Here is a 50,744-nt window from a genome sequence, read left to right as displayed (position 1 = left end):
CAGAGCCAGAAAGACAAAAAAAAACAGGAAAAGAAAAGAGGAGCCTCTTCTTGGTTCTGCCCTGTGTGATGAACGGTCCATGTCAGCCCCTCCACAGCCCCCACACACTCTTCTTCGTTCTGCAGTGATACAGTTGTAAAGTGTAACCTTGGAGACAGGGGCTAATCATCCATCCCATAGCTACCCATTCAATCCTCCTCCCTCCACCTCATTGTCTCTTTACACCTCTCCTCCTTGCTTTCTCTTCCCACCTCCTCGCCACCTTTCCCCTCCTCTTCACCGCAACAGGCTATTTAGGTATTTCATTGGGTTTACAGTATTTTCTCAATTATCTGACTCCCTCTTTACCTCTCCTACCCCCTCCTCCCCTTCCCCACCCGCCTCCCCCCATCCTCTCCTCTCTTTGTTTGTCCTGTGGAAGGACGTTTGTTTTCCTGTGGGGGTAGAGGGGAATCGACATCGAGAGATGAGTTATTGATTAGAAAGCAGGTTGCAGGGGAGAGGTAATGCGGCTCAGAGAGAGAGAGAGAGAGAGAGAGAGAGAGAGAGAGAGAGAGAGAGAGAGAAGACAGGATGACACGTACAACCTATGACACATCCTGCATACTGTATCAAGGCAGCATACCCACGCATGCTGATGTAACATGTATGTAACATATGTGCAATGTGGTGATTAAAGGTGACACAACTTGTCACTGTTGTGTGAAAATGTGCAACTCATTAATATTTAACATAGTACGTCATCATCAGTGGGAGCAGACCAACATGACTCTGTGATTGGTTCACTGTTTGAATGAACCAACTGGTGATGGACATTAATTGAGACTAAATGAAGCAACCCATAATCACTACCAACTAGTCAAACACTATTGATTGGACAGTGGCCCTACACTTTAAACTGTTATTCTAGGTTTTCCTATAGCTTCAGTTTGTCTCATGGGCAGCTGGTCTATACGGTATCTAATTAAAATAGACTTCCAACATAGGCTCATGTAGGTTTTAAGGTTATTTAAGTGACTCAAAAGCCGGTGCCGAGGGACTCAAATTCAAGACTCTACACAGTAAGAGGAGAACAGGAGTATTTCTTGAAGTCAGGGTCCGGTACACAGATAGTAGTCGGAAAAAAAAAAACCTTCTGCAAGATCTGAGTAAAGTTAACGGAAGGTGGTTCTGAAAAACACTGGATTCACGAGGAAAAGCACGAGGGACTTCTGGCTGGTTTTTGAAACGGATGAGACGAAGGTTCACAGGCAAAGGGGAGCGCATACTGCACACACAGGAGGAGGAGGGTGATAACGAGGCACAGGTGAAAACAATCAGGGCGGGGCAGACAATCACACAAACAGGAAGCATCTGAAGCAAGAGACTCCCTCATTCGAACGGTATGAAGCGCCACTTGCTTTCTTTTGTGTATTTCATATGTGAAAAGGCTTAAAAACTTAATTTTATAACTTTGAGCTACAGCGAAAGCCCATAAAGACAGTTGGCAACCATTACACACATGTTTAGGTTTGCTGTTGGTCCATGCTGCAGTAGGCTACCACTTTTATGCTAATGCTACTAGCGCTACGACTACGATGTCCTGGAAGCATCTTGCTGGTTGCACAACGTCTATAGTTCTTTGTGTAGACCGCATTTCACCGACCAGTCATATGGCTTTGGAGAAATATGTTCGCAGTAACGCAAATTATCTCTTTTTCAGACCTACAACTGCACAAATCATCAACATTTTCAAACATATTGTCTTTTTGTGACACATTAATGTTGTAACCGCATTTTAGCCGTTGAAAAGACGATAAGATTAGGTGTCAGATGTTCAGACTACGACTAGAAATCAACGTTGAAATCCCGGTTTGTTCTCAATGGGTAACTGCAGAGGACAGCAGGACATGACAGTGACAGAAGTACTTGTCCGTACGTAGTGTTTGCTGTTTGAAAAGTACGGCAGTGACTTGAAAAAGTTACAAAACTACAGCTAAATAAGTACATGTTGACTTCACTCGACTACGCCAATGTCTTCTAATTATTATTGAATTATGATGAAGACGGGGTTAAAAAGCCTTGAGCATCTCATTCAGGCTCCAAAGTTTGTCTCTGCGTCTAACGCCAAGGTGCTCCGTCCAAACTTTGTGTTTGACGAGTTGGGAGTGAGAACAAGTTGTGATGAACACGCCACGCATTGGCTCATCCTCACGTTTTTTCGGATTCGAAAAAACGAGAAAGTCATGACAGCTAATCAGGAAACTATTTCATCCAAATCATTTCTGAACGGATTTGAGTTGACAAACAGGATGCACAGAAGATAAATCCTCGCTTTATTCTCGATCTGCGATGCTCAGGACTTGAGATGCAGTGAGTTGGCGCTCAGTTCAAATTGCCGCTGGGTTGTTGCTATAAACCACTTCCCATAATTTAATCTGAGCTGTCAGAAATGAATTCTCAGTGGATGTTTTCCGTACCATAGTATCACGAGACCCAGCTTTGCATGTCGACGCATGTTGGTCAAGCTCAAGACGAGGCCGTTTATCTCAATTCCTTAACGGCAGCACACAGGGGACCTCACTTTCCACCTGACTGTAACACATTTTAACTGCACCATTAAGCTTGCCATAACATAATGAAAAACCTACACGCTTTGGGCCACATGTAGCTCACATACAAGGGCAGGTATGACAACAGCAGATTTGCCGTTAGACAGCACAGAGAATATGTCATCCCGGGAGAAGGTCGGAAAAATACAGCAAACAACACAAGATGTAATTTATAACAAGGATTTACCCAGGGACACTATTTCATGCACAGTTATCCATGAAGAGATGTCTTTTTTTTCTTGCTAAGAGCAAGCATATGTTCTGTCAGACACCGGTGGAGGCATCAACATAACACCAGTCCACCAGCCAACGTGTGTGTGTGTGTGTGTGTGTGTGTGTGTGTGTGTGCAGTAGAAACAGCTCTTTAAAGAAGGTGCCAGAGCCGTCTCCGTGGTGCCGCACAGTCTTTGCAGGATGTCGACTTGTGATTTGACGCTATCGCAGACTCCGGTCTAGACCCTGCGATGGGCTCGCGTCCACGCATCCTTTTTTTGCCTTTTCTCGTAGAGCTCCTCAAATCCTGACACCCGACAGGCCTCTGACGGAGGAGAGGAGAGCGGGCACCGATTGCGGCCCGCTATCTGGGATAATTATCTCTGATATTCAGCATTCCAGACTACAGCAGAACAACCGGGGGAGTAACTGTACAAACAAACACGATGCGATTATGAACGCATTAGCATCCAGCAGACAGGCAATCAACTCGCAACGTCTTGTCGTGCAAACCCTGCAGAATCCTGAGTCTCCTCCGGTTTCTAACCCACTCGAGGTGATTGACACGCAAACAGACGCCGCTTGTGTAGAATCGAGTCGGTCGGCCTCACCCCGCCCGCCGTCGCCCCTTTGACTCTGACTCTCTGTGTCTCCTGTTAACATAAAGAATGCCGTGGACGTTTCCCAAGGTGAATTGCTTGGCGCGAACGTGCACGAGCGGTACATCTTCGGATCCGCGTGCTGTGCGGCGGGCAACCTTCGCTCGCTCGTGCACATGGTCACCGCTGCCACCACTCCCTTCCATCCCTGTGCTGCAGCGCTAAACGATTCAAGTAGTTGCAGTAATGACTTGAGGCAAAGGAGGCAATAGTTGAGGTAGGTGGATCTCTCTCTCTCTCTCTCTCTCTCTCTCTCTCTCTCTCTCTCTCTCTCTCTCTCTCTCTCTCTCAGCGTCTTAAATCCATCGATTAGCTACAGAGGAGTACTGACAGGCAGCAGCCACTGCGGTCCTGCAGGGTTGCTTGTGTGTGTGTGTGTGTGTGTGTGTGTGTGTGTGTGTCTGCCACAGCGAGTGTGAACAACAGATATGGATGCAGACAGCAGACACGGGGGCAGAGCCTGCAGTAGTGCACACACCTATGTGAGGGAGTGCGAGAGCCTTATTTACTCCACTACCTGCTTTATTGAGTCCGGCTCTGACGCCGCTGCCTGCCGGCTACCGTTAGCGTTAGCAGCCTTAGCAGCGTTAGCAGCGTTCGTGGGCCCCCCGCCACAAAAAGCCCTTTCTTGTGCACACTCACAAGCGCCGTTGACCACGTGTAGCGTAGCATAAGCACGCCACCTCGTACGCTACCTCTGCACCGATGGAGCCTAACGAGACGGCATTATTTATAGTCCGGCGTGACGGACGCGGCCTCGCCATTAGACTGGTAATGAGTCACTGGGATATTGACCGACGCTCGTCTATATTGGTATTCACCAAGGAGCCGGGGCCGCTTTCTCCGGGTTGCCGTGGATACACAACGTTGCCAGCTAAATGACCCAATAATAATAACGATAACAATGACGGCACTGTGTGGAGATTGAGTTTTAAAACCACAGGGAGAAGGACGGAGCGCCAGAGTAATGAGGATGGAAAGAGAGATACAAATGAAAAAAAAGGATGTAAATGTGGGGAGGAGGAGGTGATGGAGAGAGAGAAGGAGGGGGGGGGAGGGGTAGTGAGGGGGAGAGGGGGAGGAGGGGGGACACACAATCGATGATCAGTGAAGTAGCATTAGCATTGTTCACACCACCTCTTCCTCCTGCGGCCGCTCTGTCTTTCTTGCTGCAGTAGCGTTGCCATGGCGACCGAGAAATGTGGGAATACCTCTGTCCTTCAGAGAGAGAGAGAGAGAGAGAGAGAGAGAGAGAGAGAGAGAGAGAGAGAGAGAGAGAGAGAGAGAGCGATGGGGAGAGAGAGAGAGAGAGATGGGGAGAGATGGAATGAAATAAAGGGAGCGAGGAAGGAAGAAAGTAAAGAAGGGAGGTATGAAGGAAAACCTCTGTCCTTCAGAGAGAGAGAGAGAGAGAGAGAGAGAGAGAGAGAGAGAGAGAGAGAGAGATGGACTGAAATAAAGGGAGCAAGGAAGTAAAGAAGGGAGGTATGAAGGAAAACCTCTGTCCTTCAGAGAGAGAGAGAGAAAGAGGGAGAGAAAGCGTGCAAGGAAGTAAGGAATGAAAGGAGGTAGGAAGGAAAACCTCTGTCCTTCAGAGAGAGAGAGAGAAAGAGGGAGAGAAAGCGCGCAAGGAAGTAAGGAATGAAAGGAGGTAGGAAGGAAAACCTCTGTCCTTCAGAGAGATAGGGAAGTAAGAGATGGAATGAGACAAAGAGAGGAAGGAAGGAAGGAAGGAAGGAAGGATATAATCCGAATCAGAACCTTTTATTTATGTCACACATACGATGGACTTGTCTTGGCGGTGCTGCACACATGAGACAAACAACAACCAACACAGTGCAATAACTAGATAAAACATAACTCATGTACAGTAGAATATAAAATATAAAGTGCAGACAAGATAAAGGGGGCGGGAGGTGCAGCCGGGCGCTCAGGGGCCTGGAGCAGGCGTTAAGAGCCTCGTTTGGCCCTTGAAGGAGCAGCGAGAGAGAAACCTTGTGATCTTAAACACTCGTGTTCACACGCACACACACACACACACACACACACACACACACACACGTTAATCAGCTCCTGTGTATTCACCTGCTCGCTGTGTTGTGAAGTCATAGTTACTATGACAACACATTTAGTTTACGTGCCTTCTGCGAGGCATGTTCCCTTCTTCCTGTTCCCTTCTTCCTGTTCCCCTCTTCCTGTTCCCCTCTTCCTGTTCTCCTCTTTCTGTTCCCCTCTTCCTGTTCTCCTCTTTCTGTTCCCGTCCTGTTCCCTTCTTCCTGTTCCCTTCTTCCTGTTCCCTTCTTCCTGTTTCCTTTTCCCTTTCTGTTTTCTCTCTTCATGTTTCTCTCTTCCTGTTTCCTTCTTCCTGTTTCCTTCCTGTTTCCCCTAAATCCTCCCCCTGACCCGTCATGGCCGCCTGTCCGTGCAGGTGTCTCTGCTCCTGTTGTTTCCTCCTCCCGCATCGCTCTCACCTGACCACCGACCTGCTGCACGGATCCTCCTCCAATTCATTTTATTGGCAGCTAGCATTTCCATGGAAACATCTCGAAACCATGGCAACTATTTGACTGGAGCCAAACGCTTTCAAAAGCTGCTGCACTCGTCCTCCTGCTCTCCCTCTTTTCTCCCTCTCCCTCATGCTATCTTTACTCGCTCCTCTTTTCTTCTCTTCAGGAGAGACAATGTTGCCGTCGCAGTCAACCTGCACGAGTGTATGCACGTGTGTGTGTGTGTGTGTGTGTGTGTGTGTGTGTGTGTGTGTGTGTGTGTGTGTGTGTGTGTGTGTGTGATAAAGTACACAGTCAACGTTTAATGCAACACAGCATACTAGTGCTGCTTCATCGTCCTCATGCATGGATTTGAGCTTTGATGGGTTTTGGCCGTGTGGCTGTTTGAGCCGATTGTCTTCAACCCACACACACACACGCGTGTGTGTGTGTCCATGCATGTTGCATCCTCTGCCTGTGCGCTCACTGCAGGAACCAAACATGATTATGGACCAGTGCCTAACGCCTAAGCCTCCTCTCCTCCTTCACTCCTCACCTTGAGCTCATCCTTCCAAGTGTTTCGGTAGCATGCCCGTGTGTCAAACTTCTGACTCCTCCCCCTGGGATGCAGCCTGATGATGTGAACCAGAATCACACCGGACCGACCGGCTGCCGGGGAGTCGAGTCTCAGCAGCCCTCTCCCGTATGTATTCCGATGTTATGATAGCAAATATGCGTATACCTTTTTAAAATTGAAATCTTTTTTTCATTGATTTTGCAAACACTTTGTACAGGAAGTGCCGTGACACGCAAACAGAGTACAAATACAACAAACAAACAAACATGATGACAGTAACTTAAAACCAATTCAAACATAGTACATGCATGTGGGAACACGCAGGAGGGAACACGCAGGACGGAACACGCATGTGGGAACACGCAGGAGGGAACACGCATGTGGGAACACGCAGGACGGATCGGGGGTTAATGAACGGTTTCCAGGAGCTCTTCAGGTGCAAATCTGATCTTTTCGAGTTTTATATGATTTAGGATCACACATTTATTTTGATCAGGCACACAAAAACCAATGCCATAAATCTTCCCTTCATGAAGGCTGTAGTGTTTGGTTGTTAAAAATATTGCAACAGGTGTGGATTTAACCATATCATGATTTTTAAAGGATGCAGCTTATAGACCTGTTGAACCGTTTTGCATTAAACAAAGCAGTGTTTCTGTTATTGAGCCTCGGCTCACTGATATAAATGGGGCGGAATAATTTATAACCAAACATAAACCAGACTACAAAGAGACACAAAAAGAGTACAAAAAGACTACAAAGAGACACAAAATGACAACAGAGACAGAAAGGGACTACAAAAACACACACAAAGAGTAATCAGAGACAAATGTACTCAAAAAGTGACACACAAAGACTACAAAGAGACAGCAAGCTGCTACAAAGATACATAATAAGTAATATAAACTATAAAGTCTATGTATCTTGCCCCTTGGAGAGGTGGTGGGGCCCATCTTCTAATAATCTGCCTCTGCTCAATGCTTCTGTGAACCAAATGGATGTGGATGTAAATTACCTTGTGATGAGGTAAAGTCATATTTTGCGCATGAGAACACAACAGTGCTACGTGCACGTATAGACACTGTGCCGCATGATTCCCAGGTCGTTGAAACGGATCAAAACCTCTAACATCCTGTTACCATTTGGATGTGAATGCGCCAAAAGGTTTCTTCAAGGAGCAGCAGTGAGAACCAGAAGATGTTGCTCGACAGGCAACGCTCACTTCATGACACTATAAATGGCTGTTACTTCAATTTAAACGTATTTAAGAACCAACTCCTCTTGAGAGCAGACGGGGATGTAGAGTATCTAGTGCGTACAGCAGCATAACTAGCTGGAGGTGGTGTGCGATGACGTACTGGAGCTTTTCCAAAAGGAGTTTAACAATAGACGTCACAGCTTGACTGCACAGTGAGCTGGATCTGATGTATCATCTGAGAGCCGTTGAAAGTTGTTTATTTTTTTTGAGGTACATATCAGAGTAGTTCCATTAACGCAGGGGGCTTTGAATGTGGCAGTACTGACATGGGACAAGAGATGTGAGGGAAAACATTTACACAGGATTGCAACCAACAATGCTTTGTGTGCCGAGAAGGGAAGAAAAGAAAAAAAAGTGTCATAACTGTGAAATTTAATCTGTCCTATTTTAGACCCGTCTGTAATAATTGATATCTCACCACAGCTCTGATGCGACAGAAGGCTTTGATTTTATCTGAAGGATCTAATTGTAAGGCTGTGGTCATACAAGTACAGGGAAACTAATAACATCCCTCTCAACACGAAGCTTGCAGATAAAATATTTCCCGTCCTTAATGATAAAGGAGGAAGTGCAGATATGTGGAGAGCAATCTCTCTGCATGCCTTTAATGTTGCGCTGCCCTTATTGTCTCGTTGAACACATATATGAGGCAGTAATCACTATTCCGCTTGAATCGGGACAATCTGAGTTGTGCTCAGCTTGTCTTCTTTCTCACCTTCTTTTTCCCAGACTTTTTTTTTTTCTCTGCTTGCAATTTTTTTTTTACCGACCCCCGGATTCCTTCAGATAAAACATTTCCATTTTTTTTTTCTTCTCCTCCTGAGCGAGTAAAGTGAAATTAGCGTAATTGTTTTAATGAAAAGACCTCAAGGCATTTTTTTTCTTCTTCTCCACCCTGTGATAGCAGATGAGTCCCGCTCACCTAAAGCGCAGCGCTGTCCCCGAAAACCAACGAAGAAGCAGAAAACAAAAACCACGGTAGCAGCAAAAAATATATATAACAAATAGTGCGAGAAAAAAAAAAATCACCAAAAACAATACCCTAAAATAATAATACTATTACTAAACATAATGCAGATGAAAGCACAGCCAAATACACAAGTCTATTCCCCAAAGACCTGCTCAGGATTTGCTCAGTGGGGGGAAAAAAACAATTACAGTGGCATGAAATGAATAAAAGGTATATTCAGTTATCTGAGTCCTTTGAAGATGGGTGAGGACGAGTAAGCAAATCTAATTCAACAGCGAGAGTTTTCCGTTGCAGAGAAGCACGAGGGAGAAGAAAGAAGAAAAAAAAAAAAAAAAAAAAAATCCCAAAATGCAGAGATTAGTTGGTACCAGTTTCTTCTTCTCTGGGGAGTCTGGGTTTAGGGAGGGCGTCTGTGACACACTGAGGAGGCAAACTTCAACGGTTGCAGGATTCGTGTGAGTTAATGATGAGGAGCCGGCAGAGGTGAGGACATTATGATCAAACACACGCAGAGAGAACAAAATGAACACATTCAGGGAGGGGGGGGCGGGGGGGGGGCGACGAAATAACAGAGGCGCCCTGACAATATGTGAATATCAAGCGTCTAATAAGGAGGACGGCCACCCTTTGCTGCCTCTCAGAGCAGCTCCAGTCCTCGCTGGGGAGCTTTCATGTGGTTTCCTGGACGGCGTGTGGTGGCATCTTGGAGCTGCTTTCAACGGGGGGAGTAAAGGACGAGGGGAAGGGGGGGAGTCCTCTGATGAAAGTTCAGTTTCTGGTTGAGGCAACGCTGCTGTTTGCGAGTTTCTGTTCGAAACCTACTGTTTTCCTGTAACAAAAGTGTTTATGAGTCATTTATTTTCCTGCGAAGGAACCGACTGAAAGTGTTTTACAAGTGTCCTGCAGTTGTTTCTTTCGCTCGCTGTCTGGCCTCCAACGGGTGATCAGGCCGTCTACGTTTTTACAGTGAGACAAAGTACCGTGAACTATTTCTGGGCCTTTTTTAAAATGTATTTATTATTGCAATCGGTGCACAGCAGTAGGTCACAACCATTCGTGTCTGATACAAATGATCAAGAGCCTTCGGTCGACCCCACCGTCATGTTCCAAATGTGAATCGATTTTACACTGAAAATCATCTGAATTAAATCCTTAATCAGATTGTTATTAGTGTTATAATATTGTGTGTTTTTGTATCTTTCTAAGCCATTATTGTTAGCTAACTATCTTAAGTGTTTTTAACTTTTAGCCATGACTTTTAGTTAACTTTTTCACCTGTAAAATAATTAGATGGATTTAATTTCCCTATACATATGATCGCGAGAGTTTGCATCTTGCGATCATTGCAGTTTCCAACCAGCTGGAGACCCTTTTGCTCGCTCCTTCCTTTCTAAGACCAAAATAACGTGAGACAAAGAAGAAGAAGAAAACCACGACAACACCGCGGTAGTTTTTAGGAATTGGTCCTTCTCTGGAGCCGGTGTTTAGTTTGTCCGCTCTGGGCTCCTGTAGAACGTGGCGCTGAAGAGGAGCTGCTCATTCTCAGCAAACAAAAACACTCAAAAACACTTCTAATGACAACATAGTTTTGATTTTATACATGTCTGCTACTAGATTACACTTTTAGTCAACTGATTCATTACTGTTACCAAAATGCAGTTCTTTAACCATTGAGCCATCACTTTCTGCTCACTTGTTATACGCCTAGTCGACACTCTTAATTAAAACACTGGCCAGGTGGAGGGGGATCATTTTGAATTAATAATCTCCATTTGTTCAAATTAGTTCAGCTCTACCGCGAGCCATCTCTGCCATGTTACCTCTGCGGGTAACTGCAGTAGGACGTGGTCGTGAATCACAGCATCACGTTTCACACATCCGAGCCTCCACATTAGGATGCAGGAGACAAAGGCTCTGTGATATACGGCCGCGGATTGGGTCACTGTCTAAGTCCTGTTTATGTACTCTGACCCAATCTGTGATCATACATGATGACAGGCCGGGTCACAATATATTCACAACGTCTCGCCCTGCATTTGTCCCGTGCAGCTGTTTGTAGCGCGGAGACATCGTGATGGAGCAGTGTTTGTACCCGAGGCGGCATCTGCCATTTCAAATGGCCTCATAGTCCTTGTCTGTTACATGACCGTGCATATCAATCATCAGACGTTTATAATGCCAGCGCATGACTGACCGTAGTTGCCACAGATCCACAACCATGTCCCACGGTGGTCAGCTGAGACCGAAGGAAAAGAGAGATGACAACCGACTGGATTCTTTTTAAGATGCCTTGGTTCTGACGTTGGCCATCTTTCTTTTCCAGTCTGAAGTTTTGCGAAGCTCAATGTGTGGCTTCATTGAGACTGCTATGTGGTTAGTTTTGCACCATCCAGCTACATTCCTTCGAAGAGTCTCCGTCAGTGCAGTTTGTCAGGGTTTTTGCATATGTTTCCGACATTCTCCAGACCGTTTCCTTTCACACGTTGCAGATGGATTTACATACACAAGATGCGGCTCATTTGTGTGTGCCAACAAATTAAACACCTACACATGCATGTGTATGAGTGTATGTGTGTGCGTGTGTGCATGCACCCACACACGTTGCTAATGAGAACCTTCTGTCGGCTCTATATATATAGAGATATATTCCCTAAAATGGTATTCTCACCACTATGTAGCAAATAATACCACACAGGGTTAACATACTTTAAATCCTAAATCCTGTCTGAATTCTAACATTCTTCTCTGCCCTTTTTTTTTTTATCATATTAATCAATTCTGAAAGAAATGTCCAATTCAGCCGGCGTGTTCATTACAGTGGGAGCAATCAATATACTGGATGAGACATTTTTGAGAGCAGCCCATAAAGACTGAGGAGCGAGGAGCGACATCTCAAATCTACTGGTGAGACTTTGTCGCGTCACCAGCCGCTCTGACTTCTCATTCAGACACTAGATCTCGTCTCCACTTGCTTTTATAGGAATCTCTACATGGCAAGTAACCATTAAAATAATAAAATCAATATGTTAATAATGTTTTAAGACATCATTAAACTATGTGAATCTGTCCTTTAAGATGAGCACCCTCGCCTCCGAGATATCTTTTTTTTTTTCTGTATCTGTTGAGAAAAAAAAACTAAATATAAAAACGATGGATTGCTTTCTTCTGGTTTTAGGAGTTTTAGTGTCGAGGGAAATCCCAGACTGGTGGGATCAATATGGACGGCATCGCACCGGACTGTCACAAGGAAGAAGAAGCAAAGCTGTGGTTTCATAAGTCTCACCGTTGATCACGACTAGTCAACAGAATAAGGAAATTGTGGATACAGGAGGTTTATATGAGTTGCCTTCTTTTGGGATCTGGGGGATGTTTGATGTACTCAATAAAAGGAAGGGGAAAGAAAATGCTAACTCATTTCCAACTATTTGGCTCATTCTGCAGCGCCCTCGTGTTAAAGTTGAATAAAGCTGAAACAAACCCACATTCTGAGTTGACTGTTTTTCTGTATCCTACTTAAATTTCATAAATCGGCCCAAAAAAAGCCTAATTTGTTTTGTAATTTGACTCCAGCTTCTGCTTTTGTTGTATACCAAAACGTATAAGTCAACAGTAAATGTATAGTCTCAAAAAATCTAACAAACACACACTAAATGAATGATTTACGACTCCATTTACTTACATTTACTTTGCTGACTTGCAAAACCCAGACTTTGTGCCTCTTACATGCCACCGCAGCCCAAACCGGCCCCAGCGTCCTCCCTTTGGAGGCTTCTCCTGCAGACAGACTCCAGCTCGGTGTCGACGAGGCGGTCTGCTCCTGCCAGCCGCATGTGGTCATGAAGTTGTCATTATTCCTGTGAAATGTGAGGGCAGCTCTCTCCTTTAACGCCGCCACCCCCCAGATACATTGTGCTCATTATATGGGTCGTGAGCTCAGGGAGGGTTTGGGCTCTTTAATCATTGGACACGATGACACGGGGCATAAGTCACACTGGTATTCAATAGAGCATAGCATGGGCGACCGAAGATGAAGACAAAAAGCTCTGTGTGTGTGTGTGTGTGTGTGTGTGTGTGTGTACAGTACGGTGGCCAGGAGGGGGGCGGCCATTGTGTACGCTGCAGGAAAAAAAAAACATGTGGACGGTCCTATATGATATATGTGTTCTCCCTCTGTTTCATTTAGTTATACTTTAATTACATGGATGAGCCTCACTGCAAGGCTCTTTCTCTCCAGCTCTCTCTCTCTCTCTCTCTCTCTCTCTCTCTCTCTCTCTCTCTCTCTCTCTCTCTCTCTAGCTCTTCCTCGCTCACTCCAAGTCTGTGATTTCATGTATAATTACTTGCATAATTATAGTTCCCTCCATCGTACTGTTTCAGGAGGTCTGTTTCTGTCTCTGTGGTGCCTCTTGTCTTATTTTCCCTTCAACACACATCCGCACACACAGACACGGCGGCGCTCACGCCACCGATGCCGCCTCCCTCTCGCCTGGTGGCGAGGCTCGTCCTGTCACTCTCTCTTTTGTTCCGTGGTTTCGTCGTCTGAGGCAGGCAGGCCTGTTCTAATATTGGAAAGACGGCAACGCAGATACAGTGTGCGGGAAGAAGCCGGCGGTTTACTCCTGGGCCGCCATGCTTCCTCATGAATTATTCATGCAGACATCACAAATTTAAAGAGCCTTAAGGTGTGTCATAGGGAATGAGGGGTGAGCGGGGGGGGGGGGGGACAAAATGCTCTACTTTTTTTTTCTTCTTTTTCTCGCTTCCAACTTAAAGCTTTCCGTGCGAGGCGGCGGCGGCGGCGGCAGTGGCGTCGTAAAGCTGCGGCTTCTCATGTGTTTGAAAGTTTCATAAGGCTGGCGGATGATGCCAGTAGATACAATTAGTTTGATTGCTTAGCAACTGAACATCACTGCAACAGAGGGTTAGAGCTCAGGTGGAGTATCGAGGTTACACGCTGCTTTTCAGAAGAATCTGTTTTTCCCAAAAACTTCCATGCGGTGTATCTTCAGCGGCGCTTTCATGTGTCAATCAGCAGAGTAACACGCCACACTGTGTCTCAGGTTAACTGACAATCAGATCATATCAACACCACGCATAATCCACACACACACAGACACACACACACGCGCGCGCGCGCTTGCAGAGTCGTTTACTGCTCGACAGGGTTCAGAATTTAAGCTTTGCGCTGCACTGCAGGTCTACCGTGCAACCAATCGTGGCCTACTTTCAGGTATCTGGAGGATTTTCGCTGCTTCATCTGGGCTTTTATGCTTCAACCCTGTTTCAACTCACCTCCAACAACATGCTGCAATGTAAAGGAGGAAATGCCATCTATTGTGCACAGCACTGCTGAATGTTTTGGGGTTTTTTTTTAAAGTGAGTGCCAGGAGTCAGGATTAGGTCTGTGTGTGTGTGTGTGTGTGTGTGTGTGTGTGTGTGTGTGTGCAGCTTCTGTCAGAGATGCAACGGGTAATGTAATAGTTCTCATTAATAACCTGCCACTCACGATTACCCCTCACACCCCTGATGATGGTGGTCATCGTGGTCGTTGTCACTGCGCTCTTACCCCCTCTGCTGGACAGACGGGAGACCAGGGCCTCGTGCAGCCGGCGGTGGGACCGGCCTGGAGCGTTAAGTACCCTCACATCTCCAGAGGAGGGTGATGTGTTTATTCTGCACTGAGCACTTCCACAAACTGTTTTATCTGTCGCCATGTTGATCTTTCTTCCTCCATCAGATGGTGGAATTAGGGGTGTGTGTGTGTGTGTGTGTGTGTGTGTGTAGGGGAGGGTGGGGTCACTTGGGACGGTGGTCCGGGCTGCAGCACATCGGCGAGGCTTTAATTTGGTGTGCGAGGCGAGCCGCGGCGGACTCTCCCAACAGAGACGGTGCCGTGTTTGTTTTGCGGGCGTGTAAATTAGCCGTAATTCGTTTGCTCAATAATGACGTGGGAGAGCTAATTAGGGCAGTGTTGATGGGTGCATTAATTAGTCTCTAGTGTGTGATGCTAATGAGACCCTGATTCACAGTGTGTGTTTGTGTTTGCATGTGCATGAGTGTAAGCCATGTATCTGGTAAGGCCTACCACTATAGGTCACGCCATGAAGGGCGTCGTGGGACAGCACGTGGGAACCAGCGGGGGGGCCTTTCTCCTTCACCTTCAAACTCCTCGTGTGCTCGCTTCTCACTCCTCCGGCTTGTGACCCGGAACGTGTTTCTCGGCTCGCCATCTTTTAGGACGTCCCAAAGCTTAAAATGCATCTCGAGGGGTCAGATGGAGGCGCTGCGAGCGAGGAAACACCGGCGCATCCTTTGCGAAAGTCTATTCAGCATCTATCGATATAAATATCTATATATGAAAAAAGTAAATATACAAGTTGTCATGATCATTGAATCATGATGTACAGCGATATAGGAAGACAACGGGCGGTTGATGCAGCTGCGCCACACGTCATATTTAATTGACCACTCATTAAAATGATGAGGCTCTGCGGCCACGCTGTCTCATTTGAAGAATGTATGTTGTTGCCTTGACTCCTCTCCTCGTGTCTCTTCCTTGCTTCCTCCGTTCCCATCTCTCGCGGGGCCGGACGGCCAAAAAAAGCCGTAAGCGAATTGTCATGGAAGTGTTGCTCAATTGCTCTTTGGCGTATAGTAAAATTGTTCAAAAGCGGCGAGAACCAAATAGTTTTAAGAGCACGGTGAAACAAAAATGTGTTGTTGGTTGACGCTTCACTTCCCTTCAATGGAGCGCTGAAAAAAGTTGAGAGCAACTTAACTGTCTGTCTGGCTTCAGTTTGTTGCTTGTAGCCTGTTGCTCGAGACAGGAAGGCCTGAAGGAGTCAAGGATTTTCAAAAGTGGGAAAGGAGAATGGCCACGTGTCTCTGACTCAACGCATGTGTGTGTGTGTGTGGGCGTGTGTGTGTGTGTTGCTGTGTCATTCAGCATGAAGGACGCAGCAGGTCTATATCTATATATCTGTGTATAAGAACCCCTCTAATCCCAGTGGCTCCATGATGTCGGCCACGCCTGGCTGAATAGTGATCCCTCCACTCAACCGTCACGGGGCTGCTCGCACACCGAGCACGGGGAAGCGTGCGGCGCGGTCGGTCACGCCGCGGAGGTTTCGGTGCTCTCGCTGCATCCCAATCATAAATTCATCCCGCCCCATAAAAAACATCCCGGACACACAACAGACAACACAGGGAGCCGTAATGGATGGAAGGCTGTTTTATAAGTGCGTTTAGTGACAGGTCCACTTCACAGGCAAGAAGGATCCGTCTGTGTGTGGTCACAGCGGGGCAGTGCTGCTACACTATGCTCTATAAGGTGGCGGCTTGCTGTAAGAATTTATGGCATATTACTGATGTGGCATTCGCCACAGAGGCGGTGAGAGGCAAGTGTATAGGAGGAGGGGAGTGAGGAAGGGGGGGGGGGGGGTGATCTATTTTAATCATATTTATTCATGACTATCCCATTATACATAATCCATTACTATTCCTGTTCGACTGTATCCTCTGCTGTTTCGCGCTGTCGCTCATTTCTTCGCCTCCACTCCTTTCTCCTGTACAACTGGGGAGAAAAAGAGACATTTAAAAATCAGCATGAGAGGCCAGTAGATCACCCTGTTTCAAGAAACTACAGCACTCCGAGTCATCTGTAACTCACAAACTTTGACTGACAAATACAATACGGTGGTTTATTTTTAGCGCGAGCGGCTCAAATTTTTCAACGGAAGCTTCACAGGAAGCGATCAGCCGAAGGGCCGAGGGGACGCACAGATTTGTCACGCCGAGCTTTTTATTGAAGAGCCGGCGCTTTGAAACTGGTGTCGTGGAAGAGAAGTTCGGCGTACCTCGAACCTCGAGCTTGCACTCCACCTCGTCCTGCCCGAGATCGTTGACGGCCCTGCAGGAGTACTTCCCCCCGTCGAACGTGCTCGGCTTGCGGATATTCAGAGTCAACACGCCCTGGTAGTTCTGCATCAGGAACTTGGGGTCTTCGCCGATGATCATGTTGTTCTTCATCCAAATGATCTTTGGCTGGAGCGCAGCGAGGAGGAGGAAGAGGAGGTGAAGGAGACAAAATTGGCGGGGTGGAGGAGAGGAGGAGGGAGCACACAAACAGAGCGAGGCGTGTGAGGAGGGGAGGAGAGCAGAGGGAGAGGTGAAATTAGGTCAACATTTGGGCTTGACAAATCTTTGCCGATTCCGAGAGGTACAAAAAAAGAAAAAAAGAAGAAGTGTGAAAGATCTTTCCGCTCCACCTTCTGTTCCTGCTTCCGACATCAAAATACATTCCTGCTGGAAAAGGCATCAAAATCCTGTCTGACTGTTCTACGCGAGCTTCTTGACACTCAAGACTTGTGCTCTGGAAACACAAAGCTCGAGATCCATCAGCGGCCAACAGCGGTGCTGCAGCGCTGACATGTATAGTTCGCTCATTCGCAAGACACAGTAGCTGCATTGCCTGTATTCCACAGATTTGTATGCTAAATGTCAGTCAATGGTGATAAAGAGTAAGTTTTTGCTTACAAAACCACCCACGCTGTCTGTGTAGGCTGGAAACTGAAATTCTGGGTTTTTAAAGACTGACTGGGAAGTTGGTGGGAGGTCTGGGCAGCAACACAACTAAACTATACTCTGATGCATGTGGTGGGACTATATTTGGGTTGTCTGAGGAACCCGGCATCCCCGCTGTCAGTAACAGAAACCGGAGGAAGTTGTTGGGATGAGGAAGGATAGTTAAGTGAGTAACTGGTCACCAGCATCGCTGATGAAACAGCAGCTGGTTGGACTCAGTGGACGTGATGAGACGGGCAGCTAAAGGCGGTGAGGTCATGGACTGTACTTAAGAAGTGGATGTAGTCACAGTGACGTCGGCCATTAGTTTGTTGGCTGCTGTGAAGTAGTGACATGGGAAGGTGGAGGAAAAGCCAGCGCTGAAAAATAAATGTTCACGCAGCAAAATTGTAAAAAAAAAAAAAAAAAAAGTGACATTAAATCACAATATGAACGGGTAAAAGTCCCAGATCGGACACTCACCATGTAACATACACTGATTTATTGTCAATTTTACTCAAAATGTGACTTCCATACAATCAACCGGAGGAGTCGCCCCCTGGTGGCCATTAGATAGAGCACTGGCTTCGGCTTCAGACCGCTAAAGTCTGAACTTCAACACTAGCGGATGACTCTCATCTTTGACCATCTCCAACGGATCAATATGTCGTAAACAAAAAGTAGCAGTGACACACACTTGTTAACGGTAACGTTGTAAATACCTTTGGGTTGCCACGGACAGCACAGCTGATGGCTGCAGAATAACCCGCAACCACACTTCTGTCCACCAGGGGCGCTGTGAACTTGGGGGAACGGTTCACGCCCATCTCTTTGAAAGGTGGACGGTTATGGGACAAACCTGGACAGGTGGAGAAGAGCAACATGTCTCAATGTATGTCTTATATGAAACACACAGCGAGGTGCAGAGTCTCCTGAGCTGCAGGTCCATCATCATGAAAACTCAACGCATTATTCACCTCCAGTCCGCTCGCCTTCTTCAGGGGAGGCGTCGGAGGACGTTTCTAGTTTCCTTACATCAGGTGAATTTGTTCCCTGCTATTAAAAATGGATATTCAACTCTTTTACCCATTGATGGGTTCAGATGAAAGATTGTATTCACTCTATAATATTCAGAAAATAAGGTTGTAATATTGTTTTGTATTTATATTTACTGTCTTGTTGTATAAGGGTAATGTTAATGTCTTTGATGATTATCAGTCACATCATTGATCAATGAACAACATAGAAGGTCACCTCAAGTAGCCTCAGGCGGCGCGCTGATGAAGGACACGCAACTAGAAACGTTTGCCGCGATTAAATCATGGGGCCTTTCTCATTTCCCAATTTTTGTACATCCTTGATTCCTTTCCTCGCCTATAGGGTCTTAATCTCGCCTGCCGGAGATGCGAGCGGAGGAGGCGAGGAAGAGTGTCAAGGTCAGAGGAGACGAGGCAGAAGGTGGTTAACAAATGAGACGTATTTAAAATGTCATTTCAAAGTATGAAGGTGGAACAGCGGCATCATCCGTCCATTGTTTTGTTACACTGCAAAACTGTGTTCATATCTTATATACTCACAATATACATGTTACTACCACTTATGAGAATAAAAGGAACAGTTATATTTGTAGGGTTCAAACGTATTTATGACATGTTTTGACCCCTTAACAAACACTTTGGTTTGTTGGTGTGTCAGCCTTTTGAGGTCAAATCTGTGTAAAACCGACTGTTGTGTCTTTCCACAGCGTCGGGATTGTTTCGCCTTTCATCCCACATGCTGACACACGAGCAAATTTCAATTTGCAGATTACTGACTTGTGTTTCATTATGATGTCAGGTGGGTACTATAACCAACCATCCTCGCAATTTTATAGGCCAGACTATAGCGCTTGGAACACAAAAGAGTTGCGTCTGGTTGGCTGCCACATTTTCTGGTGGAGTAAGCAAAGGCAACAGCACAAACCGCCGCAGAAGCATTTGGCTGGTGGCAGGCTCGTTGCGTTCATAATCCGCGGCCAGTATTAAACGTTATATAACCCTCTGTCAAAGAATATTTCTGTTGAATATAATCAGCGTGAATTCATTTCCCTCTAAATGACGTCCAAGTAATTCATCGCAGCTAAAAAACTGCTCTAAAGTTATCACCGTGTTCAATAGTTGTTACTCATATTAACAGGTGTCATGTTGATCACAATAAGTTCCTCTTTCCCGTATTGTGCCCTTCACTTTTAACAATGCTCGCTTTGCGTTTGAGCTCAGAAGCGACGCTGCATCCCCGTTACCGAGTGCGTCGCTCCGTGGAGAGGACGCTACCTGTTTTGCCGATGGCGGCGGTGTTCTTGCTGATGCCCGGCTCGACGCTGAGGCCGCAGATGTTTTCGCTGAACACTCGAAAGGAATACTCGTTCCCCATGACGAGGTCAGAGACGGTGCAGCTGGGCCGGCGGTTGTGCTCGAAGACCGTGAACCAATCCTGAGAGAGAGAGAGAGAGAGAGAGAGAGAGAGAGAGAGAGAAAGAGAGGAGAAGCAGAGGTTGAAAGAGGCTTAGAGCCGAGGTTGAGAACTTCCTAAGATGAAGAAGGTCCTATCCCCAGCATCATTGTTCTTCTGGTCCAACTTCCTGTTCATTCATACAACATAATAACACAATGACGCTGGAGTGAGGCTTTGTGTCTGACTAATTTGCTAGCAGCCATGGTTATGAAAGTCCACTGGCTGCTTTCTGACCCCAAAACACACGACACCCATCTGTGTCTTCGCAGAAGATTGGAGTTTTAAAAGGGACCTTTGGTTTTGTTTCAACCTGGACTCTATTTTCTGGTTTTTGTCTCTGCCGGACTAATAACTGCAACTTGGTCCAGTATTGTGGGAGAACTCTGTCGCTACTCAAAGGCCGTGACGTCATTCATCGAGGCAAGCCGGCACCGTCATTCACGTCCACGGGAAGAAGTTCTTCTTTTTGACCACGACAGGCTCTGATTCTTATCATGAGTGTGTGACATTATGGAAAAGGTCTCGCTCCAGGTGGAAGTCTCATTCTGAAATCTCGCGAGGTTTCAGGAAGACAACGGAGGAGACGAGAGTGCCGGCCAGCCTGAGTTTGTTGGAGTCAAGAAAAACATAGCTCATTGTGAGAGATTTTCAGTGACATGGCTGAATATTTAGACAATTTCAACAATGTGGATAAGGTCTTTGATGGTCGTCCGTCACCGATTTATATTTCACAATAAGACTTGTCCTCGCGGGTTTTGGCCACATTATCAAACAGTTTTTCTCTGTGGGTTCCTTTGCATAATGTGAGACATTTATAATACAAATCAGAGCCAATCAACTCTTTCAGTGGATGTAATGTTGCGTTGCCGGCAGGGTCAACATGGACAAATAGGGTCCAGGTTGAAAAATACATCTTATGAATGCAAAATGTAATAAACTAGCATGTCAAGCTGAGCAGATGATTGTGACAACAAACCATCTGTGAAGTAATGTGAGAAAGCGTTTTGGATTTGCCACCGAAGACAGAAACATCGTGGATAAAGGTGAAGCAGAAAAGGAACCGCCTCACTGTAACCTAATCTTGTGGAGATTATGCTAATTCTCGTTAAGGATTAGGCTTTGAACAATTTGATCATTTCAGTGGCAGTCAGTGCTCATCAAGCAGATGTTCGTCGAACACTTTTCACTGTTCACAGCCTCTGTTTCACAGTTGCAGACCTCCGATGTGACTGCCAGTCAATTGCATCCCTGAGACCTCTCAGGGATGCAATCCCCCCCCCCGCCATGCGTACCTTAGTCTTCATGTCGGCCTTCTGAATCGTGTAGCCGATAATCTCACAGTTGCCGTCGTCTTTGGGCGGCTTCCACTCCAGCGCCGCATTGAAACCCCACACATCCGCCACATGCACAGCAATGGGAGGCCCGGGCTTTTCTGGGTGGGGGGAGAGGGGGGGGGGTTTGTGAGAGGAGACGGAGATAGAGTTGGAGGATTTTGTTACGTATAGCTCGTTGAGATAAACTGACTGTCTTCCCCTCCTGTGTCGACACCGACGCGAGCTTTTAGATGAAGAGAGATGGATAAAGGGAAACGGGAAAGTCCCACAGAGAGAAATAAATCAACATTCGCAGTGGAAGAGACGAGGCAAAGATTGACAGATTAGCAGAGCAAAAGACAAAAGTTCAAGGAAAGGTGGGGGATGCACACGTTACGGGAAACAACGGCCAAACTGAGAAATAGTCCAGAGCATGAAGAATGCTTTGTGTTGATCATTGATCTTTTCGGTGTGGCCCGCGCGGTACAGAACTACTGTACAACATGGGAGTGTGTTTGTCATTAATCTCCTCTGCGGAGTACAGTAGGAAAAGTGAGCAGCGCGACTGTTTCTGCCCGGTAATCCTTCCTGTTCTGTCTCCCCCTGAAACAGTGCGGCGACAGATCAGCCGAGAGGGTGCCGATCAGGGGGGAGCGCAGCCTCTCATTAGCTCAACCTTCCCCGGCGGAGGAAGTGACAGAGTAGCCCTCAAAATCCAAACCTAATCCCAGTCTACACGCACATAATCCCAGTGGAGCCCCCGCCAAATAATCCAACCCGACACCCTGACCCGGGGAGACGAGCCCGGAGATGAGGAATGAGCTGGCGGCCGCGGTGGCAGCGCAGGAGCCAGGATTAAACCGGAGAGAGGAATCAGCGCTTTGATGATTTGCTACTTTGAGCCACAGATCCCCGGGAGTATGAAATTAGGAATTATCATCAAGTTTGAAAAAAAAAAAAAAAAATGAAAAAAACTCATGACATGTCACAGATTTGGACTCAAGCCATCATCCCCCCTTCCAAACAGGTTATTAATCGTGTGACTTGTGAAGTATGGAGCGCGTGCGCGGTAATCCAAAAGAGGGAACGGGCAGCACCCGCAGGTGGAGCTGAGATGGGTGCCGCCGACGGGACTGACCTACAACCTGGATGTGCACGTCGGCGCTGGCCACCACGTTCTCGATCTGAACGGACAGCGTGTACTTCCCAGAGTGGCTTCTCTCCGACGAGCGGATGAAGAGGACGGTGTCCACTTCGCTGGTACGAGTCCCCACCGTGCTGTCCTCCAGGAGGACGCCATCTTTGGACCAGGTCACGACGGGGTGAGGCTTACCCTGCAAGTCAGAGGGATTGAGAGGGCATCAAATGAAAGTACTAGAAGACATATTTACAGGGCAAAAGGACAGAATAACACGGTGCTTATTGAGGTAACATTAATATGATGTTTGACTGGGATAAGTGTAACATAACAGGAGTAAAGGGTCAATGCATGAGGTGGCATTTTGACATACTTAATAACATTTAGGAAGGTTTACTTCCTGTTAGGTTTCTTCCTTCAAATACACCTGTTTGTTTATTTCTTTACAATATTCGTAGCTTATTATTTAGTTTCCATTCATCTACTAAAGACACGTTTTTCGCTTGCCTTTATTGAATAAGATAACATGCGATCCGATCTCAGAGAACCTTTCCAAACAAGTCTTTCTGAGTCATTTTCCAAGATGTCATTCAAATGTTGGCATTGAAATAGTTTCGGGGGGGCATCCTTTTCCAGGTAAACATCTTTCAGCTTTAGCTAAAACCACATATTGCTTCAGTGTGAAAGCAGCAGTTGTCTTCGTCCAGCTCTTGGATGAGATGACAGAGCTGCGGGTGATCTTTTCTCCCAGGGGAGCGTCACGTAGCCGCGTCCTCCGTCTCAGAACAGCTTTTCATCTGCTTCTTCAAAAGCAAGTGGAGCCGTGGCTCTCTTTTTCTTGTCTATTTTTATTTGTAACAATGTCTTCCCCTTTGCTACTTATGGTTAGCTTCTTTTTTACCAATGTCATGTAGCAGGTTGCTCCCTGTGGCCTCTCTGCCAAGTTTAAAGATCTGAGTTGTATCTACAAGAAGAATAACGCGTCATGTTGCAGCGATGTGGAAATCGTAAGCACATACTAAAGTGCATGTGGATATGATATACAGAAATAAGCAACCATATATTTGCTGCTGATCCTCTTTCCTGTGGCTTTGGTTGAAAATTAGTGAACACAGATTATTTTTTTATGAAGCAGAACTGTTGCAAGAAAAACTAAAAATCCAATTCAAACCAACACTAAATTTATTTAATTAAATGTGCTTCCCTAAATTAAAATATACACATTTGCATGTGATGTCATGCATGTTACTTCCTGTTTGGGGTTCAGCCTTTTGGGTTTAAATGACATCTTTCCTCATTTTAAGACAAGTTCGGTGGACCGTTATTTAAAATGAAATCATGATCAGGTTTAAAAAAGGACCTTTGTTGGTGCGACCCAGACTTTGGTAGAACTGGCGTAACTCTTGGCGTAACCGGTTTTACTCTGCTTTTGCAAATAGAACAAGAAAACCTAGAGTTCAGCCGGACTCAGACTAACCTGAAAGGGGATGACCAAGTTCACCTTCTCGCCCACAACCTTGATGAGTTTGGTCCTCAGATTGCGAGGCAAGCGGATCGTTGGATTCTCTGGGCGGTCGACACGTGCGAGACGGAGAAAGGAAAAGATAAGTAGACTTTGAGTGGGTGGCATGGGAGGCTGTACACATGTAAGATGTACCGCATGTGCATCTTTCACATGTGTAATACTAGAAAGATTAGAAAACACACAGTGGAATTATTCCTTTTTGGATGCAGGACGTGGTTAAGAAGTAATCCGTGAATAACGGCTAAGACCCAACGCTAAGCTTGATAATTAGATGTTGTTTTTTGGCTGAACGTCGTTACCGACTGGTACCAGCGCTGGGAAACGTTCGAGCTTCGCCATATGTCTGTTAGCATGTCAGCTCCTTCTCTTACCCACGATCTCCCTGATAGTGACGGCCTGGGCGATAGTGGCGGGCGGGCTGCGCCCAGCGATGTTGATGGCCACCACTCTGAACAGCATCTTCTCCCCCACTGGGAGACCCTTCACCCTGTACTGGTTCTTCTCCACCGGCTCTTCGTTGGCTTGCACCCACTGATCGCCTGAGGAAGGAGCCGTCAAAGGAACAGGTCAGAAAACCAGAAGCGATCCAGAGATCTCTGGATGATGTGGAGAAACTGCTCAACACTGTATGCATCGGACTCTTCATTTCCAGCCCCTTTTTCAATGAATACCTTGAAAAAGGGTCATGGGGACTACCCAAAGACTGATGCTGGCCAAGACTGAGCAATAATACACTGTAGGTAGTCAAGAAAGGCTTTTTAAAAAAAAAATAGCATAACCCTTAACCTCACAACCTAATTAGGTAATGATATGTTCTTTGGTGGTAAACGTGATGGCTGACTTTGATTCAAACAAAGACAAACTGTTGCTCTTATTTGGAGGTCTTTGACAGACGTTAGGGTTGCTATGATTTGGCAGTCACTAGTTTACTCGGGGAGGAGTTTAGCAAACGTTGCCAGATCTATTTTTGGCTGGTGAATCCTCCTTTAGCATCGCTTTGTCTCGTTAGCTAGCAACAGAGACAAAGACAGTTACGCTGGAGGACGAACATCAACCAAAACCTAGAAACCAAAAAGCTGTCCTTAATACAGGTCTATTGAGCATTGTGAGCATTAATATCCAATTTATTTTACATTAGTTACAGCGTATAAACGCTCTAAAATGCCTTTTTTTTTACATTAGTTACAGCGTATAAACTTTGAATCGCCTTCTTATACATTAGTTTCAGCTTATAAACTATCTAAAATGCCTTCAGGCGGAGGCAGCAGCGATGTGGATTTGCAGCAATTTTTGCAGCAATTTTTTAATAAAAGGTTTGAATAGATAGTCAACTGTCGATGTGAGTTTCCTGTCAGTGAAATTTCTTCAGGTAAGGTGTTTACAGTGTAAAGGCAAGAATAGAAGCAGGGGATCTGATCTGTTGTCAAAGTTGAAATGAGTCATAAAGTTTGCCGTCTTTCTTTGGACTGCGTGTCCTCCTCGTTGTTGTAGTTCACTCTGGAGAACTTCATTGGACGATGCCTCAATTCGCCGTGCAATACCTCGTACTCACTTCCCTCTACGCAGTACTCAATGATGTAACCGTCGATGCCGCCTGCTCCGATTTTCTCTGGAGGACGCCACTTGAGAGCACAGGTAGTGTCTGTCACATCATCCACCATGAGACGGCTGGGCTCGCCGGTGGGGGCTGAGAGAGACAGGAGCTAATTAATACGTTAATACCCGGTGTAAATGGGATGGGAGGTAGGTTAAGCTGCCTCAAAATGAGCATTGTGTGAAAAGCTTCTGCTAATTAGCCATTCTACTAATGATGAATGGCAACGCACCAATGGGCATGAAGGGCTTTGAGTTTTCGCTGGGCTGAGAGACGCCAATGCCGTTGACTGCGAAAACTCTCATCTCATAAAGTACACCTTCAATCATCTTCTTAGCCTCATATGTGGTGGACTCATAAACATCAAAGTTGAGCTTCGTCCATCTGGCGGAGCCGACCTTCCTCCTCTCCATCAGGTACCCTGGAGGAAGAACATACGGGAGTCATTAAAAATATCTTTGTTCGGCAGAAAGACGTTCACGTGGTAAACAGAGTGAACTGCTGTTTTCTCCAGTGAGGAGACACGGGACCTGAATATTAGCCGCCGTGTGAGTTTCAGGGGGTTACCTTTAATGGGGACTCCGCCGTCATACGCAGGCGGGTCCCATGTGATCGTGCCAAAGTCCTCGCCAACTGATGTGCATTTGACATTCTCAGGAGTGTTGGGCACATCTGGAGAGGCAGGTTGGATTTGTAAATGGAAAGAGAGGAGAGATAGAGCAGATGGAGACAAGAGAGAAGGCATGATTATGTAAAGTGGGGTTGTTTAGGCAGTACAGTAAGTCCTACATTTGAGCATCACATCCTTAGCTTTGCTTTGACCCTAATTAAATTATTCAGATGTGTCTCTCACAGCGATGGTCATTCCCACTTACCTGCCAAATAACTTTATAGTGTCATATCAGCAATTTTGAGCAGCAAGAATTTAGCAAGTGTACTTTCACATTGCACTGCTTACCGTGGAGAACCGCAAAGTTTCTCAAATTTACAAATTTAAATATTCAACACAAAAGGATGTAAATTGTAGAGAGCTAGCTTTGGGGAGGATCTAAAATTCAGATGATTTCTGCCTTTAAAAGATGGCACCAACTGTAACAATGTTTCCCTATTGAATCTCAGCAGCAGGAGAAGTAGAAAAGCAGCAACAGAAAAGAGGTGGAGAAAAAAAAAGCCAAATTGAGCAAAAGCCACTGACCCACAATCTTGACAATGAGTTCAACCTTGTCCTCTCCCACGGGGTTAGTCACGGTGATGGAGTAGCGGCCCTCATCGCTTTTCTCCGCCCCCTCGATCACGAAGGTGCTCAGGGTCTTCGTGGACTCGACGCGGACCCGTCCCTCGACCTCGGACAGCACCTGGAGAGTTTAAAGTAGGCGAGAGGAGAGTCACATGGCGACGGCGCTGCCACGCGACAGCCGATTCAACCTCCCTCCGCGTTTCTTCTTTTGTGCCGCTCGGCGAGTAACGTCGGCATGACGCACAAAGGGTGGGGAGTGTGTGACGCGTGTCAGGGTGTGTGTGAGGCGAGCGGTCAGAATCCTCGGTGTTGGGCCTCACCTCGTCGCCTTTCATCCAGCACACGGTGGGCGCCGGCTCTCCTGTGATCTCGATGTCCAGGCGGAGCTTGTTTCCAGCCACCACGGTGATGGTGTTCTTGTTGCCGGTGCCACTGGCGTCCAGGTGGATTTTGGGAGGGTCTTTCATCGTGAGGGGAGAAGACAGGAAGAGGGAGGTCATTCAGGTGAGAAGCATGACGCACTGCACAACCCGATCGTGTCCCGAAGCAAACACACTTATCCTATGCAAGAAACACACTTATTTAATGGAACAAACACTTATTCCATGCAACAAACACACTTATTTTATTCAACATATGTAACAAACGCACTTATTTTATTTAACATATGTAACAAACACACTTATTTTATGCAACGTATGCAACAAACACACTTATTTAATGTAACAAACACTTATTTCATGCAACAAACACACTTATTTTATGCAACATATGTAACAAACACACTTATTTTATGCAATATATTTAACAAACACACTTATTTCATGCAACAAACACACTTATTTTATTTAACATATGTAACAAACACACTTATTTTATGCAACGTATGCAACAAACACACTTATTTAATGTAACAAACACTTATTTCATGCAACAAACACACTTATTTTATGCAACATATGTAACAAACACACTTATTTTATGCAATATATTTAACAAACACACTTATTTCATGCAACAAACACACTTATTTTATGTAACATATGTAACAAACACACTTATTTTATGCAACATATGTAACAAACACACTTATTTTATGCAATATATTTAACAAACACACTTATTTTATGCAACAAACACACTTATTTTATGTAACATTATTTTCTGTAACAAACTTATTATTATTTTCAACCCTCAACCCAGATCATATATTGAACTAGTTCCTGTGTTTCTGTGAGCACCTTCAGCAGCAGTTCCTGTTTCCTGCACTTTTCTACTTTTTTTAAAGACTAATTGCGACATTTCGATTTGAAGCGTGCTTTTAAACGCATACTTTCTTTAAGCCTGGTGAGCTGATGCTCCCCGCTTTCATACAGGACGAGCATTAAATCTATGAGATTAATAAATAAATAAAGTGAGGTCACATTGGCAGTGGGTGTCCTGCTTGTATCCAACTGAATATTAACCATCTACATCAGATCTATCGCACACTGTAGAGACGATGGTGTGGTTCAAAACAACAACACCTACCTTGTCTGGGAACATATTCGATCTTGATTTCTGAGGGGTTAAAATACAGGAATGAGTCTCATTCAGATACCGTCAGCCGGTCACGTGCTTCATGTTTCGGCTTCGCGCGTGGCGCTCTCACCCAGGAAGTTGAGCTTCGCGGAGAGAGAGAGCGCGTAGCCGTCGGGGACAAACGTGTAATCTCCAGCGTCCGAAGGCTTCACCTCATCAATCATCAGCTTGTGGGTCCTGGGGGCACGTTGCCAGACGTTACCAAGGAGACGACACTCGTTGTGACCGGCAATTATGCGTCAGACTGTTGCCGTAGCAACATACTCCGTACCGCGAGGCGACGCCGCCGGGTGAGAAACACGCAAAATGGCTTTCACCTTGTGTGACCGCTGGCGTCTTGGCCTATCTCCTGCCACGGAGGGATTACTGAGAGAAACCCCAGAGGGCTCGGGGGGTACAATGTGCACATGTGTGTGTGTGTGTGTGTGTGTGTGTGTGTGTGTGTGTGTGTGTGTGTGTGTGTACAGATTGCAGCCTATTCTAAAAGAAATGGGTCAAATAACTCAAAAAAACCCTTTGCTAATAGTTTGCCAAGCCATGTGTTTTGACCGTGCTTTTTGTGATAGCTCTATGATTTTGTGTGCGCGTGTGTGTCTGTGTGTGTCTGTGTGTGTGTGTGTGTGTGTGTGTGTGTGTGTGTGCACATGATGGCTCCGACAGTGAGCCCTAAAACAACAGCCGTTTTGACATCCAGACATTGATTCAATACCTTCCAATGTGTGTGATTTTGATGCGATCGCTGGGCAGGACTTCCTCGCCGTCCTTGAACCATTTCCCCGTCACTTTCTCGTCAGACACTTCACACTTGAACACGGCCTGTTCAGCAGCCTTCACCGTCAGGTCGGCGATGCTCTGAAGAACCTCCAGCTCCTTATCTGAAGCAAAGACGTCGACACAGTTCGTTTTACGCACACAATTCACCCGACTAGTGTTGGACAGCGTTGTGCATCTGCGGGTTAGAAATGCATCGCAGTCTTGTTATTAATGACGAAATCCAGCAAGGTTTTTATTTCTTCTTCATTAAGAAAAAGGAATAGTTTGATATTTTGAGGAATAAGCATAATATATCTTGTGTTTGAAGTAATAATCTTGAATATTTGAAGTAAAATAAATGTCCCCGCAATGGCTGGTCATTAAGAGGAGTGGGATATTTATTATTAGCGAACAAAGAACAACGATAGATGATGAATGATCTGACGTCACACTGTTTGGATCTTTGTGGGACATGATGATGATGCTCCTCCATCATCATGGTGTGCACCTAACTCAGAAAAGTCTCTGCGATCCGGGTTGCAACACATTGATCGGCTCGTGTACTTTGCACGGACGTCCACTGAGGACGGACATTTTCTCACGCTCTAATCGATTTCAGAGACCCGTCTGGCTCGCACTGTAGCGATTTCCTGACGTCTGAGGGGTAAGACGAGGCCCGACCATCCATTTGGGAGGTGTAGAAGAAAATTAGCATGACGGATAATGTGATGAACGACTGATAACGGGGGATTAATGGAGTAATATCAATCATGGGACGAGTAATGGCTAATTTATTGCTTCCCATGCTTGTCAGGATGGAAAACATCAACATGTGCTGATGTGTGAATTTCCTAATGTTCCTAATTAAACAGCCGTGTCTGAAACACTTGTTAACAAACTTTATGCAGCAGCTGATGATCGGCAAACATGTATTCTGACTTTAGCAGAGGAACCCGTACCTTCCACCTCCAGTTCTGCCTTCGACTCGCCGCCGTTGGTGAACGCGTGATACATCCCGATGTCCTCCTTCGTAGCTTCATTTATGATCAAAATGTGTCTCTTCCCGTCCTTTTTAAACCTGTACTTTGAACCTGCTGTTTCCCTGTTCAGCTCAACTCCATCCTTCATCCTGAGGAGACAAACACACACACACACACACACACACACACACACACACACGCTTCAGTGACACGTACACACACAGAGACGGGAGGGAGAGCTGATTGACATGTCAGCAATGTTCTACATGGCTAGAGCCTTCAGGGATCACGAGGCTTTGGCATATTTTTCAAAGCGCTGCAGAAGGTGAACATTTCTCGCAGATATACTTTTGAGTTTTAGGAGGGTTTTTATTGCAATAAAAAAGTTATAAGGAATGTAAAAGTAATTTTTCAAGAGAGAAAACAATGTTTTTTTTTTCAATCATATTGACTGAATATTCGTGAACGGTATCATTAAGTCCTGCCGAGAACAACTTCATACTGGCTTTTGTTTTTTTTTCTACATATTTTTTCATGTCTTTTAAAAGTTTAGTCAGATAGAAACTAGGTTAACAAATTCCTGAGGACCGTAACACTCCAACATAAATATAATAAACCGCTGGGCAAACAGCTGGCCATGTAATAAATATATTACCTGAACGGAAAATACTTCTATATGAGTTTTGCCAACATTTCCAATCAGACTTTTTATGCTTGTTTTACAGGATTTACGTTTACTCATCAATACTTGGATTTTTGTAACATCGGTAATAATTAGACCCCAGAGATTATTAAATTACTTATCGATGGCCGAAGAGCAAAACCTCCCATCTGAAAAAGTAACTATTATGAGAATACAAAAAAAAGTACTTGCTATGCTAATGCTACTTGTCAAAGATACCCGAAACATAATACAAAATACAATAAAAATACACAAAGTGCATGAAGGAGGTTCCCCCCACTTTTCCTGGAGGTTTTGCACTTCGGCCGTCGTGATGCATTTCCTAATGAACTCATATACCGGCTCACCATTTGACGCTGGCTCCTTCCTCGGACACCTCCACCTCGAACTCCACCTTCTCGCCCACCACGGTGTGCACGTCATCCAGCAGCTTGGTGATGGTGATCGGAGGCTCTGAAGACAAACGCAAAGCTTTGAATCAAACTCTTGGAAACAGCTGCGTGACACTGAGTCACACACGTGGTGGATCTACGGGGAAATCAGCAGAGTTAGACTGAGGAGGAGGAAACACGTGTGGAGCATGAACAGAGCTGGTGTTTGAGGAGAGTGAGTCAGGCTTTTATTCTGTACAGTGTGTGAACACACACATCCATCATTGTTGGAGCCCTAAATACTACTTAATACTACACAATTCCAGTACATGCAAAGTCTTGATTTCCAATAAAGCATCGGCTGGGTATTCAGTTCAAATCAAGCACAACACAATAATCTACCTTACTAATATGGGATGTGAATCCACATTATTGTTTATTATATGGATTTGTCATGACAATATTAGTTATGTTACGTTTAGTTGCGTATGTAGATCATTGACTTAATGTGCAAGTAAAAACTAACAAAATGAGACATTAAAGTTTTTTTGTATTACAGGTGTGAAGTGTTTCGTATGGAGGCCCATTTTTGCCCCCCAAAAAAAAAATTGAAAAAAAAATAAATTGTTGCCTTTTTTTTTTTTTTTTTTCGTTGACTTGAAACAAAAAGTTTCCCGTTTCATTTCAGGAGAGAGAAAAAAATTAGAACAAAAAAAAAAAAAGTTGATTTTTTTTTGACGGCATTTAAAAAAAAAAAAATTGGTCCTCATTTTTTTTGGTCTTTTTTTTTTTTTTTTTGGATACTAATTCCTATTCTTTTTTTTTTGGTGTGTGTGACTAAAATGGACTTCCGCTGTTTTGTCTGATTTGGAATTAACTGTATATCAATCAAAGCTTAGCTCAAGTTGATTATGTCATCAGAAAAACACACTTTATTTATGAACTATTGACTTGAAACATAAAATCCAGCTCTAGACACAACAGCTGTAGTTTTTACTTCCTTGACACCATTCCTGCTGGAGTAAACATCGGCTGTAAATTGGGTCTTTTCGCCTCTTCCCTCCTGTGTGGACGGGTGTGTGGCATCAGGTATATAAGAGTGTTCTCCATAAGTAGGACCGACAGCACACGGAGCACAACGTACTCCTAAAATCTTTATCAGTGCCACCGAGCGCAGCCGTCTTGCAGAGGTGGAAGGTACCTCGAGTCTCCTGAGGAGGTGGGAGTCACATTGTGTAACCACACGGTGTGACGCTTGATGCTTTGCTGGCCTCGGCTATTTGTCATCGTCAGCATCCAGTCCCATCCTCCGGGCGTCTCAATTCTCTTCAGCCTCAGCTCAAAGGAGAGCCACAGAAAACACGTACGATGTGACTGCGGGCCTCACAAAGCGTGCAATGAACTCGATGTCTTCAGCGTAATTGGTGTAAAAAAAAACTAAAAAAAAAAGAGAAAACGTGCACTGCACAAATGGCCTATGGGGCCGAATAATGTGAGGAGATCATTCTCCTATAGCTCTCTGTCTGAAAACAGCCTGGGCTCACCAAATGGTGTTTGAATAACACCCCCAAGTCATATTATGACGGCAGGAAGTGCTCTGAAAGTCAAATGAAGTAGTAGAAAGAGCGCTTTGGGAGGTCGGGATGGACGGATAGAAGGGTCCAACAAACACAAGACTTTTACGCAGGCGACCGCTGTTCGTGTGAAGCCGAAAGTTGAATTATTGGCATTGGATATTTCTGCCGGACGCAATTTAATCCATGTAGTAATAAATGATCTTTTCCGAAACCTGACATGGAATTGGTTTGAATTCCCGATGTTGTCTGAGACCGCGACAGTGCATCCGCACGTGACGAGCTGGGAAGGAGAACGGGGCGTTAAATGACTCGCGGAAAAATGTAAATGCACACACACACACACGAATGTTCCCATGAGATCATGTCGCTGAAAACACCTCCAGGACTCACTTTCTGTAAAGACTTACTCGGTGAGTACTTACCATTTAGGAAAAGTGAAGCAAAGCGACCACTTAAATAACTTAGTGTAAGAACATTTACATAGAGATTTGTGAGAGTTGAATTTGATGTCATTCACTTCACACAACACGACACACGCCAGAGTACTTTTCTTTAGTAATGTGAATGCTAGATTATGGTTTTGACTCGTTGTCATCTACTGGACTCCTCACGGCCTTTAGTGACATCAAGATGAGTCAACAGCAAGGTGCTGATGGAGATGTTTGCAAACAGTGACGTGAATTATGTTTTTTTTTATCGACACAAACACTGAAATGAAGTGAACACACGCACACGGACACGCACTGCTGGAGCTGCATGTCTGTGGTGAAGAGCTTACCCTTTCGAATGGCCTCTGATAATGTAAAAGCAGCATGGGCAGCGGCGAGCACACAAAGTAAAGCATGGGATTAACGTGGAAGCAGTTGACCTAATTACATCTATTAAAACCTCTCAGACTCACACACACAAAGAACAAGAAGAGACCACTGAGATGCTCAGTAAATTATATAATATTAAATTAAATATATCTATCTATATATATATAATATGATACAAAACATATTTAATAAATATTAAATATTATAATTTCATTTAGTACAATATAATATATTATAATATCAAATAAAATAATATAATATAAAATAATATAATATATTATAAAATCAAATAATAACATAGAATATAATAATATCCTTGACTATTAAAACCAGGAGAAGTGATAGTAGTACATTGTAATTTTTTTTCATTATTTGTAATTATTAATATTCTCATTATCAACAATACAAGATACATTGAATACTTCTACTTGAATATTTTGGTATAAAATAAAAGTACACCGTGTGTTCCCACACGGTGTTAATATTTAAATTGAACATCAATCAAAGTGACCTTCAAAAACACACATATCATTCAACCTCTGACAAATGTGGCAGCACATAAATATGTATCGCACAACAGCAGCGATACATGACAATAACAAAGCGAGAGTTTCACTCATTAAGGATGAGCGAGCAGACGGCCGGCTGCGGCGGCGGCGGCGTGCTACTGTGTGGCAATAAAAGCGTCGCAATAAACAGATGACAAACAGACACACACACACACACACACGCGCAGGGAACGGAGCTGTCGAGCGTCTCTACGCTCAAATGACAGCGTTTGCTAAACCGAGCAGAAATAAAGCGTCTTCCGGCTGAAAGCAAGGATTCCTCCGAAGACGGTGACTCATATACCTTTGACAAAAACCTCCGTGAAGCACTTCTCCTCCCCGACCACGCACTCGTACGCTGCGTCATCAGACAGGTTGCACTTGTTGATAGTGAGTGTCCGCTTGTTGCCCACGCTCTCAAACACATACCTGGGTGATGGGGGAGGATCATGCGAGGAGGATCGAGAACAGACGAGGGGAGAGAGAGACACAAAAAGAAAGGAGAGAGAGAGAGAGAGAGAGAAAATAATGAATAAGTGCTTTCAGCAAATCAGATGCATAGAGGCCCGAAGACGACGAGTGAGTCAGAGTCACAGACCGAAACAAAGAGTCCACACATTCATGATTAGACCTTCAGTATGTGCTCCCACACACACACACACACGCACACACACTGACATAAATCAAAGCACTACCTACATGACGCCACGGGCTCATCGTCATCGTGGCACACAACAGAAGGTGTGAGGGCAAATATGTTCATGGTTACAAGCGTTCACATCGCTGGACAACTTAAGGTGGGTACTGTGCCGTCCAGGAAGTGTAACTTGAATAGCAAAAGACGAGGCAGTAACACAAAAGTGTGAACGATTTGAAATACATTCAATTTGAATGTATTTTTTTGCGCTGTTTATGCTTTTTTTGTACACATCTCTCCAGAAAAGAAGAGTTTTTTCTTAATTCAGGGTGTTCCCATTTAAAGTTATAGCTATGAAAAGTAATTTAGTATAATTTGTATATTAGCCATAACTTCTGTACTTATGTGACATCACTTTCTAAGTATGAAAGTGATATTTGTTGTGTAATTTCCTTTAATAACGTCACTGTCATACGTGTTTTAGCCCAAACTTCGGTCTTTTCTGTAACGCAGCCAAGTAGTTTTGTGCCTTGAACGTAAGGTTTTGCTCTCCACTGTTTAAATAAAAAGAAATGCGACATCTACGCGCCTCAAGTTCATCCTCAGTGTTCCCCGTCTGCCGGTAACTTGTTCTGTGGCTGCTCTCTTCAGGTGCTGACGGTGGGCGTGGCAGAGGACGGGTGAAAAGCCCGGGTGAAGCGTCTGGGAGGCTTTGTTCAGGAATAAATAAGTCCCCTCTCTCGGAGTAACTGTTTAATCAAACAGGAAGAGGTCTGCCTTACTCTCAATGAACAGCATTAAGCGACTCAAAATGGCAGCTGGCGGAGCCATTTAAGAAATAGCACTCGCAACAGCTGTAGCCTCTTGAATAGAACAGCAGACGAAGCCTTTGAAGGAGAGGAAAAAGCAGAGTGGAGGGCGAGAGACTCTGAGGAGAGCGCTGCAGGCTGAAGATGCTCAAAACCAACATTTATATCTGACGTGAGTCACAAAGTTGGTTCCTAAAGATTTTTAATAAAAACAATTGTGACTCATCTCAGTCGGTTTCCAGTGCATGAGCAATGCCAATGTGGAATATTCCTGAACAGCTAAGCTGTGTGTGTCTGTTGCCCTGGACTCACTGTAACGTCAGCACAACCCTGCAGTGAACATGGGAAGGGACTTACAGCGTTACATCAAACACACGAGAATTGTGAAATGCACCGGCATAACTTGACTGTGAAGCAACCTTTAACTTGGATAAAGTGTATTTTTTCCATGAGACATGAATGATGAATATGAAGCATGCACTTGTTCATCATTATTTAAAAAAAAACGAAGTTCATATATTTAAAAACAATGGGGAAAAGGTTGCTTGTAGGAACCGGTGATGTCCAGAGCGTTTACTAGTTTATGTCATGGCCGTGATGCCAATGTCCTCCCTGAGGCGTTAAACCCTGAACCCTTCAGGGACCGAACTGAAGTGTGGTGAATACTGATGGGACAGCGCTTTACTGCGACATATACCAACACCATCAAATGTGCAACTCTGGTTATTTATTGTATCCTTTTTACTCCCTGATTTGAACGTCTTGCGAGAAGCTAACGCACTGGTAACGTCATAGTCCTAAGAATTGTGGGTAATTCTCGTTGGGCAAAGTCTGCGGAAGTGCGGATTTCCAGAAAATGTTTATAAATGGCTCAAAATGTTTCCGAGATATCCTTTAACATTTGATAGGGGGACAGTCCTAAACCCTCACACACTTCTAAGTGACCTCAAAATGCGTGATACTGGGATCGGGCCCCCGTGTCTCTTGTGTCTCTTGCTCCTCCACGCACTTCACCGACCCCTGACTCGGTCATCCGAGTTCAAATGTTACAGTTACAATAACTCTGCTCTCGTGGTGTACTAGTAAACCCCTCCGACATACTGTCGAGTGCGCATGGCGGTAATTCTCTTACTTGGCCGACGGTTTGATTTCCTGTCCGTTTTTGAGCCACTTGATTGGGGCGTTGAGGTCGGCCAGCTCCACCGTGAGATGGATCTTCTTGCCCTTGTCCACTGAGTAGGCTGCTTCCAGCTTCTTCAGGAACGCTGACAAGAAAGAATCCAGTAGAGTTCATCCACTGCTTTAACGGCCAATAAATCCACGAGTGCCAACCAGCAGTAAGCATATGCTAACACACATTCCACCTGTTGCCCCCCCCTCCCCCCAGAGGCCTTTAAACGGCGCTGGTATTTACAGCCTGCCGCATTAAACAGCTCTTGTTCCCCAGCTGCCGCCTCACTCTTTGTGCACAGTCTTCTCTCGCCTCATAACACCTCTCCTGTCTCTTCCCTCGCTCCTCACCGTCACTCTTCTTGGGCTCCACCTTCTTCATCTTCTTGAGCCTCTTGAGCAAGCCCCTCAGGTCTGTGATGCCATACTCAAAGGCGATCTTCTCATAGTCGCAGGGCTTGGCGTCCTTCAGGATGTTCCACACGTCCACGTCCACTTCTTCCACGACCTTTTGCTTCTTCTCCCTGCGGATGCGAAGCAAGCGTAAGAGATCCACATTGCAGTGATTGTGCATGTCTGCGACGAGAGCGGACGGTCGTACCTTTTCTTGAGGAGGGCGCTGAAGTCGAGATCCCCGGCATCCTCACCTGCATCTCCACTGGAAGAGCAGAGGTTGAGGGTGATGATCTTGGCGCGTTACTAAACCTGAGCTATTTACAACACTGCTGAATTGGCTAGCAAAAAAAGAGCATTAGGAGAATATACATTTATTATAATACATCCCCTTCTATCCCACATTACACAGAGCTATAAATACACGTAGATGACATGAACGTTATAAAGCAAACAAAGCAAACAATACAACAGCATGTGGTGCAGTTCTAATGAATTGAATTAGTGGCTGTGGTTTAATCTTACCCTTTTTTCATCCTGTGTTCAGAGGGTTGCAAAAATAGGATGAGTGAGAACATAGAGCAGAGCGTTTGATGAGGACTACAAGCTACCATCATGCCCTGAATTCAAGTGACAGACAGAAATGACAATAGACAAGCACATGTAAGCCGGAGATGTGACACAAATAAGCTGTAAGCAACACACTCATGTTCAAAACCAAACATATTGGAGTTTATATCGGCCCGAGTGAGCCAACGATGGCTGAAGTTGGAAGTGTGAGGAATATTCAACACGCTCGAGATTCAACACAAAACTTTTCATGCTGAGTCATGAGAACGTCAGAGGGGCACAAACCCTCCACATGCACATCTCCAAGTGATGAGAAGACGCCACGTGGTCTCGTGTCATCAGTCTCCCTCTTGTTGCTCAACAAGGTGACGAGAACTGTGTGTGACACACACACACGCGCCAATAAATGTCTCCAGGCTCCAGTGCTTGTTGTTGTTTTCCGCCGTGCACAGTTTTCCCGGCTTTTGTCGAGGCTCACTGAGCCCGTCCGCCGAATGCCAATAAATTCGAAGCAATGTGCGTCGTATGGATGAGCGGTTCATCTGAAGGAGAACATCCGTCCATGTTGCCCTTGCCGATCCCGCAAGCAAGTGAATTCTCCCAAGGTGATAATGCCCTCGTTCTCCGAGTGGTCGGGTGAGCGTGAAAACCACGTGAGCGGCCACAATAACTGCGCGATTTCAACCTGCCTGAGCACTTTTGAGAGATTCCTGAGTGCTGCATCAGACAGCGTGAGATAACTTACACACTAAATTCATCTAACTGCAGTATTTTTTTTTCCTGACTCCACACTGAAGTTCACTGATGAAAAAAGAAAAAAAGAAAAAAGGAAGACATTTTCCAAAGCTGTTGTGTTGGAGTTCACATGAAAATGGGAATCAGGGGATTACTATAATGAGCTCTCTTTCATGGTGCGAGCATGTGCAGCGAGAGCAAAGCACAACACGCTCATCTCTCTCTCTCTCTCTCTCTCTCTCTCTCTCTCTCATACATATTATTAGAAACACTTCATCGAAGCTCTCGCTGCAGGAACTCGATGCTCAACACGACAAAAAAATAAATAAATGAAATGCAAAGAGTGTTTTCCTCCAAGTGTCAGTGCAGAGTGATAAACAAACGCGCCATGATTAAGATATGTGTTGATGCGAAGCCTGAAGGAGCAATATATGACAGCCAGAACATTGTTATAGCAGCAAAGGATATTTGAGGAGTACTGTCTACCTGAGCAGACATTACTGTCCCTCTGTGTGTCTTGTAATCTCAATGTTACTGTTAAACGATCAGATTTCCCTGTTTTTTAGTATGTTAAGCTCCCTGTGGATGCTTTTCAGCTTCAGATTTAAAATACACAATTAAAAAGCACAAGGAGTGAATAGGAGTGAGTATCCTAAAGAACGGAGGCAGACCACATGTATTTGCTACTGTAATACATGTTCAGAGAAACACACATGAGGAATCCCTCGCTTACCTTTTGGAGGTTGACCTGCATGACCTCCACACAACGAGGTGTTGAAAGCATTCATTATCTACCCGGCAACATACTTAAGTTTTGACAAACTTTTGCGCTTTGTCATTTATCACACCATCGTCTGCTTCCTCGCCCTCTCTCACCTGCAAATCCGCAATCTGACAAATAAGCACACTAGCATCCTGTCTCAGCTCAACGTGATGCTGCCTTTTTGCCTGTTGTGCCTCTCATCTCACCCGGGCCTTTCTGCTCGCGCTCGAACGAGGGAAGGAAATTATATTTTAAAACACAGATTACAAATACGGAGACTCGAGATCTCAGTGTGACGGTGTCGGCTGGTTTGCGATCAGACAGGACGTGTACTGTAAACAGCCTGAGCAGCTGAAATAAATAATATAAAAACTCATTAAAAAAAAAAAAAAAGCGACGCTGTCACAGGATACACAGATACACTTCACACAGACACAGAAATAGACTGTTTTTTTTCTTCTTCTTTTTTTTTTTACCTCTCTTGAGAAACTGTCACTGAGACATGTGACGAAACACACAAGAAGCCAAACCATGAGGGACTCCAGGTGAACCCAAACTCCCAGGCAGCAGACGCATTGAGACGTGACAGAGCGGGCGACGAGGAGACAGACACACGGACTTGTACAAAGTCGGCTAAAACTGAAGGGATAGACAGACACGCGGTGGGAGACACTCGTTGCGACTGACAGATGCCCACAGGCAGCGATCTACAGAGGCGCATATGGGAGACGGTGTGACGGCGGGGTGACACGTCGAGTAGACCCTCGCCGACGCTGACACTCACGATCGCTTAAACGCCTCCAAGATGTTGTCCTGCTGCTCTTCTTGTACGGCTGAAAGCAGACAGAAGGAGAGAGGCTGGTGAGAGCCCGGCTAGGTTAATTCATTACACACGGCAGGCCTGAGCGGCAGAGGAATAATGGACTGATGACCTCGCTAGGCCACTAAATGATAGGCCCTAATGTGTATCACACTCACTGAGTTATTGGCTGACAAAGCCGGTTACATAGAGCCGGCGGATACGCTGAATGGAAGATGACAATAATGAGATTTTCCGTCTGCGGACCTACCCTGCACGGAGACTTCGAATGTGCAGCTGTCGCACTTGTCTTTGGAGGTGACCTCGCAGCGGTAGCCACCTGCGTCTCCATCCACTACTTTGATGATGCTCATCTCGTAAGTGTAGATCTGACAGAGAGAGAGAGAGAGAGAGAGAGGGATGATGTGCTAGGAAGACACGCAGTTAAATGAGCGCACACACACACACACACACACACACAGATCTGCAGTACGTGCTCACAAACACGTGCTCAGAATACACAGACACACGCAGTTAGACCAGTATAGGTTCGCCATCTGGATGATTTTTATCTTTAATTAAGCCCCATTTCCACCCAGAATGTCCTGCTAATTCTCATCCCGGGACTACTTTTTGAGGACCTAAAAGGTTCTCGTTGCGATGATGAGGCTAAATATGTATGTCGTGAAGGCAAAATCACATGTAAACACACTCTGCAGCCCGCAGATCGGTGTGCCCGCCGGTTTCATCTCACACAAACTTAGATTTTGTCTCACTGCGCTGACATTTACTGCTGCGTTGTATTTGCTGATGCATGTTGTAGTTAATGTAATGTAGGGAACTGAGTCTGCGTCCACAGTAAATAATCTGTTGAGTGAGAAAGTAACCACGTGAAACATTGGGAAAATAACTTTTATTCTCTCTTTCACAGCTCCGCCGCGCTGCCCTTAGCTCTTTCTCAAGAGCAGAGAGAAGCAACAGCAAAGACTAATTTTACTTTTCATGTTAGGAAACAAAGACAAATGCTCTCCCCTCGCCCTTAAAAGGTCCTAAATCAATAAACGAGTACTTCCTTGTTTTAAGTATGAAGCGGTACACTAGTTGAAGCCGCGGCGCTCTCCGCGTTCAATCCATCATGGTCATCCCGGCGAACCCCATCTCGAGAGTTCATGTACTTTGAGAAAGTGCAACACTGTTATTGGAGGTATAATCTAACTTAATATAACGTAATGTAGACCCTGGTCTCTGCAGTCGAAGCGCACAAGTTCCTGGTCCTGAGAAAAGTTCCTGTGGCCAAAAAGGGGCATCAGTCAGCTAAATAGATCGATACCATGTGTTTGACTAAACACTCATCGGTCCCTCCAAGTCCTATTTTAAAAGTCTACAGTTTATCTTTGTGGAGTACTAAATGCGTCCATCCTGTGCATAACTTGCACAACAAGTGAATCTGTGTCATGGAAGTGGAAAATTCAATGAATGGGGAAGTTGTAAAGTAAAACAAGTGATAGGTTAGTAATAGTATGCATACCGGGTCTGTGCAAAGCACAGATGATCCTCTGGGGACCGTGAATATCTCGAGCACACCAAAGATTCATGGAAGTCCAGTTGAGATATTTGAGTCTGGACCAAAGTGGCGCGCAAGCTAACGTTGCATCATAACATTGTTTGTGTCTTAACGCATACACACCTTGGTGTTCCTGTCGTAGACCTCTTTGAACTGCAGGTGCTTCCCGGCTTTGCTGCCCAGGTCGAGCCACTTCCCCTTCAGCCACTTCATGTTCGGCTTCCTCGTCAGGTTCGAGGAGTCAACTTTCGCCACGAATACAATGTCCTTGCCTGCGAGGGGGAACAAGAGTGAGCCCGAGTAATTAATTCAAATAGATTAGCTGACTGTATTCCAACAGGAATCTGGCACTAAGTGGGCGAATCCTTTCATTTTGCATATCATTTCAGGACTTTTATGGCGGATGCTCTTTGCCAGACCTTTTGTTGCCGTGGCACTCTCCGGCCTCTCCACGAAAATGCTGCTCAGCTCGGACTGCTGATGGTCCTCCCCGGGTACGTTCTCTGTGAAGGGTGGTTTAATAGCTGCATCACACGGGGCATATTAAAGCTGGAAATCATGATCTGGGTACCACACAACAAACAGATTGTAGACAACAACAGAGGACCAAGCAAACCGCCGAACCAGTCGTCCTAATCGTGGTGCCCCAAGTGAAATCTACTTGCAGACTAGTTGGGAAGACCTCATAAGAATAATTATCGAGTCTCAAACCACTAAATTCCCCCCGCTGAGCTCAGGGATCTGTTCTGTCTGTACGGGTATTGCGCGCTACAGCTGAGCAACAGTCTTTCCAAGTCTAAAGCATTCGGCGAGTAATTCCTTCGCTGTTACACTGCGTAAACCATTTGGGACCTTCTGATAAATGACAGGCGACCAAGGAGGCCCCCCCCCCCGTAACAGACTGGCCCCAGGGAGTAAAGAAACTCCTCAGATCCCCTCTGAAGACGTCACATTAGGGTCGACTCTCTGCAATCTTTCTGCCACCCTGACAGAACGAACATAAGCTGCGGCTGTACACTCTTATCTTAACGATAAAAAAAAAAAAAACATGCTCTTTTATCCGTTCGCTTGTTTCTTTTGCAAGTAAATTGATGCAACCTCTGTAAGGTGTTTGCTTGTCAGTTGATACGCTCGCACAGACGCCAACGTATTAATTTCTCTTACCATCGGGAGGCAACTCTGCACCATAGGGGGGGGAGAAGAGAGAGAGAGAGAGAGAGAGAGAGAGAGAGAGAGAGCGGGGAACACGTCAGTCTGCTCAGTGTCTGTGCTCTGCTGTTCAACACAAGCGTTAATTGGCCCAAAGCTACTGTTGACTTCAGGTGAGGAACACTGGCACGTTAAATCAACGTGCTCTCACACTCCAAAAAACACATCTTTCGTTCTCAGAGTCTAATTAACAAATGCTGTTTTTTTTTTTCTTCTTCTTTCTATTACAAAAAAAACAAAACACACGTACACGTAACTTGTTAATGAGTTATGTCTTCAGCAGTGAAATTAAACTAGCGATTTTAATTCTGCTGAAGTCAGTTCTGCATTGTTTCTCTCACTTCCTGCGCCGGACGTGCTCTCCGTGTTACAGGAAGAGACGGTTCACGCAGCAGGTGGAGAGAAACCACCAATCAAGGAGAGTGAGTCGGGCCCCGGGTGGACATCCATTGGACGAGAGCTGAGAGAATGGATCCAGGGTCACGTGTCAAGGTATAAGGTCATGCGCCGCCATAAATCCAGAGAGCCACACAGTCGGCCTGTCGGCCTCTCTCTCTCTCTCTCTCTCTCTCTCTCTCTCTCTCTCTCTCTCTCTTTTATGGGCTCAGTTAATTTGATCTTTTAATCAAAAGCGCCCCTGAGGAAAGATCCAAGTTCAGATGTTCAGGATGATTTAAAAGGTTTTGGTTGGAATGCTAAGTGGGGGAAGCTGATCCCGGAACAGCACCCAGGGGACACTTTGATTGTTTACACTCGTGCACTGTTACTTTGGACAGGTGCTGTGTTTGGGATGAAGTTTGTGAACTAACTCCAGGCCTCGTCCTGGACCCTCGGAGGGTACGTTTGGGATTTTAGACAATGGCCTATAGGGATTACGTGATGAGACAAAAAATCCTGCAGAATCATATTCGGGATAATGAAACTACACTAAAGTATTTAGTCGCGTTTTATTTTATGGGCCCAGTATTCCCTCATAAGCTCCTCATCATTTCTCACGTGTATAGTTTCAGACTGTCCTGCCATGAAGAAACGCTCCTGTTAAAGTGTCCAAAAAGTGTGCCTGTGCCATTTAAATCTCAAGCTGGCACACCCACTAAAATCATAATTTTAAGCTTTGCATAAGCGCCAGCTGCCGGCCAAGTCGACCACTCACATTACGACCAGCCGGCTCCTTTATTGTATCATTTTTTGGGTTCTAATAAAGTTCTTTTGATTAACAGATTGTGATTCACTATATGCGTATTTCATGATCACGAATCTCCAATTCAGAATAATGATAAAGAAACGTATGTCTATCTGTCTGTATCAGTCCAGTGGTTTAAAATATTAAGCACAAGATGCCTAATTCTCCTTTACAATGATTCACTACCTATGTAGGCAGGACAACTATATTTATACAAACAATCATTATGATCAGTATTAAGATGGAATAGAGACATCCAAACTTTAGATCCACAGCCCTATCTAAGGTAATATTTCCAGCTTTGTGGCTGTTTCAACTTTTCAACCGAGTGTTCATTAATGTAATCATGACAAACCTTCATATGTCGTATCACATGTGAGCTTTGATTAAAATCATTCAATTGTATTTCATTATTAAGTCTTTATCCTACCTATAATTAGTCTTTCTAGGAACCTTCGGAGAGAATTATTAGGAAATGATTAGGGATTCATGGACCCCTGTAATCAAAGGTTATAAAATATTCTATCCCAGACTGGGTATTACAACACTAAAATAGTAACATATCAATCCATCCCATCCATAAAATGTCCTACGATACAGAGAATATATAGTACTGTATTACTTATTCAGCACATCATCCATTTATCATCAGAGCACCTCACAGTGACACACTGTATCTCAAACATGTCACACATGCAGCAAGTAAAGAAATGAACCACGGCTGTGGTGACTATCCTATAAGTCAGTAGTATATTGTAATATGTCCTCATATCACACACACACAGACACACACACACACGATATATACCCAGAATAAATACAGGCAGGATATATCACTTTTTATAATAGTTCATTTCACATTGAAACACTCTCAAATCGTTCTTTCGGATGCTTTGGTGGATTCATTCTTTGAATCACTTTGTTTTCTTTGCTGTCATGGACTTCTCTGTTATATTTGTATTTCATTGTTTCATCTGACAGTTTATCTAATGTGACTTGAGCTGCTTTTAAGTTGCGTCTTTGCACGGGTGTCATCCTATTATTTTTACGTTCCTTTATTCACCGTGATGCACTTTGTCACTTTTGCAACATAAATAAAGACATATCTGTTATTATTATTACATAGTATATGTCCAGAAATCTTCAAGGCTATATTGCAAACCGCAACACAATCATAAGTTGTAATGAATGCATCTGCTGTGTAAAACACGCTTGATCTTGAACGCATTTGACGGCCGCCACCAGAGCGATCCCAGGCTTCTGGGAGGAACGCCGCCAGTCTGTCACACTGAGTAAGAGATACGCATGTCCACTGACACACAGCGGTTGATGCAAAACAAGCTCATGAGCAGACAACACAGGCAGGCTGGGCAATAGTGAGTTGTGTATCTTACCATCCCCAGGCTCATTGTTAGCTGAATGAAAAGAAACAGTTGGTACATGGAAATTAGTCGCGTGGACAACAAAAAGGTTAAAACACCTCCCGCAGGACTACTCTGTGTGTGTGTGTGTGTGTGTGTGTGTGTGTGTGTGTGTGTGTGTGTGTGTGTGCGTGTGTGTGTGTGTGTGTGTGTGTGTGTGTGTGTGAATGAAAGAGCTGTTCATCAAAGATTGTATTAATGACAGGTGGCGTGAGGAATGAGTACTAGGACTCTGTCAGCGTTTGGTTAGATGCCTGAAATAAGATAACACCAGCTGAAGAGATTTTATATCTATATTTTTTATAACATATAATACTTCAGTAAAAAACCCTCGAGTGGCTTTTCAAGCTTTTACATGTTTTAAAAAAGGCGGTTGCTAACACGTGGCACAATGAGACTAAACCTACACAGCCTTGTTGTGTATACTCAGTCATGTGACCTAACAGTAGTCTGATATTAGCTTTTAAGTTTGGCTGATTGTGTAAACTTACGCTTTAAAGACCTAACAGTGATGTTCATTTGAGAAGATTTGAGGATTGTAAACTTGGGTTTGCATCAGAGCTCATTTTCTGCAATAATCCTTTTTGTTGAGGGAATAAATCTGTTGGCTACGTAGCCAAAATGGTGACCGTCGCGAGCGGGAAGTGTCCAGCGCTACACACTTAACCTTTTTCCCACAATGAGTTCACCGTCATGAAGACAACGAGACGCACACTTACACACAGACAAACAAACTGATGGCAAAGCAAATCTCTTACCTAAAGCAGGCTGCACATCTGTTAATGAAGAATAAGCAAATGAACACAACCAAATGAGTGGAAAGCGGTAATGTACTGCAAGTACTTCCTGTGCAGACTGTACAGAAGTACACAAGTATGACATCATAATGCAAAGTCTCTTTCAGTTATATTGGTCATTGTAGAGATAAATCGATGTGTTTAATTTAACAGATGAGTGAAGCCACAGAGAACACACAAACACACTATGCATGACGGAGCACACTCTCCACAGCAGGCTGATTCTCCAGCACTGAGCATGACATAATACCAGGATGCATTGCAGAATAATGTAAAGGGGAGCAGCATCCATTTTGACCAATAATTCCCAGGCAAAACAACATGATGAGCCTTTGAAAATCACATCCAATTAAGTTGCTTTTTTTTTGTGTCAAAATGTGATAATAACTCCATGTCTGTTAATGCTCGGCAAAGCCACTGTTCTCTTGAGGGATGAGCAGCTTATGATCCTTAACCTCGCTTACATAATTCATTTTGAGGACTTTGGATACATGCTTATTTGTGTTGTACAAATCAGCTGTTGAAATATAGCATGAGCTTTAAATAAGCTTAGTGAGAGTCAAATTGCCAGCGTTCTCCTTTCGCATCATTATTAGTACGACTGCTCTACCTCGTCATTGCACAATAATTCATCTCGAATGATAGCGCCTGCACATCGACACTGAAACGCACACACACAAACACGTGGTACAACTATCTTGCTCGCATCCTCTGTTCCAGTTGCTCCTTAATATGAATTGACATTTTATCCAACGAGGTGAGCTATAACTGTGCATAAATAGACTCTACACATAAATGTACAACAAAGTATGTTTTACTCTCTCAGGGGACTCATTACTTATTACTGAATGCGTGCCACTGGCGGAGGAAATCTCCATAAACATGCATTACACACTCTGGAGCCTATAAAACTGTGCAGGGTTGCAGCGGCCCCACAGTACATGATTCTACCTGATGTACACATGCAGTACACATCCCTCGCGTCTCATAGCTGCTCTGCTGTGGGGCGCTGCACCCACACACAATTAGTTCACACATTTGGCTGAATGCATTACCCCCGACTATGGATTGAACTTGAAAGGTCAGGATGTTGAGGCGAACAGGGAAGTGAAAGGAGAGGAGCAGTCTGCCATTCTGAATATCTCTCAGGATCCGTTCTCACGCACGTGAAACGGTTTCATCGTGCGACCCGTGGCAGGCTGAGCGACTAACTACTCATGAAGTGACCGCAGAGAGAAACACACAACAAACAACGTTTCACTTTGAAATAGATGTTTGGGGTGTGTATTTACTTGATACTTTAAGTTTAAATGAAATTCTTAAAGTAATGATTCAAATATGTTTGAGCAGATTCACACTTCAGCACGAGGATTTTGAATAAGAGTGTTTCATGCGTCAGTTCGATGGAAACTTTGATTTTTATTGTAAAGGAAACTTAATGTGTGATAAATAAACAATGTGTTTTTCCCTCCAGTGCGTAACACGATGTCTCAACGTAATGGCCACTTTTTTATTTTAAATTGCACTTCAAAGCCCATCAGGTTGAAATGAGGAACGCTAACAATGTTACCAAGAAACGTTTACAACGGTAGCTGGAGGAAAAATGTGATAGATGCATTTATATGTATGTGAAGATTTAAGTTTACCCAAGCTGAAATAGGAAATTCAAATGCACATACACACACCGATACAGTATATATATATATATATATATATATATATATATATATATATATATATATATATATATATATATATATATATATATATATGATGGTAATCCATAAATTAAACACCTTCTATTTCGCTCCCACACCAAATTTAATTAGCATCTCTGGTGCTCTAAATAAACTCCTGTCCTCAGCGCTAATAAAAGAATATCGTAGGAACACTGAGCAGTGATTACTTGAGTGTGTGTGTGTGTGTTTGTTTGTATGTGTGTGTGTGTGTGTGTCTGTGTGTAGCGTCATGCATATCTCCACACTCAGTCCCATCCCCACAGAAGTTCACTGCTTCTGTGTTTGTTTCTTTTGCAAGTCTTACCCTCCTCCTCCACTGCCTCTGAATGAGGGGAAACACACACGTGATCTTGTGGATGATGATGATGATGATGATGATGATGATGTATATGAAAATGAATGATTGACAGTAACATTTGTGGAACACAGACAGACACACACTGGATGCAGAGTGTTTTTCTTACCCTTCTTGTCTGAAAAAGAGAGAAAGAAGAGGAATTCATGAGAACATTAAACAATCTTTATCACTTCTATTAAAATATTAGCTTTCAGTGGTTATTGTCGTTTGTATAATAGCTGACTATGTTTTGTATTATTTCTGGAGCGCAGCTCGTGGGCTCAGATTAGATGTCGTTAAGGCACTTACCAGCAGAGGCTGCTGCAGTCTCATCGCCCTTGGCTGCTGCAATTAAACACAAATTATGCAAAATAATTTGTACCTCCTAATTATTTCATATCATACAACACAGCGCAGTGTTTGGATAGTCACGGCTTCCAAAGCCGAGACTCTGTAAACCGTTTAAAGAGTTGCATCTTGTGATCTGAATCCTTAGGAGACAGTTACTAATAATAATGCATATACATAACTGAGGGCGCTTATTGGTCGCTCTGTTTATGAAAAGTAACCGCACAGGGAAGCTACATGCAGGCCACCTTGCTCCATGCACCTCTTCTCGATTTCTGTAAGTTTTGCTTCTGGGCAACAAAAAAAAAAGAGAGAATATTGGATTCCAGCAGGGGAACAGCGCAACTCTTCAAATGAGTTTACAGAAACAGGGAGGCTGAGATAAATATAAGTACGTTTTTCAGAGATCATGAGGAGGAATAATTGGGCTTAAAAAATACTGAAACGGGCGGCCTCGAGACAAAAATGCTTTTGATAGGATAAGTACATCAAAGTTCCAGGATCCCAGATCTAGGTTACTTTAGAAGCTCAAGGGCGTCTAATGAGATGGCAGATTAGGCAGGAGCTTCTGTCTGCCAGACAAACTAAAGCACACAGCTGCAGAGTCATAACTCAACTCTGGCAGCGTTCACATCTCAGCCATCTATTTCAATCATTCCACAGGTCCGCGCCCTCATTAGGGCCCACTCTTTAAATGTTTAAAAAAAAAAAAAAGAAGCTTTCCGCGGCTCACTCGTCGAGGCAACGAAGCGTACGCATGAAACGGAGGTTGGCGGGTTGGGGGGGGGGGACCGAGCCGCAGGAATGAGCGAAGACTTCTGTCATCTCTCCGAACCCGCCACCGACGAGCCGCGAGCCGCCGCGACTCGCAGTGTCCCGTGGGCCTGTTTAACAGTAGGTTTAAGATATCAGGTCAGGCCCGGCCTCGGCATCCTGCTTGTGTTCCAGGCTGGCACGCTGTATCGGGCATACTGCTGGGAGGCAGGGAGGGGCCAGGGGGCGACACCTCTATTTTGGATAAGGTTTGTTTTCCAGGCAGCAATCTTTTAATGCCGTCCTCAGCACCTCGATCCGAGAAGGGAGCCATGACACATCAGGCAGTAAAAACTTTCTTTAGGTCCCAGCCGAGGCATCGGTCCCCGCCCCCTTTTTACTGTGAATCAGAAAGTCGGTCGCGGGATTTCAGCTTACGTCGTTTTTCATGTTAATGTCAGAGGGTTTACAAGCAGGGTTGGATTTCCGAGCGGCATCACAGAGCAGAAAACAGCGGGAGGGTTTGTTTTCTTAGAAACAGCAGTCACCCCGGGAGACAATAACTAAATGTCGTAAACTGGGTTCTGTGAAACTTGTTTGGATGTAAAAAATCCCAATTGTCGTTGTAGGCATACGCAGTCAGAGCCTCGTGTGTCGTCGGTGGAGTCGATATGAGATCTCAAATGAGACTTTTGGTTTGTTGCCGTTGTGATTTGAGAGAATAATTGACCGTCTATGCTGCATGTGGAGGAACATTTGAAACAATTGATATTTGAAGCTGTCCGTCTGGCTGATGCAAAATCCTGCAGGCTCACAAACAATACCTGCATATAACAAATATTATTGTCACATGAGAAAAACACCTTCAAGAGCTTCAGAAGAGTAGCCCTTGGGGTTGGGATAGACTCATTCATATTCTACCTGATAACCTTTTTCTTTACATCCTAACTTTGAAAAAAGATATGATGAAAAAAACATAAAATGCGAGCTCTAACAAAGAAAAAGATCTTTGTTCTCTGCACGGGAGGCTGTCTCGCTGAAAAGAGGTAACATGGGAAGATTCTCAGCGATCACATTGTGCATTTCCCTTCATTACTTCCAGCAACATTTTGAGTGCAGTAAATTGAGTTTCCGCCAAATCATTTTCAGACCGTCTATGTCACTGCTACCTGCTCTGCGGATGATTACACAGGGATTTTGCAGATGTTATCAGGATCATCCTTTCATATCTAATTTAAAAGCTTTTCACTGCTCAGTTTTGCCTATTTTCCAACTTCGTTTAAATACAGTGTGAGGTTCTCTGTGTCCCAAGTGAAAGATTTTATACAGATGATCAGAGGGGAAAAAATGGGACGCGTTTACGCAACATCAAAAATACCACATTGAGAAAAATATTTAATGCCATTCTAGTCACGTTTTATGGCAGTTTCAAGTGGCAATGAAAGGTAAGTGAGTGTGAAAGTGAATTTGAATATCCAGAATCAGAATGTGATGTAAAAGCACACGTTTACAAAAGGACGGCAAGGGGATAAAAGAGGTAAAAGCCAAACAATGGTGAGTCCGTCTTCACCAGAACAGAGTCTCTGCAGTG

At 44.7% G+C, this 50,744-nt stretch overlaps 1 protein-coding gene across 1 annotated transcript; it reads right to left on the bottom strand.

The window, feature by feature from the left end:
* Positions 1–15,970: 15,970 nt before the first annotated feature.
* mybpc2a (myosin binding protein Ca) lies at positions 15,971–48,218 on the bottom strand. The gene is made up of 28 exons (XM_068578397.1): positions 48,180–48,218; positions 48,020–48,035; positions 41,786–41,869; positions 41,490–41,638; positions 40,074–40,191; positions 39,788–39,836; positions 37,144–37,200; positions 36,894–37,066; positions 36,505–36,637; positions 34,231–34,355; positions 30,960–31,065; positions 29,910–30,079; positions 28,907–29,072; positions 28,268–28,374; positions 28,147–28,176; positions 26,937–27,076; positions 26,575–26,734; positions 25,947–26,051; positions 25,612–25,800; positions 25,338–25,472; positions 24,157–24,324; positions 23,738–23,826; positions 22,261–22,456; positions 21,102–21,241; positions 19,629–19,788; positions 18,039–18,175; positions 16,611–16,797; positions 15,971–16,327 (listed from the first exon to the last, which is right to left on the bottom strand). The coding sequence occupies exons 1-28, from the start codon at positions 48,216–48,218 to the stop codon at positions 16,293–16,295; spliced, it is 3,363 nt and encodes a 1,120-aa protein (XP_068434498.1). The 3' UTR covers positions 15,971–16,292.
* Positions 48,219–50,744: the final 2,526 nt, after the last annotated feature.

The sequence above is a fragment of the Clinocottus analis genome, unplaced genomic scaffold (genome assembly GCF_023055335.1).
Source record: "Clinocottus analis isolate CAN_PGR_092001 unplaced genomic scaffold, fCliAna1.0.p SCAF_16, whole genome shotgun sequence".
NCBI classification, from domain to species: Eukaryota; Metazoa; Chordata; class Actinopteri; order Perciformes; family Cottidae; genus Clinocottus; species Clinocottus analis.
The sequence above is the reverse complement of the archived record's forward strand: the minus strand, read 5'-3'. Positions and strand labels throughout refer to the sequence as shown.

Bases quoted from the DNA above. Each gene is read 5' to 3' on its own strand.
- mybpc2a (XM_068578397.1), bottom strand. From the start codon at position 48,218: ATGAATTCCTCTTCTTTCTCTCTTTTTCAGACAAGAAGG. The intron at 37,201-39,787 runs GTGAGTGTCAGC...CTGCTCTTCCAG, and splicing joins TTGGAGGCGTTTAAGCGATC to TGGAGATGCAGGTGAGGATG. The intron at 25,473-25,611 runs GTGCGTTGCCAT...TGTCTCTCTCAG, and splicing joins AAAGCCCTTCATGCCCATTG to CCCCCACCGGCGAGCCCAGC.